The sequence below is a fragment of the Mus caroli genome, chromosome 14 (assembly GCF_900094665.2).
Source record: "Mus caroli chromosome 14, CAROLI_EIJ_v1.1, whole genome shotgun sequence".
Classification (NCBI taxonomy): Eukaryota; Metazoa; Chordata; class Mammalia; order Rodentia; family Muridae; genus Mus; species Mus caroli.
Window position 1 is genome coordinate 38596575 of NC_034583.1, and position 71495 is coordinate 38668069.

At 43.8% G+C, this 71495-nt stretch overlaps 3 protein-coding genes across 5 annotated transcripts; 1 reads left to right on the forward strand and 2 right to left on the reverse strand.

The window, feature by feature from the left end:
* The first annotated feature begins 15494 nt into the window (after positions 1–15494).
* Positions 15495–26385, forward strand: Cdkn3 (cyclin dependent kinase inhibitor 3). 2 transcript variants are annotated; one of them, XM_021181729.2, is made up of 8 exons: positions 15495–15602; positions 17662–17744; positions 19671–19726; positions 20153–20197; positions 22095–22317; positions 23791–23822; positions 24724–24827; positions 26265–26385. In XM_021181729.2, the coding sequence occupies exons 1-8, from the start codon at positions 15594–15596 to the stop codon at positions 26349–26351; spliced, it is 639 nt and encodes a 212-aa protein (XP_021037388.1). In that variant the 5' UTR covers positions 15495–15593; the 3' UTR covers positions 26352–26385. The 2 variants fall into 2 exon arrangements, with proteins under 2 accessions (XP_021037388.1, XP_021037389.1); XM_021181730.1 differs by having other exon boundaries at positions 24727–24827.
* A 4235-nt stretch (positions 26386–30620) lies between these two features.
* Cnih1 (cornichon family AMPA receptor auxiliary protein 1) lies at positions 30621–43372 on the reverse strand. Of its 2 annotated transcripts, XM_029469333.1 has the most exons (6): positions 43166–43372; positions 39201–39269; positions 38916–38963; positions 35182–35294; positions 33804–33947; positions 30623–31507 (listed from the first exon to the last, which is right to left on the reverse strand). In XM_029469333.1, the coding sequence occupies exons 1-6, from the start codon at positions 43244–43246 to the stop codon at positions 31480–31482; spliced, it is 483 nt and encodes a 160-aa protein (XP_029325193.1). In that variant the 5' UTR covers positions 43247–43372; the 3' UTR covers positions 30623–31479. The 2 variants fall into 2 exon arrangements, with proteins under 2 accessions (XP_021037417.1, XP_029325193.1); XM_021181758.2 differs by lacking the exon at positions 38916–38963 and having other exon boundaries at positions 30621–31507; positions 43166–43369.
* Positions 43373–57365: 13993 nt separating this feature from the next.
* Positions 57366–71192, reverse strand: Gmfb (glia maturation factor beta). The gene is given in 8 exon segments (XM_021181903.2): positions 57366–61000; positions 61002–61067; positions 63483–63556; positions 64145–64227; positions 64797–64846; positions 65373–65422; positions 66589–66685; positions 71117–71192. Coding segments are annotated over 8 exon segments (465 nt in total). The 5' UTR covers positions 71120–71192; the 3' UTR covers positions 57366–60958.
* Positions 71193–71495: the final 303 nt, after the last annotated feature.

The window sequence follows — 71495 nt, forward strand, 5'->3', positions numbered from 1 at the left end:
ACATCCACTTACTGGCTTCTGTAGTCCAAAGAAAAACGAGGTAGCACAACCCCTGTCCCGAGGATCACCCGCTCCTGTCATCTGCGGTGTATCAAGGTGGTCCTTGCAAAACTTCCTTCAAGTTACTTTTGTAACCAGCAACCAGCACCCCTGACTACATTAAGACTGGTGGACAAAAGTGTAAAGCAACTACTGCTGGGACAGGCTCCTTCCCGTGAACCTATCCGCCAAAGAATGTCGTCACTCAGCTTAAGGTTTGAACAGGAATGGAGACCTGATGGTCTCTGAAGAATTAGTGTTTCCTAATAGTCCATCCAACGGGTTACGTTTTGAATGTGATTTTCTGATTAAGGTACTCTGCATAAAATGACTTCAAACAAACACAAGTAGCAGAGGTTATGAAATCGGCACAGAGTTGTGTCCTGCCCCACCCAACTAGGCAAAGAGATGTAGCTGTATCCCTTCTGGTCGGGCTTCAGAACAAGCAGAAGTAAATAAAGTGTAGGCAGGATTTGACCACCTTGGGAAGGAGCATGGTGGGGGACACCACCCTCCCCCGATTGAAAGCTGCAGACATGAAGCAACCTTCCAGTATTTTGGCAGGCTGGATCATACTAGCAGCCAAGCACATGATTGCCAGGAACCGGCCAGATCCACAGAGACACCACTTACTTCTGAATGCTGAAAACTGTTAGCAATATACCATAATAAATGCAAACCTGACTCACTTAATCAGATTTGAGTCCCAGGCTGGGGATTTCTACACGGGAGACATGTTGACTGAAATCTTAACTTTCTGCACCACCGTCTTCCATCCAAGGAAGAACAGAACTGTTATCTATGTGGCCTCTCCAGTATGCTTTATATTTCAGGTCATTAATATGGATGCTTAGAGCACACATGTTCTCAATTCCTTCTGAATTCACCTCAGTATGAAGTGCTGAAATAATGCTCTCCCCGTGTCTCGAATCTAAAGCGAGGAAAGGATTACTGAAGGGGATTCTTTCTCTGCTCCTGGCACATCTCTCCGCATCGTTTTTTGACAAGCCGATGAGATGGAGAAAGATGTCAGCTGCGCCCTCCCATGAGAACCGTCTGCGCTTGGAGCAACGGAGTGAGTGGACAGAAGGAACTATCTGATCTTCCCCCTAAAGCAAAGGTGGGAAGTCAACTCTGTTGGTTCTGGCTGACTTGCCCGGCTTCTCTTATAGTTAGTTCTGTGTTCTAGTTTCAGTCTTGATGGTCTGATAAAACATCCTGACCAAAACAAAACAAAACAAAACAAAATCACAAAAAAAAAAAAAAAAAAAAAGTTTTTGGGGAAAGGGTTTACTTGACTTACAATTCCAGGTCACAGTTTGGAATTTGGAACTCTGGCAGCCACCCATGTCATGGGCATAGTCAGCAGAGAAAGTGAATAAACACAAGAATAAACCCACCTTGGCTTGTTTGGTCTTGGGTAGCTCTTATTCTGTTCAGGACCCCATGCCTAGGGAATGGTGCTTCCCACAATTGTCTGGGTTTTCTAATCTATTAACATTTAAGAAAGCACCCTGCCCCAGACATGCCTATAGGCCAAACCAATCTAGATCTAGATAATTGCTCATTGAGACTTTCCTTCCAGGCCGTGTCAAGTTGACAGTTGAAAATTGCGTAGTTCAGAAATCTGATTTTTCCCAAAGACTGAGCTAGCCTCAGGTAACTGAGCTAGCCTAAGCAAACAAGGAACTCCTCTAACGCACTTCAATCCTTCAATTCCAAGTAATAATTCCATTCCACGTTGGGTTGTTGAGGTGATATGTCTGATGTCACACTGTCAACTTCCAAGGTAGAATTTGAATTTGGGTCTTCTGGCTTCAAAGCCTTTGATGCTTCTGCTAGAGCACCCCCACTTTCCTAGTAGAACCCTGACATAAGAACAGCATGACTTACAAAGCACATTTGAGGTGGGGGGGGGACAGTGCAGTGGGCAGGCCTTGAGGGGTAGGCCGCAGTCAGTGAAAGAGGCCTAATGACTGGGGTTTCAGGCACAGAGGAGGCCAGGTCTTGGAGACACGGTTAGAAGCCACCAGGACTTCAGTCAGGGTCAGAACTGTCCCCACAGCACAGCAGACATCAGGCAAGGAAAAACTAGGAAGAAGTGCATTCTGGGTAATCCCACAGTTACTGCTGACCGATTCTCAGCTCTTTCCAGCTAGGTTAGGGAAAGTATGGTTGGAAAAAGAATGACATCCACAATTCACTGTCCCAACAAGGATTCTTCTGAGAGTGGACAGGAGGATTAATACAAAACTACAGAACAGCAGCCATAAACCAGGACTCACCCGGGCACAAACAGGGGTTCTGAGCCCCTGAGCTTGAGACCAGGGCTGAGAACTCTGGTGTGGGCACAGCTTGGGTGTGATCCTTAGGACTGTTGACAGGACAGGACAGGGACTCCTGGGAAGTGCCTAGGGGAAAGGAAAATCTGAGCCTGTGAACTGAGTTCTGTGACAGTGAGACTTTGCAAAGCAGAGGGATCAGTACCATTCGGGGTTGGCCACACCCAACAGCCTCTGTTCCATGTTCTATAGATTTTAGAAGTTGGTGAATTTAAAAGAGCTGTCATCGTTTCCAAAGATCTTGAAAAGGCGAGGTTGGGTAGATTCTGTGTCAGCAGTTTCTCCAGAGATAGAAGAGGGGGTTGGCACTGCATTGTGGGTAGTTTTGAAGGGGTGGTCTGTAATGTGGCCACCAGCCAGCTACAGGACTGGGCAGTCATCCTAGAAAGTACCCCAGCAAAAGAGAGCAGGAGATCCAGTAGAAAGGAGGGTTTGCTTTTGTGTCTCATGGTACACAGGAGTCCAGCCAAGAGCATTCCTTGAACTATTCTGACGCAGAGAGAAGAGCTGAAACATCCAAGCTAAAGTCTGTGGACCACAGGTGTCCCAGGATAGCTATGAGTGTGGCCCAACAAGTGTGACAACATGCCACAATTTCAGAAGACTGGACACCTCTGGCATAGGGGATAGGGAAAGAAATAAAGAAATAATTGACCAAAGATTCTTGAACTTGAAATAGAGAAATAATTCGCCAAAGATTTCTTGGATCGTCCATTTGAGTTTCACCCCAAGCCTGTGATAATCAGAGACTCATTTTTGTCCTGTTGCAGTAGGAGGTTGTCTTAGTTAGGGTTTTACTGCTGTGAACAGACACCATGACCAAGGCAAGTCTTATATAAACACCATTTAATTGGGGCTGGTTTACAGGTTCAGAGGTTCAGTCCATTATCATCAAGTCAGGAGATGGCAGCATCCAGGTAGGCATGGCACAGGCAGAGCTGAGAGTTCTACATCTTCATCCAAAGGCTGCTAGTAGAAGACTGACTTCCAGGCAACTGGAGTGAGAGTCTTAAGCCCACACCCACAGTGACACACCTACTCCAACCAGGTCACACCTATTCCAACAAGGCCACACCTCCAAATGGTGCCACTCCCTGGTCCAAGAATATACAAACCATCACAGAGGTCATCACTGGTGTCCAGCCTTCTTGATAAGGGGGTACTTCCTGGGCTGCTCACTGCATATAGTAGGCTCTTGGTCTATAGAGTGATCAGGGATATCAAAAATAAATCCATTGCAATGATATTTGCATTGATAAGGCAATGTAGGAAAATATCCATGCATGGTATTCTATGGTGGTTCTTAGCATAAAGAAGCATTCTTTTTGAAGATTTATTTATATTCATGTGTACATATGTGTGTTTGCATAAGTTTCTGTGCATCCTGAACATGCAGGTGCCCACAGAGGTCAGAAAAGAGTGTCATCTTTAGCTTTTTTGGACTTTAGTTTTTTTGCAGGGAGATGAATATGAATTTATTTACAGTCTTCTACATGCAAACCAGTTCAACAAGCACCATTTGTTGAAGATGCTTTCTCTTTCCAGTGTGTATTTTTGGCTTCTTCATAAAAAAAACAGGTGTCCATAGGTGTGTAAATTTATGTCTTGGTCTTCAATTTGATTCCATTGATCAATGTGTCTATTGTAATGCCAATGCCATGCCATTTTTATCACTATAATTGCTCTGGAACTGGCCATCTCTTCTAGCCAGGCAAGGAGGGACTGGATTGCATTCAGTTGAGTTGTTGGACAAGGGAGTCTTATGGAGATCCCTAAACAACCCAGGCAGATGCTAGGACAGAAGGTCACTGTCTGAAAACTGTTCCATTGCTGAGGACAACATATGGATGCTTGTGGACATAGAGAGGGTGAGCTGGTACGGACTTGGAGCTTTCACCCCTACCTTCTAGTCTCATTAGCACAAGAAGGCATTCAGCAGGCTATGGAAAAAAAGACATGGGCAAAGTCCAGCCACAAAACTCTCCACCTACAATCTGTCCTGCCTGAAACATGTACTGGGGAATGGTGGTGCAGAGCTTGTAGGAGCAGTAAACTCCCATGAGTTTTAATTTGAGGCCTGTGCCACAAGGGGACCATGCCCTACACTGCTTAGATAGCCAGGAACCAGAGACTGAATATCCCAGAGTCTTGGGGATAGAACCAAACAGGACTAGCAGATAGATAGATAGATAGATAGATAGATAGATAGATAGATAGATAGATAGATAGATAGATAATCAATGAAATGATTCCTAATGCTATTCTGCTATTCTCATGGATCAGTTCCTTGTCCAGTCATCCTCAGGAAGGCTTCTTCCAGCAGCAGATGGGAGCAGGTGCAGAGACCCACAGGCAGACATTATGCAGAGAGTCTAAACTGGAGTTCATCATCATGTCTCTCCCCTCTGAGATAGGGGAAGCCTGTGGCAGAAGGGGAGGAAAGGCTTTGGAGTCAGAGAGGATGGAGGATGCGGAGAACATGGCCCACTGAATGAACTAAGCAGGGTTCATACGGGCTCACAGAGACTGAAGCAACAAACACGGAGCCTGCATGAGAGTATACCAGGTCCTTTGCATCTATGTTAGGGCTGTTAGCTTGATGGGTTTGTGGGACTCCTAGCAGTGGTATCCGCTGTATTTACTCTCGAGTGTTCTTGTGGCTATTTCCATCCTATTGGGTTGCCTTGTCCAGTCTCAATCTGAGGCCTTTCCTCTTGTCCTATTGTAGCTTGTTTTGTCCTGGCTGACTGTCTTCTTTTGGAGGCCAGCTGTTCTCTAAAGAGGAACTGGGAGAAAAGTAGATCTGATTGGGGCTGGGGGTGGGGGAGCTGAAGGAGTGGAGGGAGAAGAAGCTGAGGAAGGCATCATACGAGAGAAGAATCTATTTTCTTTGTGTGTGTGTGCTTTTTTTGTTTCTTTTGTCTTTGTTTGATTTTTTTAAAGAATCTATTTTCAATTAAAAAGCAAAACAAACAAGACTCCACACTCCTTTCCTTGATGAATCCTGTACTTCTTTCTGTCTTAGGCATAAATGAGAGTCCAGGAACATGGGCTGAAATTTCCAGGCTCTTGTGTTCCAGGGCAAACAACTGCACCAGGGACATGCCGTAAGGTAGTAAAAAGGGGGAGCTTATTAAGAGTGAGAAAGGTGCTCCTCTTGAGGATAGGGGTGGGCTGGTTCGCTGAGGAAAGGCATACATTTAATAGCGCGGGGCCATGAGTCTCTCGACCCTCTACAGGTCATTTATACAGTGCCTGCCCCTCTCATGCTTTTCCCACGAGTGAGAAAAGACTTCCAGCCCTACCCAACTGACATTTAATATGTTAGTCCTGGTGCCAGTCCCTACTCTCCTGACACATCTGCTTTTGAATTGTCACCATGATTCCATTCCATGCAGTAAGCAACAGCCATTGCACAGCCTGGGTGTAATGCTATCTTGAATTTCCTCCACCGAACAATTTAATCCATCACAATTCAGCCCCACAAGAGTTCTCAAGTCATAGGAAGAACAAATCCCAGTTCTTTGCCAGACTAGAACGCTGATTCATCTGTATTGCAGATCCCTACAGACTGCCCTCTGACCCTCATGTGCATCCACTGTTCCCATTTCTCTCAGCATTCTGGTCCTCCACAAACATACCTAAGCAGTCCGTGAAGCTCTGCCTACAGCATCCTAGGGCTCCTCTGACCTGCAGCTCCAGATCTGTCCTATGGACAGATACCTCCCACAAACTAGTTCCTAAGACCTGGCCAGGTTTATCACAGCCACAGCCTCAGTCTTTGGCAACTTTAGGATTACATATTTGTCTCATTACTGTGACAAAATACAGAACAGAAGCAACTTGAAGAAAGAAACATTTGCTTTGACCCAAAGTTACAAAGACTATAATAAATTATAAATAAAAAGCATGGCAGAGTCCAGGGCAATGGGAGATGGGGCTGGGACCTCTCACATCTTTATAGTTCGTGGAAGTAAAGGGTGAGGAACAGTAGCATTTGGTGAGCTGTCTCCTTTTCCCGTTTCCATTCAGCCCAAGACTGCAGTCCATCAGATGGCTCCACACATGTTAAGGACCAGTCTTCTTTCATGGGTTAATCTCAGGAAATGCCCTTACAGGTTCACCCAAAGGTGTGCTTCACCAATGTCCTAGGTACTTCTTAATCTAATAAGATTAAGTGTCATATACTCAGTAGTAGAAGGAATGAAAAAAGTTACATAATATGTTATGCTGGTTTGTACAGGCTTGGCCCAGAGAGTGGCACTATTAGGAGGTTGGAGTAGGTGTGTCCTTGTTGGAGGAAGTTTGTGGGCATGGGCTTTAAGACCCTCGTCCTAGTTGCCTGGCAGCCAGCCTACTCCTAGCAGCCTTCAGATGAACTCTCAGCTCCTCCTGCATCATACCAGCCTGGATGCTTCCATGTTGCCGCCTTGATGATAACAGACTGAACCTCTGCACCTGAGCCCTCGACACTTTCCCTTGAGAACTTCCATAGTGAAACAGCAGCAAGAAGAACTGCTTTAACCTAGTAAGTCTAAGCAAACAGTTTTTTTTAGCACAGAGACTGTGAAGAACTGCATGGCCCTTTGCTAGACCATGTAGGCATGGGCAAGCTTTTCTATAAAACGTTGATTGTGAATCTTGGGTTTTGTATGTATTAATCAGCAGTGTTAATCAGCTTCCTGTTACTGCAAAATATCACCTGCGATAGTCAACTTGAAAGGAGAAGACTTATTTTGGTTCAGTGTTTCAGAAGTTCCATAGTCACCTGGTGCTCGTTCGGGGGGTGGGAGGGTTAGGGGATGGGAAGGAGGTATTTGGGCAGTACATCATGGTGGGAATGTGCAGAAAAACAGGATATGCTCATCCAGGAAGCAACGAGAGGAGGGGAGAGGGGCCAAAGACACAATAAGCAGTTCAAGGGCACATTTGCAATGGCCTAATCTCCTCCCCTCAGGTTCACTGTCTCCCAGTGCCTGGGCTTTTGTGGGATAGTCTAGTCCCCAACTGTAAGATAGGCATACTAGGGCTGGCAAGATGGCTCAGCAGATAAGAGCACTGACTGCTCTTCTTGAAGTTCCTGAGTTCAAATCCCAGCAACCACATGGTGGCTCACAACCACTCGTAATGAGATCTGATGCCCTCTTCTAGGGTGTCTGAAGACAGCTACAGTGTACTTACGTATAATAATTAGTAAATCTTTTTTAAAAAAGAAAAGAAAAAAAGAGAGATAGGCATACTACCTCTGCTGTAACCGCTCAGCTATCCTGTTAAACTCAGACATAGCTATAGTCAATACCTAAATGGTTGCGCATACTATGCTCCGGAAACAATTTACAACATGTGTCAATTTGGGGGAGGGAGGTATTAAAAAAAAAAAGGCCTGTGTCTGAAGAGAGCACTGGAAGCTGAGCACAGCCAGCCCATCCTAGATCCTAGCCCTCAACGCTTGAGTTCCACTCTCCACAGCTGGCAAGAGCTAGGACAGATTGGGGCTGTGCTCACTCACTGCTCAAGCCTGCGGAGGTTGGATGTAGAATTTACATATCATTCAAAGGCAGTCCCATGCAGGAGACGTGGGCAAGGATGCTCTGGGAAGATGGAAAAGATACTTGGTGATGAAAAGTGAGAAAGAAAACAGAGACAATGCCAAGGGCAGAGAAGATGAATGTTCTCGAATGAGGGAATATTAGATACCCTAAAAGGCCCAGAGAGAACTTGTTCCCATTGTCACACAGAGCTGGGAATTAGCTTCCCTCAACCCTCTCTTAAAACCTTCAGCAGGGGGCTGGAGAGATGGCTCAGGGGTTAAGAGCACTGACTGCTCTTCCAGAGGTCCTGAGTTCAATTCCCAGCAACCACATGGTGGCTCACAACCATCTGTAATGAGATCTGACGCCCTCTTCTGGTGTGTCTGAAGACAGCTACAGTGTACTCACATACATTAAATAAATAAATCTTTAAAAAAAAAAAAGAAAGAAAGAAAAACCTTCAGCAGGAGCCGGGCAGTGGTGGTGCATGCCTTTAATCCCAGCACTTGGGAGGCAGAGACAGGTGGATTTCTGAGTTCGAGGCCAGCCTGGTCTACAGAGTGAGTTTGAGGACAGCCAGGGCTACACAGAGAAACCCTGTCTCGAAAAACCAAAAACCAAAAAAACCAAAAAACTACAAAACAAAAAACAAACAAACAAAAACCTTCAGCAGGAGGAGGATAGGTTTCTTGTTGTTTGTTGGTTTTTGTTGTTGCTGTTTTGGTTTTGGTTTGGTTTGTTGTTGTTTTGTCTTATTTTGTTTTTGTTTGTTTTGTTGTTGTTTTTGCTTGGTTGGTTTTTGGATTGGTTTGGCTTCTCAGTTTGTTTGCTTTTTGCCTAGGAGTTGACACACTATAGCTCCCATCTCTGCCTATGCACAGCACCCTAGAAGAACCCTGCTCATTGACTAATAGGGTTTTTTTTAGTTAACAATTTTTCACATTAGTGTCAAACCTATCAGTGAGGAAATTAAATATATCCTGTGTACCTTCCCTGGGAGAAATCTCTTGGAAGCTTGGACCTAGTTTCCTCCAGGATTGGCCTCGTGTACCCATTTGTGCGATCTCCTCTGCCTTTGCTTGTGGCCCTTCACTCCAATAAAGCACAGCTAAGAGGCCAAACCTAGGACTAAACCCTGGTGATCCCAGCCATTCAGCAAAGGGCGGAGTGAGTCTAGGGAAGCCCCACCTCCATCTAGCTGGCATCCAAGAGGGATGCTCTAGGACAATCCTGACTCACTGAAATAGGGTAAAAAATATTCTGTGTTTGTAACTTCATTTGAATCAGAGAAGACTGCAAAGGAGAGAGTGCCCAAAGAACACAGTGGCCTTCTGTAGCAACCGGTGAGCTGAAGTGCAAACTATTGTATATGGAAAAACAAAACCACTCTCCGACCCTACTTCAGAATTTTAGTGAATAGCTTTCCTTTGCTAATAAACTCTTCCAAACTCAGATCTCCAACCATCAGAAAGACTGGAGACCTTTTGATCTGGTGGACATATTTTTTTTTTCTTTTTCTTTAACATTTTATTGATCCTTTGTGAGTTTCACATCATGCACCCCAGTCCCATCCATCCCCCTGTCCCTTTGTACCCACCTCCTCCCCTTGCAACCTCACTCTGAAAAGAAGGAAAAAATCTCACTGTGGAAGATGTCGTGTGTCACAGTATGTCCCACAACATACCCTTTTGCCCATACTTAATTGCAAATGTTCTTTGCAGTGACTCACTGGTCTGGTTCAAGGCCTCCCTCTGGTTTCTGTCACACTGTCAATACCGGATCCTCACCGGGACTCCTCTTGGATATCCTGTTGTTACCCTGTGTCATTGAGATCCTTGGGATGAGATCCTTGAGCTTGGGATGTGTAGCGTCAGCCCCTTCACATGCTGCCAGCAGTTCATGGATGGGGTAGATGCTGACGAGGGCCAATTCAAAGCCCTGGATCTGGGCCTGGGTTGTAGCTGAACTGGTCAGCCTGTACCCACACCACTAGGGTAAACTCTCCAGTACTGCTCTGGCTAGCTCACCCAATGATGCAGCAGGCAAGAGGCAGGGTCAGCTCTCCCACTATTATGCTCCAGTGTTTGTCACTTGGAGTTGGAACTTGTTATGGTTTTCTGTTACTGCCTAAAAAAAGCTGTGATTGTTTAATCTTGACTCCACCAATCCCAATTCTGACAGTGGCTCCACGGTGAGTTTCAGCTCCAGGAGCAGGTGTAATGAGCTCCCTAGAGCAGTGGTTCCCAACCTTCCTAATGCTGCAGCCCTTTAGTACAGTTCCTCGTGTTGCTGTGATCCTAACTATAAAATTCTGTTACTACTTCTTAATTTAATTTTGCTAGTGTTAGGAATCAGAATGCTAGTATTTGATACGCATGGGACCTGATAGTCAACCCCTGTGGGGCCCAACGCACGGGTTGAGAATCTCTGCCCCAGAGTAAGCAAGCTTAGGTTCAATGAATAAGATTCTAACGTGGGAGCCAGTTCAGATGGGGATAGCCCTCGGGGGGAGACATAAGCTATGAAATAATCGTGAATACTGATGGGATGATATGGTCACCGAAGAAGCTTTACTCTCTGATAGGACCATCGGAAATTGAGTCACTGTCTACCCCTATACTTCTGACATAGAAACCAGTTGTCTCCAAGCAAGTGACATCCACCAGAAGCCACACCTCCCAGTGCCTGTGACCTCCGCCAGTACTGGTGGACTGGAATCCAGCTTGCTCTGGGAATGTGACCGCTATAGCTCAGGTGAACATTAGATGCGGTTTGCTGCATGAATTGATGGCCTACCTCTAGTATCCTTTTCTTCAGGTCACATAGCTTTGATGGCAGTTTGATAATCAAATGCAGCACTTACCAAAAAGAAATCCATCTATTCCCGGATGCCCACTAGATAAATGATCAGAACAAAATAGTGGGAAGTTTTGTCAACTCAGCTTCAAGCTTTCTGAAAATTCAGGACTCTGTCCTGACTGAGGGTTGAAAATGATGTGCCTTTAGGTTACAGGGAATGTTGTAGTTTAAATGGGAATGCCGTCCCACTCCACCTCACCCCATGCACATGTCTTTGAACACTTGGTCCAAAGCAAGCTGCACCGTTGTGGGAGGTGATGGGACAATTAGGAGGTGAAGCCTCCCCAGAGGAAATAGGTGACTGGAGGCAGGCTGCATCACCCAGTTCTGCTTCCTATTCAGTCTCTGGTCCTGACTGCAGATGGAAGGTGGGCAGCTGGACTCCTGCTCTTGCTGCCATTGCCCTCCTTACCTACTTCATCTCTTCCCTGCCGTTATGGGACGATTCCCAGGAAACATATGCTAGAGTAAGCCCTTCCTCTTTAAGTTGCTTCCTGTCAGGATTTTGGTCATGATAATGAGAAAGGTAACTAACCAGGAATTCGGATCTGAGAAGTTGCTCTCGCTATGATAAACCTGGTTGTGTGGTTCTTTGGCATATGGAACGGATTTATGGGGAGAACATGCGTGGTGGTTTGAATACTCTATTAGGAGGTGCGGCCTTCTTGGGATATCGGTGGCCTTGTTGGATGAAGTGTGTCACTGTGTAGGAAGGCTTTCAGAGTTCTTAGTGTTCAAGCTCTGCCCAGTGCTGAACAGACTCCCTTCCTGGCTGCCTTTGAAAGACAATCTTTCCTGGTTACCTTTGGATCAAGATATAGAAATCTCCGCTCACCCAGCACCATGTCTGTCTGGATGCTGCTTCCCGTCATGATGATAATGGACTAAACCTCTGAACTGTAAGCCAGCCCCAATTAAACGTTGTCCTTTATAAGAATTGCCTTGGTCACAGCAATGGAAACCTAACTAACACAATGTGGAAGAGTTTGCAGCTTCGGGCTAGAAAATCCCTATAGTGCTTACAGAGTCATTCTGGCAGAAGTATAGAAGGTTGCTATCCCAAGGAAAATGCAGACAGCGGAAGCCTGGCTTGTGAGGTTTCAGGGAACAAGAATGCTATCAGAAACTGTGCTAAAGAGCATTTTTCCTAGCTCCTTTTCCTGTTCCTATGAGGAAGTGTCCTGATAAAACCCACTTAAAGGACAAAGGGTTTATTTGGGTCACAATTTGAGGATACAGACTGTAGTTACAGGAAGGTCCTGAAGGCAAAAGCTTCAGGCAGTGGGTCTTGTTTGATCCAGACAGGAAATAGAAAAGGGTGAGAGGATTCTTTCAGCTTGCTGTGCCATCTAGCCAATCTGTATGTAGCTAATACCCAGTACCTTCCCTTTGCCCAGGAAGATCAGGCGATTCGAAAGCTTCCGTTCAGAATGGGACCGGCATAGAAACAAGCTGATGGCGCTGGAGAGGTGGCTCAGACCTGTGTTCTTGCTGCTCTTACAGACCTGTGTTCAGTTCCCAGCACCCAACCGGGACAACTCACAATTGCCTGTAATTCCAGTGGATTCAAAACTCACTTCTGGCCTTCATGGGCCCAAGGCATGCACATGGTGCACATACATACATGCACACATACGTATACATAAAGTAAGGAGAAATAAATCTTGAAAAGGGAAACAAACTCAGGAGGACTCATTTCCTAAAACCTATCCAGATGTGTTGTATTCACTATTTTTGCTTCACAGTGAACAAAACACGTGGTATAGGCAACTTAAGGGAGGGTTTCTTCTGACTCAGTCTTTCAGACATTTCATTGTGTCACGTGAGTGGGCGCAGAGGAGCAGAACAACTCACACCATGGTGGTGAGGATGCAGGGGGACACTGGTAGAAGGAAGGGCCATCTATCCCCAATGCTCATCCTTAGAGACCTACTCCCTCATAGGAGGACTTTGAGCTCACTAACATTCCATAGTAAAAGGAGACAGTTCCATACACAGCCTCCTCCGCGTTCTAGAACTTCCCAGAATAGTGCCAGCAGCTGGGCTGCAGCACCCAGGACAGGGTCCCGTGAGGGACATTTCCGACTCAAACAGTAACAAATGCTTCCGGGTAAGCCAGGGAGGCCGGAGGCGGGGCGGGGCTTTGTGGGCTTCGCTGAGGTATCAGCTTCCCTAGGTCAGCTCCTCAGCCCACACTTCCAGTGCTCCCACCCCTGAGCCTCTCGCCCACCTGACTCCGCACACAGGACACTGCTTCTCATCACACCTCGTGTGTGTCTGGCTGTCTCATATGTCCCACTTCCTGGCTCTGCTCACCTCTCGGTGTCCTGGGAGTAAATGGAGACTGGCACATATTTCAGCCTGAGTAACCTCTGAGAGCGTGAGATCAGAGGCAAGGTACGAGGAAGCCATGCCCAAACAGCTATGCTTTCCCTAGTTCACGATTTCGCACAGGCGGCTCGGCTATTCTGTGAAATGTATGAAAACTTATTTAAAACTTTGCAAAGTCACTGTAATTAAAGAGCTCACTATCCTAGCCACATGTCAGAAGGTAGAAGCTTAAATAGTGGATGGTACTTGAACTATATACCCTCATTAAGGCTCTCATATACTTTTCGATGTCCAATAGTGGATTTGTAGCGGGTGGTAACTAGTTCCCTATGTCTATGGCAACATCATCTAAGGAAGCAGACTTACATTGTTAGGCATGCTAGCGCACGCCTTTAATCCCAGCACTTGGGAGGCAGAGGCAGGTAGATTTCTGAGTTCAAGGCCAGCCTGGTCTACAAAGTGAGTTCCAGGACAGCCAAGGCTATACAGAGAAACCCTGTCTCAAAAAACCAAACCAAACAAACAAACAAACAAAAGAAAAACAAATAAAAAACAAAAAACAAACAAAAAAGACAGTACCTGTAAAGTAGCATTTCTTGCTTAGTTATTCTAACTTAATCTTCGATTTTGGATATGGACAATATGGACAGCATGAGTCTAAAATTGTTCACTGACTACAGAAAATTCCAGAGGGTCTCCATGTTTATTTTGTGCACTGTACTAGCCTGCTTTTTGCATCAGCTTGACACAAGTTAGAGTCATCAGAGAGGAAGGAGTCTCAGTTGAGGAAATACCTCCAGGATATCCACTATGAGGCATTTTCTCAAGTAGTGATCAATGGAGGAAAGCCCAGCTCATGGTGGGTAGTGCCATCCCTGGGCTGGTGGTCCTGCCTGCTATAAGAAAGCAGGCTGAGCAAGCCAGGGGAAGGAAGCCAGTAAGCAGCCCTCCTCCACGGCCTCTGCATCAGCTCCTGCTTCCAAGTTCCTGCCCTGTGTGAGTTCCTATCTTGACTTCCTTCAATGATGAACAGCAATGTGCAAGTGTAAGCTAAATTAACCCTTCTTCCCCCACTTGCTTTTTGGTCACCGTGTTTTGTTGCAGCAAGAGAAACCCTAACTAAGACATGCATTGACTAAGCCAGGTGCTCAGATATTTAGAAAAACACTATTATGAATATTAGGGGATGTAATTTACATTTAAGTTGGTAGACTTTGGGCAAAGCAGATTGTCTTCCAGGTTGGAAGCCTGGATATTACAAGGAGGATTCTTTAGCTTATGGTTTTCACAGTTAATTTACAACACAGACTCTTCCTGGCCCCACCACAGTCTCCCTTTGAAGTTGAGCTTTGATCTGATCTTCTGAGTCAATAGCCACTAACCTCTCACTGGATTTTGAACTCACCAGCATTCCAAAGTCATTTCCTTTACACACACACACACACACACACACACACAACTTCTATTTCTCCGAAGGATCGTGGCTAATGCTATTTCTAAGTCAAATCGTGCTGTCTTCTTTCCCTAACTATTAGCCCTGTGCCCACTGACTTTGACATAAGGGTAACAGAGGAAACTTCTGCTTTTCTCAAATTCCATGATGCTATTGCTCCAGGTGACTTCTTTCCCAAAGCCAGCTAAATGAAGACTGAAAATGGAAGGTTGGGGGACAGGGGAGTTACTGGAGAGAAGATTCACCAATAAAGAGCGTGTCCTCTCAGAGAGGACCCTAGTTCAGTTCCTTGCGCCCATGTAGCAGGCTCAGAACAGTTTCATATTGGTGCTGATTGTGTAGAAGCCTGACAAGGTCTACCCCACCCCCAACCCCCATATCATTTTATCTCCTTTTCATACAATATTAGCACATTCCTACTTGGTGAACAGGAAGACTGATCTACACATTAACGCATGTACATCCTGGAATGATACAGAACATCCAATGTCAAGTATGTCTATGCTCTTTATTTAGTATTCTCCAAAGTATCGACATGACTAGATATGACAGCAATGTCAGTTTTCCCAGGGACACCTCCTATGCGAGGCTCTCCTCCACCAATTACCACGCCCTGAAAGTTAAAACATTTAAAAGAAAACTTTAAGAAAGCTGACAAATCTCCCTACCCTGGTATCATTCAGAAATTAAGTCCAGAAAGTCTCCAAAGTGCTGGGAGGAACCACTTCGCCTCGCTCCGCCCTTTGCCACGTCCACGCCCTCAACTGGCGGAGGGGCGGAGCCCTCCAAGTCAATCCCTTTTCTTCCGGGCCCTCCTTCCGCGCGTCTTTCAAAGACTTCCTCCGAACCAATGAGCAGTCAGAGGCTGAGCAAGGCCCCGGAGTAAGAAACAGAGCGAGGATATGATTGGTTGCTGGAACGCCCCGCGCCACCTCCTACGTGGGCGGACCAATGGACTGACGGGGGCGGGCTCTTCGCGGGCGGCGTTGTGAAGGCTGCGAGGGCGGCGGCACTGGTTAAGGCGTGTGGCGACCCGCGATGAAGCCGGTGAGTGGGGCCGGCGGGACCCGAAGGATCCTCGCCACGGGGCCAGACGCTGAACCGCCTCGGCTGCGTTGCTGGGCGGCCAGCTCTGCGACTCGCACAGTAACCGCCCTGCGCGTCGGGGAGGCGGAGTGGCGGAGCTGTGGCACTGCGGTTCGCTGCCCACCTGAGGGGCCTCATGATGACCCTGCCAGAGAGGGCCAAGCCATTCAGCTTGACAGCTCGGATGCAGAGGCTGTCACGGCCGGGGTTGTGGGTGGCTTGATGCCTCAGATGCAGAGGCTGTCACGACCCCGTTTGTGAGTGACATCACGATAGCCACCCTCCCTCAAAAATCTTCTGGCACTGCGTCTTGTTTCCTGCAGATCAGAATCCCTGGGCGTGAGGAAAGCAGGGACGTCTAAGCCCGTTAGGATTTATCGACACCTGGCTGGGAGGGGTGGCGTGAAGAGCACACAAGCTTAAAATCTGGTTTTATAGGAGAAAGAAAAGGGGTCTTAGCTATGACTTGGAAGCCCCACCTGACATATCGTTTCTACCTCATAGCTGACACTCCACCTAAAGGCTTCATTTGGGTTCCGTTGAGTTTTATACCAAAGAGCAATCCAAAGAAACCGCAATCTATAATTTCAGTCAGTTATCATCTGTTCCTCCAGCAAGATCTTTCTAGAAGAGCTTGAAAACCAAGCAGTCAGGTGGTTGGTTACTCTTGCAAATATGGTGTCCACTGTGTCAGCTGCCTACCGACTGCATTGTCACCAGAGGAAGAGTGAGCTATCTGACCTCTGGTATAGAGGAACTGAACACACGTAGAGCTCGCTATTTCCTCCTCTCTTGAGATCTACCTGCTCTGGCATGCACAAGTGAGTCCTCGGTCGTCCACTGCTGCCTGGGAAGGTGTAGATCTGGATGGCTGTGGGAATCACACAGCCGCAGTCTACTTTCTCCTTTTGACATTCTTTAAAACTGATATTTTTGTATACACGTATTGTTCAAATGTCTGATCTCAGATGGTTCCAATTAGGGAGTGGAAAGGGTTTTTTTTTGTTTTTGTTTTTCCTTCCACGTAGAAATGCTGCATCCAGAACTGAGATACACCTGCTTAGAGCAGCATAGAAGGTCCATCTGGATTCTTGTAATCCACTCATTCATAAAGATAGGGGAGACTGGCTCATCTGTATGTCTACTCAGTTGCTAAGCAATATGGTGGGTTTGTTTGTTTGTTTGTTTTGGGTTTTTTGCTTTTGTTTTTTTTAGAAAGGGGATGAGCAGTGTCCACTGGCTTTGTCTCTTCTGTGTCATCTCTACTGAATACACAATCCTCCACCCTTCCACCCATATTGTGTTTTCTTTTGAGCCAGCCTGGCCATGTATACCACTGCTCTAGAACTTGTGCCTCAGTCTCCCCAATGCTGAAATCAAAGCTTTGCACCATCATACCTGCCTTAGCTCTTGAATTTTCACACTGACTGCTTTAACTTCCTAGTCTACCTACAAACCTGCAGTTTCTTTCTTCAGAGCTTAGCTCAATGGTCTCTAAGAACCCCTTCTCTGCTCCCTAAATGCTCAGTCATTCCTTCCATTCTACAGCACATGGTTTCTGCTAGTTTCATACCTTTGCCATCCTGTAACCTTGCACACCGCTGTCTCTTTAGCTGTGCTAAAGGTAGACAGCATATCACAGGGTCTTCAGGTCTTCAGAGCACAAACATCAGAGGGTCTAAGGAATGTCTGAGATGGAATGGGCAAATGGTACTTCAGAATTGAGGAAAGCTGATAGAGGATAAACTTAGGTTCCTTGTCTGATATTAAACAAGGACCAGTTCCAGGAACCAGATAGTCTTTTGGTCTAACCCAGTTCTACCCAATGTACAGTAGTACTGTGATTAATCAAATACTCAGCAGTAATAGTTCACTATTGATATTGCTGATCTGATAGCCCAGATTAATGACCGAGAAAACTGCAAATATTAATTCAGTGGGTGTTTAATCATGGATCAGCTATGTGGAGATTATATGCAAATGTTCCTTTTAGTAATTTAATATAGCATTTCTTTTGAAGCCCATTTCAATACAAGCAAGTGAGTTTGATTCTTCGGACGAAGAACCTGTTGATGAAGAACAGACTCCAATCCAAATTTCATGGTATGTCAGCATTTCAGTGGTGAGTTACAATAGTTAATGTTACATCAACTGACAATATCACGTATTCTCTGTGTCAGTTAAAGAATTTTAATCTTTAAGAGATTTTCTTTCTCCATGTTTTATATTATTATCTGATAGGACCAAAACTACACTTTCCTCTTTTAGTCCTTTACACATTGAGGGGGAAAAAAACCTCTTTGTAACTGCAAGTAAATAGAGGAAGATTTCTTTAAAAATGATTTCCAACCAAGATTTATGTATTCTTTTTAGAGTTAGAGAAACAGTAATACCATCTGGGTGGTGGTAGCACATAGCTTTAATCCCAGCAGAGGCAGAGGCAGGTGGAACTCTGAGTTCAAGGCCAGCCTAGTCTACAGAGCAAGTTCCAGGACAGCCAAGGCTACACAGAAACCCTATCTCAACAAACAAACAAACAAAAACAAAAAATGCTTCTGAGAGAAACAGTAATGCCCAAAATAGGATATTTAATAATTAATCAGTAAATTAAATCCTACTTAATATTGGTCACAATGATGCACCTATTAGCAGACCATTTAAAAAAAAGCTGTATCAGTATAACTGAATTTCTACCCGACATACATGACTTAAGGGAGGAAGGTTCATTTTAGCCCATCATTTTTTGAGATTTCCATCCGCTGTAGCAGGGGGCAGGTGCATGGCGGGACACAGGAACTCAGACCATGGTTGCCAGGAAGCAGAGTAGAATGGTAACATGAAGTAGCCAGGGAGGGACATGCCCCAACATGTTCTCCAGCCAGCCAACCACTCTTCCCCACTCACCTTCCATTGTCTATTCTTTAGGTTAGGACCTCCAGGACAGGTGCACCTTACCAGACCCTTAGGCAGCTCTTGGTGCAGTTAGGTGGACCATCGTCAATCAGTTCCCAAGTCATGGCATGAGACTTATGGTCACGCCAGGGTGTCTGCAACCAGCAACTTAACCGTACCTCTCATCCCCATAAAGCCAGTAGTCTTACCAGGATATGGCTTAACTCGTGCCCCAGCACCGGAAATTAAACTTCTGATCGCTTTCCCTCCACAGGAAGAGTGAGGGACTGAATATTGTCTTTTATTCTGTCATCAAATAAGTAGTACCTTTTATTCAAAACTAAGTCTAGTTCTCCATCCCAGCTGCTGTCTCTACGATGGCGCTGGCCCTTGTCAGCACTCATCTCCTGACACACAGGTGGGGAGCCTCCGTCCCTGGGTACTGTAAACTAGGACTGTGGGGTCTAGAAACATTTTCCATTTTAATCAAAAGTATTCACAATAAAGAATGGTATCCTGTTCTCTTCATATGAAATTATATCTATAAGGTGATTTTACCCAGAAAAGTTTAACACTGCAAAATTAATATTAAGATTAAAACGAATTTTCCAGTTCGTTTAACTAAGGTTCCTATTGACTGAGTACCTCCGCTTCTGAAATCTCAAATAGCCCAAGTGCAAAGCTTTCATGAGACTCACACGAACACTTGAGAAGATATTTTTATTTTGAGAATTTTGACTTTTAGGTATTCAAATTGGGATGCTCAGTTGGTCAGGTCTATGCAATTCTTCTAGCATCTCAAAACTGAAAAACATTTGGCCCTAAGCTTTGGGGATCATACCACAGGGTTGCTGGCTCTACCTGTAGAGTGTTCAGGAACCATTACCTTCATGGTAAACTCTCAACTTGCTCTTTTAGATTTACTTGGCATTAAAGTAGGTCAGTCCCCATTTCCGTACTTTTGCTCACTGCAGGCCTTCCTTCCCTGTTCCCCAGGCTAACTATAGACTGGTGGTTTGTGACTGCTGTAGATGTTAATGCAGCCTTCCTTACTCTGGGGCAGATGCTCTTGTTGGGCAGGCTCAATTTCCATTTGTACAATTTTAAAAACTAAGCTTGATAAATTTCCCTTCACAGGCTACCTCTGTCACGAGTGAATTGTTCCCAGTTTCTCGGTTTATGTGCTCTTCCAGGTAGGTGAGAACACTCGGGTGGCTTCCTACAAATATGAGGGCAGATCTTGGTGAGCTGACAGGTGGCTCAGTGCATACAGACTGGTGAGCTTGTTTAGAGAAGCCTTCAGGAACACCTTCTGCATCCAGGGCTACATTTCTAACTTTCCCAATTCAGTGGTACTTAAAGGCAGGTACAAATGAGGTTAAGACCATGGCCAGGAACTCCTGCTCCTGGACTCCTTTATTGAAATTTACCAGTCTCCACAGCTATGTTTCTAAGAGTCAGAAATTAATATGTACAGTTAAAATGGAATTGAAACACGAATAGCTATGTGACTTTTTACAGTAGCTTGTATATATGTTCAAATATGCTTTCTTATACAACTGATTGTAAAACACTGATTATAAAGAACTGATTCGTTTTTTTACTTGCCTTATCTGTAGGTTGTAAATTTAAAGATGTTAGAAGAAATATTCAGAAAGATACAGGTAGGTTCACTGTGACAAAAGCCTACTACTAGTCTTGTTTTAAGCCTGAAATCTGTCAAACTGTATTCTCTTCTCAATATATAAAATAAATTATTTTGGCATTTCTGTGAACTTCTCGAATGTGAAGAGGTATCTGTGACAGGCCGAGGAGTCATCATTTATATGAACACAACACATGGCAGACTATGTCTGTTTGAGGGAGAAAAGTATGTAAATAGAAAACCTGCCTTTGACCCCAGCAAAGAGGCAGGCAGATATCTGTGCATTCAAGGCCAGCCTGGTCTCCATAGCAAGCTCCAGGCTAGCCAGAGGATAGCAAAAACAAAACGGATGAAAAGAGACTAATACTTGAATTGACCCTTGTGGAATTTACAAACATGTTCTGCATTTGGTACACATACAACGATAGGAGTTAGCTTAGTTAGTTTCATTTGAAGGATATGTAAGTTATAAGCAATACTATTTAAATCATTGGTTCAGAACTAATATTACACATTTTGGAATTTCCTATTTATTTAGCAACTTTTATAAAAAGAAGATTCTAGTTTTTTCATTAACTTTCTTTTTTTTTTTAAACAATGAAGTCACACATAAAATCCATTATATAGAACAGATCAAAATACCTGGTGAGGAAGGCCTAGAATGTCCCCGAAAGCCACCATATTAGAATCTACTCAGTGTGGACAGAAGACATTATAGAAAATTACTCCCTCTTCTGAAAGCTTTACTAACGTAACTACGTGTTAAAATTATTTTACAATTGTAAAAATATACAATGTTTAGGCCACATTGCCTTCATTTCCACCTTCCTTCTCTCTTTAGATCTTTTCCTTACCCCACATAACCTCTGTTCTACTTTCCTATTATATATATTATCTATACTACATTATATATTTCTAGGAATATCATATATATATATTCACACATATATATACACACACATATATATGTATATCCACACGAGAGAAAATATAAAATCATGCAAATTATTAGTAAAATCACTTTGATCTTTATTCTCTTTGCCGTTAAAACAAAGTGTATGAAGTGCACTTCAACTGCAAAACTTTGTACTTAGAATAGATGAATGTCGACAGTTGGGGCTCGGAATTATTTATTTTGAAATGAATAATCCAGAATGAATATTAGTGGTTAAAAGTGGGTACTGCTTTTGCAGATGACCAGTGTTCAGTTCCACATCGGGTAGCTTAGGACTACCTGTAACCCCAGATCCCAGAGACCCACAGCCCTCTGGCCTCCACAGGCCCCTGCACACACATGCATATACCCCCAAACTGACATACATTTATATGCACAGTTAAAAAAAGAAAATCTTTTTTTTTAAGTTCCAGTGTAAAATCTTATAAAAATATTTCTTGGTTCCCACTATTAAGATGAAAAGAGCTAAACCATATAAGGTTAGTGCAGCTAATGCCTTATTTTCTCAAGACCTAGTCAACAGAAGTAAGTCCACATTAGTGTGGTATGGTACAGAACAGGGGAAGAATACAGGAGCTATGGCTAGAGATAACTTATGATGCTTGCCTGAGTGTCAACATGACTGATTTCATGGGGGTAAGGGAGAGAGACTTAAAAATAATGCTATCTATTCCTTCTCAAGAGTTTAAATGTTAAGACAGTATTTATTGCAAGGGGAAAAAAAACTAAGTTTCTATGCAAAAATATCAATACCATCCACCAATCACTCAAAAGCATTTTACTCACAAATGAGTGTGGTTCAGCTTTTGTCCCAGGTTTTTTCATTAGATATTTCACACTTACAAAGTTTCACCTGTTACTACTTTAGCTGAAGAACATAATTCCCTATTCTCTCTCTTGATCGTATTTAAATGTGTCCTGTTTTATGCACGCATCTGTGTGTGTCTTGGTCTGTTGGCAGAAGAACTAAAGAGCTACGGGATCCAAGACGTGTTTGTTTTCTGCACCAGAGGGGAGCTGTCAAAATATAGAGTCCCAAACCTTCTGGACCTCTACCAACAATATGGAATTGTCACCCATCATCATCCGATCCCAGATGGAGGGACTCCCGACATTGGCAGCTGCTGGGAAATCATGGAGGAGCTGGCCACCTGCCTCAAAAACAACCGGAAAACCCTGATACAGTACGTTCTTCCCTGGGTACCACACAGCAGCTCTCCCTCCTCTGCCGTCAGGACAAAGCTAATGCATGGGAAGAGCACGACAGGCCTGGGACAGAGGAAGCACTCACGCACTTTCTGTTTCCACACTTCAAGGGTACTACTGGCCACGAGCAGAGCTGCGAGTGTTTAGACTAGACATTTCTCCTTTCCTCCTGTGGCATTGCTCCTGGTCTGTCATGTCTCTTAACTTGTCATCTCAGCCTTTTCAGTAGCAAGGAAGTCACTTGCTTGTCTTTCAAAATTCACAGAAAAAAAAAAATTTTTTTTTCCTATTCAGTAAGTGGTCTTTTGAAATATGACTTCAACGGGCTAGTAAGAGCATCAGTTGGCAAAGTGCTTGCCACTGAGGTGTGCGGGCCTGAGGCTGACCCCAGCACCCGTGAAAAAGCCTTGCATAGTGGAGTCCCATAAAAAACAGCATACCTATCATGAGGTAACCCAAAGGCAAAATTTCAGAATACACAACTGTGTATAATTTCTTTGTAAGTATATGCAAAATAGTACCAGATGTAGCTATTTAAAAAATAAGAGTGTTTAGGACCATTTTTGAAACAGATTCTAAACTTGTTTTTCAAAGATCCTAAAGCAACTTGTATCTTTGCAGATATCAAGGCAGTTGAGTTTTGTAAGGCTCAGGAAATTCTACCCCAGCAGGTTCCAGCAGCCAATTTCCCTACCTGATGCTTAAACAGAAAAGCTCGGTGGATGGATGATCCTGCATTGGGAGAATGCGTCAGGCTCCCCTAAGTGGTGGCTGACGGCTGGGCTTTTCCCTAGTTCCCTACAATATGCTTCTGAGGATCTTTGAAGGTGATTTAAAGGAATGTCTTCCAGCTTTGATCAATGTTTTCCTGGAAGGTGTTGTTTTGCAGAACTGTTTGGTGGTAGGTCATTTCCACTAGCACTCAGAGGTTTCTCTCTCCAGCCTGTGTTCTGAGCCCTTTATAAACACTGCCTCGAGCAACCCTCACTCTGATACAGGTTCTATTAGTACCACCATTTCACAGATAAAAGATAAGAAAGCCAGCTCGAGGACCGTGGCCAGTGTCAGGATCTGAGCCTAGTCCTTTGTGACTCCCCTTATGCTTGCACCAGAGGAAGGATGATTGTATGCTGGCACTTGCTCCAGAACTACTCAGATTTTACCAAGAGGACAGAGAGGCTTGATTCCTACTTGTTTAATGTTCCCTCAGATGTAGGGTTTGGGGTTCAGTAGTCACTAAGGCCCTCTTTGACCCTTAGAGGAATTCAGAGCACCTCCCAACATGAATGAGCACGCACTGCTTCTGGTGACAACTCAGCAATGCTGATCTGAGTGCAGGGGGCTATAGCCAGAGTTGGAGAGCTAAACAGAAGGCAGACAGAGTAAGTCTTGAGTTGTAACTTGGGAGAAAACGAAAATAAACAAACTTCAAAACTCTCTTTCTCTTTCAGCTGTTACGGAGGACTTGGAAGATCCTGTCTTGGTAAGAAATATATTTTCATTAACTGTTTAACTTCAAAGTAGGCAAACTCCTGTTTGGGGGCCTTACCTCACGCTATATAGAGAGGAGAGAAAAGCCACAATATAAGTTTACCAAACCCCAAACAAAGAAGGAATAATAGCAATGAAGTATAGTTATTTACTGTCTGTTAATTTTAAAGAGTACTGCCAAAAAAAAAAAAACAAAACACCAAGAAATGCCTCACTGTAGTAATTATTATAAAACAGTATAAACAAGATCCAAATTAACGACCTTTGTAAAAGAAAGAACATTGTCAAAATGAAAGGCTGTATATAGAATAGGAAAAGAAAAATTGCACACCATGTATTTGATAAGGGAATATACAACTCAGTATACAGAGACCAACATGGCAATTTTAAATAGTGAGCAAAGGATCTAAGTAAACATGTCCCCAAAATACACAGGCAGACAGCACAGAAAGCGATGCCCTGCAATGGCAGCCTGCAGGGTGGCTGTGGTGTGCAAAATCAGTGAGCAGCCCGAGAACCAGGAACCTGTGCTGCTGCTGCTGCTGCTGCTGCTGCTCTGCTGGGAATGCAGCACAGTGCAACTGCTCTGTAAAGCTCTTCTTTTCCTCAGCTCCAGAGTTACCATGACTCAAAACTCCACTCCTAGCTCCAGACCCAGGAAAAACAGAGCACACATTCACACAGAAATGTGTGGGCCACTGCTTATAGCAGCTGTGCGGCTAGACGAGGCTAACTTTTGAGAGTGCAGGATAAAGGGCCTCAGTCTTTTATCTTTTAGTCCATGTGCTCACACTGAATGGAGTTTGCTGCAACGGAAGTCTAACTGACTATCAAGTCTGCAACAAAATCAAGCCAGTTTCTTAATAGTCCGTTCTTTTCTGTCATGTTCTCAGTAGCTGCTTGTCTCCTCCTATACTTGTCTGACTCAATCTCACCACAGCAAGCCATAGACAGCCTTCGAGATGTCAGAGGATCTGGGGCGATACAGACCATCAAGGTAAGAACTGGGCTGTTCTGTCTGCTGCATTGATGGCCTCTTTCAAATACAATGTAGTGGGTGTAAGAGAACCATGAGCTCAATTTCCAAAGCTGTGATGCACATGCACACACAAGTGTACACACACACACACACACACACACACACACACAGAGGTTTATCTTTTCTACTTACAATTAAATTCTGCACTTTACCCTCTTAGGGATCTGTGATTGTTCAGCCTCTGTCCCAGTCAGTACCCATGCTGATGCTCAGACTCAGCCAGGAAATGGCTACTATAAACATTTTTCTTGGGTGGAATTGTATCCCAAGCAATTTATATACCCTACTGTGCTGCTGAGATGTTGATGAATGCTGTCAAAACTGTAGAGCAATACTTTATTGTACGTTGCCATGGATACTGGATACCTTCCATTCTCCTAAACACTTGAACAACAGGGCAGCAGTACCACCCAGGCTGTGACAAATCATGTTACCCAAGCCCACTGATGACACTGCTTGTGCACGCCTCTAAAGTTCATGTCTTACTGTGCCAGGTGCCCTGTCTAAGCTTTAGGTTGTCATCAGAATGCTACCCTCCCCCTTGGCTGCCTGACTCTGAGTCTGCCTCCCTGGGCTTAGAGGTCTAGTCCAGCTTCAAGTACCAAGACTCACTATACTCATTCACCCTTCCAGCCAAGCAGCCTGCTCTCAAGGTCTAAATATAGCCATCCACAAAATAAACCTTACCTGATGCACTTCTCTACACAGATTCTGAAACCAGAGCTCCCTTTATTCTGTTAACATCAAATGCTTCAAATTTAGGAAGGTCTCTTTCAAACAAAATCCAGTCAGATAGGTATGAATTATACATATGTCACATCTTCCATGTCACCGAGAATGGAAGCCACACTAATATGGGTGTTGGCCCATTACCTAGGTATTTCGTGGCTAAGGGGCCCTCACCACCTCTCCCAAGGAAAGCTAGCAGTACAGTTCATTATCAGGAATGATGGCTGTCAGAGCTATCTTTTGGAAAGGTATTTAAACTTCAATAAACTGCTTAAAGTACTTAGCTTATCTATATAGTGATGTTTGGTTTTTTTTAACTTTTTATGAAAATCATTCCAAATGGACTGTCATCAAAAGCACCAGTCACTCTTAGACTGTGTCATTGTTGTTACAAAGAACACCCTCCTCAGTGCTCAGTGGGGAAAAACCACCAGCAGAAAGGTAGGCCCTTCCACACTGGACAGCAGATTCACTTTGAATCTTAGTCCCCGCAGCAAAGGAAGGAGTCTACAGAATGTGCCCCTGCCACGCTCTCCCTCAGCCAACATCTCTTCCCCTTCCCAAGTCCAATTAAAGGTTCAGAAACATTTGCTCTTAGCTAGGCATGGAGTCTACTCTGATCCTAGATTTCTGCAGTATATTCAACATATCTTTACTCTTTTTCAGCAATATAACTATCTTCATGAATTCCGGGATAAATTAGCTGTGTATCTATCATCAAGAGATTCACTATCAAGATCTGTGTCCAGATAATGAAGATCCCAAATAAACAAGCACATCTAAGGTCTCTAAGTTCTCCAGCATAGTCTGTATTGGAGCAAACTACGAGTGTTCACCATAGTGAACATAAATGTTTTGTACAGATCCTCCTAATGCTTGAGTCATGAATTCGGTGTTGTATCACAGCAGAGGGCAGCAGAGCTGGTACACTGTTGTCCGTCTAGACATACACTGGCTGTTCCATCTTACCTAGAGATAGTGCCAGGGAAAGGAAGATGAATACTGAGGTGTCACAGTTTGCCACACTTTGGCCTCATTTGACTATCAGTACTAGGCACGTGCATAGTGATAAAAATGAAGTGTTTGGTTGGGCAGTGCTAGCATACACCTTTAGTCCCAAGACTCAGAAAAACAGGTAGATTCTGAGGTCAAGGCCAGTCTGGTCTACAGCTTGAGTTTCAGGACAGCCACAGTGCTACACAGACAAATACTATCTAGAAAAAAGAAAAGAATTTCCTGTAAGCACACTCGTATCTAACTTTAACGTGTATATACTTATGTGGGCACAACCACGACACAGTTCATGCTGAGGTCAGAGGACAACATGCTAGAGTCAGCTCTCCACTTTCACCACATGGGCTCCAGGATTAAATTCAGGTCATTGAGCTTGCTGGCCAGTGCTTTTATCAACTGAGCCTTCTCACAAGCATACCCTGCTTCTCCCCTGAAGATCTGTTTTTTTCTACTTCACTGACTTACAGAATTATAAGGGACTGTGAGTTTTAGAGTCAGCTCCCTCCCAGAGCACCAGCACAACGCACCACCAAGGAGACAATGCACTGTTTCAATATACAATGGATAGATTTATTTTTATGGCTTTTTTTTTAAAGATAGGGTCTTACTACATAGACCAAGTTAGTCTTGAACTCACAGAAATCCACCTGCTTCTGCCTCCCAAGTGCCAAGATTAAAGGCATACATCACCATGCCTAGCCAGCTTCTAGAAGTTAAGATTCTTATGAGAATACTAAGAAAGATGGGAGAATCACACACCACTAGTATCTAATGTTTAAGCCAGGGACTCAAATCAATCTCAAATGTTTGAGACTTTAAGTACAGGCTACAATTATAGACTAGCCTTCACAATTCTGCTATTCCAATCAATTTTAAAATCACAGTACTTATTAAGTTTTAGATAGTCACTGAAACTGGCACTAGCAAATCTCTGTGTGGGCATGTGCATGTGTATGGATATATATGGAAGTCAGAGGTTTTCTTCAAGACCTGTCCACTGTGCTTCTTGAGATAGGGTCTCTCATTTGCTACAGCTAGCCAAGTAGGGTAGACTGTCCATGAGCCGCAGGACCCTCCTGTCTCCAAGTCCCCAGCACTGGGACGACAAATACACATCAGACTTTTATGTGGGTATAAGGACCAAATACAGGCTCTCATGCTAACTCTACCTAACAGGACTCCCTCCACACCAGCAAATCCCGGTCACTCCCATCCAGTATAGTGCTTACTTATGAGTACTTACGGAGGAAACATTTCATACGCAACTGGATTTTCAGAGGATGCACTCTCCGTTCCCACTGCAAGTGTCTTGTTAATCTGCTACAGTCAAAATGCTTGACTAAAATTTTAAAATCAAGCATTCAGCTTGATTTTTTTTTTTAATCAAAAAAAAAAATTATCAGCAAAGGGAAATACGTTATTAGTCCTGAAACACACTTGTGTACTGAACTTTAAAGACGTGCAATGCAAACATTCTAAGGAAAGTATTTTTACTGCCCAAACTATGATGTACCTGAAAGCAGTGCAGGCAGAGAAGGCAGACAATACAGGGACCTGGTCTTGTGCACGCCAATGCTAGCTGCATTTGAAACTGGCACAGACTCCACAGACTCAACCATCACCTGCACAGGGAGTGCCTGAGGCAGATTTTATTAAATATGCAAAAGCAAAAAGAGGAAGCTCTCAGGAGTAGGACAGGGCTAAGTAGAGAGTTTTCTTTGGACAGTGGTATAGCACCGACAAGCTTAGATTTTAACAAACCATGCACTACACAGCTAACTATATTTCACGATTTTCTGTGTTTTTCTAAGACTTAGCATCTACTCAGTCATCGATCCATTTAAGAAACTCTCATTGCCAGAATACATGAGCACAATCAAACACATCTGTACAGTGAGTGGCACTGACATCTGGGAGACAGCCATTCTTCTGCATGTCTTCTACAATGTGTATCAAGAAAGCGAACGTAGAACAAAACCCTCGCACTACCTCAGACCCACTGCCTTGTGGCCAATACTTTGCAAAGTAAATGGAATAAAAGCTGTTATATACATTCCTTTCAGGCACAAGGTGGAGATACCTGAATTTTAGTCAAAGTAAATGGCTATGAGAAATACAGTCAACAAATCCAGCCACAGAACATCTTTCTCTGTAGGCATCACTCTGGGAGGCTGTTCAAAATCATGTACTACGTTACACTACTAAGAGACACTTAACTGCTGGTCTGGTTGCAAATCAATTGGTTTGAGTAACAGAGCTTACAGTCACGTGAGACTAACAGTACTACATTATTCCAGTGAGGATGAACATTCATGAACAAGGCTACTCAGCACAGCGATAATTTTCTTTCCCCATAAAATATTTTTTCTTATGTAAATTTCTGGCTTGCAACTGACTTGATTATTGAGTTGTACATCTGTATATACGAAATGACAAATAATCTGAGGTAAATCCGTTTCAGGTTGGAGCATTTGAATGGGCTGGATAAAATGCTACAGTCACACCTACAATGTGAGCTTACCCTGCAGGAAGAGATACACACATCATTAGTTGCTGACCAGTAATTATAGTCTAGGACCGCTATTAAAAAGTACACATGCCAGCAGATGGTGGAGCTCGTCATGAAGGCAGAGGCAGGCAGATCTCGGAGTTTGAGGCCAGCCTGGTAGCCAGGGCTAGACAAAGAAACACTGTCTTTAAAAAAAAGAAAAGAAGCCAGGCATGGAGGCGCACACGTTTAATCCCAGCACTCGGGAGGCAGAGGCAGGCGGATTTCTGAGTTCAAGGCCAGCCTGGTCTACAAAGTGAGTTCCAGGACAGCCAAGGCTACACAGAGAAACCCTGTCTCGAAAAACCAAAAATAAATAAAAATAAAAAAAAGAAAAGAAAAAGAAATCTACTTCCAGAAAACACTGGGAAGGCAAGTAAGACCACACAAACACTTGACCCTTCTAATCACAACCACATCTGGATGCTAAAGCCTACAAGTGACACAGTAAATGAATCTCACTATTCTCTAACAATCCTCATTTTGCAGGGGGTGGGGGGGTGCACTTTTTTTTTTTTTTTTTTTAGTCTCAATCATAAAGAAGATCCAAAACAAGAGGAAGTTTCTTAAAAGCTATAAAGTGGTGTCTGTTGAAAAAGCACTTGGACAAGAACAGTAATATGAAATCCCAGGAAATCTCTGCATTTTAACCTTGGCCAGGTCTCTCGTGGTCAGTAGTGCTGATGAACAAGAGGGGCGAATGAGGAGGGGTTACAAACAAATGACTGGCTATGCTACACTGTAAGCGTAAGTCTTCAGTGTCCCACAGGTACTCAGTTAACTGCACAAAGGCGTCTGTCCGGGAGGGGCTGCAGACTCCACAGACTGTATGCTTTCTCTGTGAAATGGCCTGACCCTCCTCACTCTAGCTCTGCATCCCCTTCTTCCACATCTCCCCTATCACCTGATCTCCAGATGGCAGCGCCTCTCCCCAGGCTGGGGAAGGGAACAGAACAGTACAGGAACTCCCTGGAGTAGACAGCAGCATACATCCACACACACCCTGGTCATTAGGGAATCTCTACAAATTAGCTGTCTTTTATCATTTGCTGAAGAAACTAGTAAACTACTTCCAGTATGTTCAACTGCCTTCACCCTCATTCTGACTGCGTGTGAAAACACGCAAACGTGTGCCTCACAAGCAGCAGCCAAAGCTCAGATGCAGGGGGCAGCTTCAAGCTGACCTAAGCCGGCCAAAGCTCAGCACTGAGGACTGCACACATCCCCAGAACTTCGGAATCTGAGAGAGAATGCCGGAGCTGTGCCGGCAGAGGGCGAGAATTTTACCAATTAACAGTGATGGGCGTGGGCAATCAAAGCTCTTCAATATTACTTTTAAGAAAATAGACAATATAATGATTTACTTCTAAAGATGACAATATTATGTATTTTATTATGATGGATTGAGAGGGTTTGAGAAACAGCTGTTTGTAATCTTTCAAACAATGCACGGCAAAGCATCTTCATTTCAGAGTTTTATTGTGTTGCACTGAAGGAACAGCGGGGTGTTTACACAGTTCTCTCGTTCATTTTCAAAAATCTAAAGTACTTGCAAATTCTTAATACCTTGACCACTGGATTAGAACAGTAAGCATTAATATAACCAATTTCCTAGTAAATAATGTCTTACAAATAAAAACCCATTTAGAATAGCTTTAAATGCATTCTTTACAGGTAATTCGGCATGTTTATATCACTTAGGCTTAAGATTAAAGCAAGTGTATTACTCTGATGGAATGAAGGAGACCCCTCTCATGCAATACATAGGGATACTATTCAAGTCGACAGGGACGAGGTCCCACCCTTCTTACTGTTGTGTCCATATATAATCATCTACAGTGATACGTGAGGAGCCTCCGATGTTCCTCACGAGTCAGATAGACACTCTCAGTTCACCAGACGCACCTCCTATCTACAGCTAACTTATATTTAGATGGCGTCTCAATAAAACCAAAATGAGCCCAACAAGTCCTCTAAACCAAGCTTCCAACGGGCTGAGGGCGGTCAGAGATTAATGCAATCACTCGGAGGGTTATGGCTGTTCCTTAAGAGTGCAAGTTCAACCTGTCAACACCAGAGGTAATCATTTTATATTAATTTATACGTAATTCCATTTAAATTCTTTATCCAAGTAGAACATATGAAAACAGTCTTTCCACAAGCAAAAAATGTGGAAACATTTAAAAAATAAGAAGTCATTTTTTAAAGTAACTGATCAGATTCCATAGGCTACTCTTGGAAACAGGACCTTGCTGGATAGAATCCCTTCATTGGTGGCGTTTTGCATGCACTTAACTGGACCGATTCTTCTGTGTTGTTCTAAGAGCTCACCAGAACATAGATCATGCTGAAACGAAAGAGAAGAATTATTATTAATTCCAATACTCATTACAACAAGTTAGACAGCCCTCATACAGCCTTTACACAGTCAGCTCACACATGCTATCAGCGTCACAGGAAGATCACTGACACGTTGTCAGTGATTTTAACTAGCGTGGACGCCGGCCTGTTGCCCCTATTTCTTTTCCAGTTTTGGCAAACAGAATGATGCAGCTGAACCCCAGTGAGAAGCAGAGCTCGCTCACAGGAGCAATGCAAACGCTACTCTGGAGCAGCACAGGAGAGTCACAGGAGCGAGCACCGCAGCTGTTAGGTCCCTCCTGGGCATGATGTCCCTCGGGAGGCCGGTGCTGTCACTGGTCCCATTTTATGCAAGGGAACAAAGGAGGACCATCCCATCATACCCTACTAAACGGCTCTAGGCAACAGGAATGGGGACAGCAAAGAGTGCACACACACACACACACACCCAGGGGCAGTAAATATATGATCTAGGCTCACAAAGCACCAAGGGCCATTCTATATCAACAGTGATATTACAAAGGCACTGGGAGGGGCCAGGAGAGAGAAAATGTGACCAAAACATAGTACATGATATTCTCAGAAAATTTAAAAAAAAAAAAAAAAGTAAAAGGAAGAGAGGCATGGGGGATGGTGCAAAGAGCCCACTCTTATTTATCTCCAAACGAAGCGAAGAGCTGAGCACACATGGACTTGTGTGTGTGCCTTCATGTCCTGGTGAGCATTCCCCACAAATGTGCATCTCCAATGCAGCTATTTACACAGGTTTGCTCTCTCAGAAGTATATTCTACATGCCTACTACATCCCAGCAGTATCTACAAGTTAGCTAAAAAAATTAAGAAGATGAAAACCGGGAAGAAACTGAAAAACAGAGTTTCACCATTCAAAATCTAGTCACAGCTGAGATGGTGAGGCCTTAAAGATGAGCGTCACGACCAAAAGGACAGAACCTAGGAACTACCCTTCATCCTAGGTGCACATAAGACAACTTCACAACACAAACTCCCTTTGTCCTGGTCTATAATGGAAACCAGGATAATATCGAGACAAATGTGAACAGAAGCTTAACAGATAATAAATGTAAGTTAATAGATGCTTAATTATTTAACTTAAAATAGCTAATTTTTAAGATTTTTTTTTTATTTTATGTGTCTGGGTGTTTTGCCTGCATGTTTGTCTGTGTACCTCATGTGTACAGTAACCTCCAAGGCCAGAAGGAGCATCGAACGCCCTGGAACTGAGTTACAGATGGCTGTGACCCTCCATGCAGTGCTGAGACCAGGCGGGTCCTCAGGAATCAGCTGCCGGGACCCCTCCTGCTGAGCCATCTCTCCTACCCCAGTATAACTACATTTTAAAAAAAAATCTTGAAAATTAAAAGGAGAGGCCTCTGCAGTACACTCATACAGTTTAAGAACAGTCTCCCTGCACTTTCCAGGGTCCCAAGCTACTGTGCTGCTGCTGTTCTGATTTGTCTGGCACAGGGTACTCTGTAGCAAAAGAAGAAAGAAGTACAAACCTGGCCCAGGCTGTCCTGACCTGACCTTGGACAATCCTGTCTAGCTTCCTGCACTCACCGGAACACTCTTCCCTTGCTGTTCCTGAGACAGGGTCACCATGTAAGCCTCAAGCAGTTTCCTGCCTCCCATACTTGGCGCATCCGGTTTAATGTGCTATACCTACAACACTGGTTCACAACTACTGCAGTTTTGCCACACAAGGGTATTTGGCAACACTTAGAAACATCCATGGTTGTCTTGACTGGGAAGGTTACCACTAGAATCTTGTGGGTAAAGGCCAGGGTGCTGCTGAACACCCACAACCTATAAAAGTGTCACACAAGAATGGCTCCATCCAGGGCACCTACGGTACAGAAGCTGAGAAAGCCTTAAAGAGGGGAAATGAGACCAGCACCCTGTGACCCAGGGCCACCTTGTTCATCCCATTCAGATCAAGCAAGCCAGAAAATTAAGGGCAGGACACACAGTTTATGAAAAACCATATAGTGAGCAGTAAGTAGAACACTATCTGAAAAGATGATAAAGTCATCTGAAGTATATCTAAATATTAGCTCCAAATATGATAAGCACTACACTTTTACAAACCCATGCAACCCTGTCCCTCAATACCATTACGTCACGGAAACAGATTATTCTTTAGCAACAGTGAGCCCTGACCCTCTTCCTGACATTGGCTCCATGCTACTTGCTGGCCAGACGTATGCCTGCACCAAGTTCCTCTGCAAACTGCTCAAGTACACGGTGAGACGTTTCAAACTTACCCGTATAGGTAGTAAAAAAACGCTAGAAGGTAAAAAGCGAGTTTGCACCATCCTTCCTTCTGACAGTAGGCTAGAATGTCTGCATTCATGATGGTCGTCGGGTCATAGAGGCCAGGGCCGCTCATCACTGGTCTACTCATATACCTGAGACAGACACAGTCATTAGCATACGGGAAGGGGAATGGCCTTCAAGTGGGGAGGGGTCTTTCCTGTCCAGCATTTGCTACAGGGATCGGGCTCCAGAGACAAGGCACATTTTTACTTACAGATACAACAATTTCTTACTTTTATACCATCTTAATCTTAAAACTAGAGACCATAAGAACAGAACAGCCATACAGATCACATATGGTCTCTGAGATTTCAGAAATCCAGTAAAAACAGGAACTGGGAAAGAGAACTCAGATGTTTTCCTTCTTGCTTCCTTTCTTTTAGATTTACTTTTCTGTAGAAGTGTATTGTCTACATGTATGAATGTGCACCATGTGCATGCAGTGCCCACACCGGCCAGAAGAGGGCATCAGATCCTCTGAAACTAGAGTTACAGATGGTTGTAAGCCACCATGTGGGTGCTAGGAACTGAACCCAGGTCTTCTAGAAGAACAGCTGGTGCTCTTAATGCTGAGAACCTCTCCAGCTTGAGTGTTTAACATTTTATCTCAACATAACTTTACATGCCCAGACGGTGAGGGCCTTGGCTCAGAGGCCCCAAGGGCTCACTGTTCACTTGCTTTGCATCCCTGCCCTTCCTACCATGAGTACAGCTTTTCTGACAAGGTTCATTCAGTTACAGATGTAATAACACTTTACATCAAAATATTCTTTAATGTATTTTCTAAAAGAGAGAGAGATGAGATTCTTACATACCCATTTAAAACAAAGCTTTCAACTTATGGGGAGGGAGAAAAAAACTATGTGGGTCAGACATTAAGTATATAAACTTATGTAATCTGGTTCTCTCTATGAAGTAGCTAAATGCTTTAAAAATACAAAGTAAGCATGAAAAAGACACACATTGTACATCTTGATCTATATGAAGTTTAAAATGGGCAAAAGGCATGGAGGTAACAATTTGATGCTGGGCTCAGAAAATGTTCTGAGGGTTAGAAGTGTTCTATGTTAACCTGTGTGAATTCACATGTACATGTGTGCATGAAAATTCACTTGGATGTAAATGCCCTTGGTTGAGACTAAGGTCCTTTGAGGAATAATGAAGTCCTACAAGGGCACTGAGAGCTCCTGCTTAGTGACCTGAGCTGAGTCAATGCTAAATAACTTTCAACCTTCATGGAGACACACAGTATCAATGATGACTGTATCAACCACAGCAAAATTAAAATTTAATTAAGGAACTATTTGAAGTGTTTCTAAATATTACCTCCAAATATGGTAAGCCAAAAGGGGCATATTGAGGCCCAGGGTCAGCCACTCTGCCGCACAGAGAAACATGACACAGAAGAACGCGTGGATGAGGTACTCTGGAAGGACAAGCTGTAAGGAAACACAGCCAGTCGTTATCACAGTGCTTGCTCAGCAGGGCAGCTGCTCGCTGCAGAGCAACTGGCAACCAAGTTTCCATTTTAAAACACCACTGTCTTCTGAGAATCAGAAATCAAAGATGCTACTGAGTGTTACTCCATATTTGGCATTTTACCAAAAGTATGATTCTAAGCAAACTGGCCAGAGGATAAAAAGCTTTCACTAGAAAAGATGAGAAATTTAGAACTCAAATTCTTAGAGCAGCAAATTAAATTGCGATTAACATCCAGAATGTTTAATTACTTGTAGGTAAAGTGGAATGCTTGTATTTCCATCACTCAGTAGTAATAATTCAAAAATGAAATAACCTGAGCACATGCGACATGATAAAAAAATCCATAAAACAATCTCCCATTTACAAGTTTATGGTCTTTAAGCCGTTAGCAAACCAAGAATGCTACATGTACAATATTTTGCGAGTCATATCACTTCCCCCCCAAGTTGTTCAATGGAAAGCCAACCAGCCAACATCTCAGCACAGCTAGGGAGGACACTGAGGCACACAATGAGAGAAAGAGAGACACACACACTTTCTGCAATGTAGGAGGGAAAAGTCGCAACTCGTAACCATGAAAGGAATTGCCAGGTTCCAGAGTCCCCACTATTACGTTGCCTTTGGGTTCCGCTATGCCTGCCTGTCCACAAATGCTGCATGGAACAAGACAGTAGGACCGCAAAACTCAAAAGAAAACAAGCCTTTTGATAAGTAGTGAGGAAAAATTAATTCAAATGGCATAACATGCATTTATAAAATGATGAAGACTTAATGACTTGTTTTAAATCATTTTTATCCTAAATGGCTCAGTCTAATCTAATGTGTTATTAAATAAAACATCAAAACTGTTTGATGACAGCTCTAACCAAAATCTTTAAGTCACAGATGCAAAGCGCAATTTATCAAGTGGCTTCCCAGCAGGTTAAAGCAGCGTGAGTGAGGTCCTTCCTGAGAGTGGGCCACGGCTGCAGGAGTCGGATCATCCATCGCGCACACTCAAGCCTCTCCTCTGCTTCTCCAGTGGAAAGCCACATGGCCACCTAACTTCCCCAGCACTGGAAATCACACCCACGGTCACACACCCGAGCCAAGCCCTCTTTCACAGAGCTATCCCCAGCCCAGTATCAACATTTTCATGAACATTATCTTACATACAATCCTAGTAGAGCCAACTAAGGCACTAACCAGATTATTTGCTACCAATTTAAGCAATATGATAAATAATTAAGATAAGCTCCACATACGCATATATAAACACATGATATAGACATGTATGATTTAATTTAAGGTCAAATTTTTATCAAAAGGACATCTCTGAAACTCTAACTACAACCAGAATAGACCAAGAAAACATGCCTCAGTCTCCACACTGCCTCAAACCCTGACAAGCCTTCTTCAGCTCTAGGGCCTAAGACCTAACAAAACTAACTGCTTTGCAACTGCACTTAGACTGAGGTGATGGGAGAAACTTGAGACTCAATTCCCGGCGCGCCTACCTTGTCCTTAGAGAAAGCACTACCACAGGCCCTGCAGCTTCTACCCCTCCTGCTCCTCAGAAACATCCAGAACATTCATGAAGTGCTTCTGACCCATCAGAGCTTTGCATTGGGTTTACTTTGGTTTTTGTGTTTTGTTTTGTTGGGGGGGGGGGGTGGAATTCAGAGACAGGGTCTCCCTGTGTAGCCCTGGCTGTTGGTTGTCTTAGAACTTTGCTCTGCCGACAAAGCTGGCCTCTGCCTTCCAAGTGCTAGGATTAAAGGCATGCATCACCACCACCTAGCGAAAATCAGAGCTTTTCAACCATTCAATTACCACAAAATTCATCCTATTTACAACCCAAAGGTCATAAAGCCTAATATCTAGAAAAAAAAATGCCTCATGCAAAACATGGCTGAAATGATTAGTACTGAACCATGAAAAACTATATTCCCTTATTAAGTTTACATTTTTAAAAATACTTGTCTTCCCCCATACTTTGGCAGAACTGTAAAACAAATTTCAATAGGGAAAACTGTCAGATGCACTGCTTGTCAGCCAATCATCGGCACCCTATGCAAATCCAGCTCCCAGGCCGGAACAATGGCCTCCCCTCCTGGAGGTGCAGTCAGCTCAAGCACTTGTCTTTTCTCTGTATGACTTTCTTTCCATTAAGAAAAGCCAGAAATCACACACTATCTGCTACAATAAAATGCCTCCCTCTTAAGAATAATAAATTAGGAAAACACAGTTTAAATGTCAAAAATCAGGCTGTCTAGCTTATAACTATGGTCTCTGCCTTAACCTCTCTGACATTAGCCATGGTCACACTACCTGTACCTCACAGAGCAACTCAACCTAGTGTCCTCCTCCTGAGAATAACTTCAGGTCCCTGAATGAAGAGCTGCAGGGCAAACGCTTCTGTGCAGAGCCTGGCACCTGGAAGTACTCACGTGACTCTAGCTGTAACCTCATCACTTCAATATCTGACATGTCAACTGCCAGAAAACACAATATACTATTAACAACTTAAAAGATCCCAGCTTCTGACTTCTTGACAACTGGTTTTAACGACTAGGGAAAGATGTCCTGCAATGCACACCTGTTACTTTCCAACCACAAAACATCTTCTTAGGCTTAACTTCCTACGAGCAGGGAAGCCAGTATATACAAACTTGTGGTTGTTCCTACATGGTCTTACTGTAAAAGGCGTCCTTGTTACCTGAGAAACAAGGATAGAGTAGCCAGCTAGCTTTGGGGGGGGGGGGGGCTTCTCCAAGTCAGAGCATAAGGATGCAAGGACCACGTCCCCTCCTATCTATCCTGCAGTAGCTTGAGGGTCAGCTGCTGCTTTCTAATCTGTTGCTTTATCACAAGCAACTCTTTAGCTTCTGACCAATCAGGCAAAATCAAACCTACAGACAGAGAAGAATCTTCCTTCAGATACCAAGTATGTATTTATTAAAGATCAACCCAAAACACAATGGAGCCACATTATCAATAAATCTAACACAGGCCAACAGAAGACAGACCTGTTTTAGAAATCTGAGGTAAATACAATATACTAGAAATTACCACATAGACACCTGTATACAAACTGCTAGCTACAAAATTCTGGCATCTTGAGACCAAAAGATGGCATCTCCACAAACAAGATTCTGAGCGGCAAGCACAGAGCTGACTGACACAAAGGCTGAGAGAACACCTGCACACGAACCCAGTCTCCACCAGACACAACACCAAAGCTGAAACTAGATACGGCAGCTAAGTCCACACTACAGTCCATGTGTCCAAGTCATGGGCTGAGAATATTTTCCCCACTATTAATGTTATTTTATATTGACCAACTTTCAAACATTGTGCTAAGTAATTTAATACAGATGTGCCTATGGCTGTAACATAAAAAATGCATAAGCATTTAACAGCTTTCCCTACTTGCCTGGGCCAGCAAGCAAACATTTGCATAGAATGTGAAGTTTCATGGAATCATAATTTCAACAGGCAATGCAAGCACACTGAGCGAAACGATACAGAGACGAATGCCCTAGCCCTCCCCGCCAGGTGACGTGGCATTCAAACATTCAACTAAAAGCAGTACACACCTTTAGTGCAATTTTGACTCTTTTAATCTTTTTGACCTTTTCAACTGTCTTTGGCCGACAATGTAAAAAGCAGATTGGAAGAATGTTAGTATGACAGCTAACAAGATCTTTGGCAGATTAATAACACAACAGTCAAGTGTGATAGGAAAGAGAACTTTATTCTGCCTACTTCAAAACACTCAGATATATCATGCTACTGAGAATACTGACCTTTTTAAAGTTATATCAAATTAAAAGCAAATAAGTTTTTAAAAATCTAAAGATGAAAGCGATGTCGTAACTTACAGGATTCAGGGTATTGCACTGGTCTATAGGATTCTTGTAGTCAGTCTTCAGCTCATCAAATGCTATGATCTAAAATAGAATTAGAACATTTAGGACCACTCACTTTAATAGAAAGCAGCAACAAGCTTGCCCCAAGCATCAAAACATTACTAAATAAACAAAGGTGCAACAACATTTCAGCATCAATTTACAGTCCCGCGAATGTGCTAAAAAGAATGAGAATCAGATTAAAGACCTGAAGACATGTCATCAGGACCACACAGGATTTCCTACATCATGACTAAATCTTCTGCACCCACCGTGACCTTAGCTGCAGTTTACCCAATGTTTCCCAGCAAGCCGCTTTCTCTGTGTGACTTGAGCTTTTCCTACTGATACAGCTATTTAAGCAAGGTTTCCTTCCCCCTCCTGAACCCCTCCTTCTGTAGCCGTTCCCCGTTTTCTTCAGGCAGAGATTACTGTAGACTTGTCTGCAGCTCTTCTCTTGTAACCCGCCAGTAAGGCATCTCTCACTCTCAATACAGTACCTGCATGCATGTTTGTCTGCCCCAATGGAGTGTGTGGCCTCAGGGAGAAAGACCACTTGTAATTAATTGTCTGTGCAGCCTTCTCCCATGGCTCAGTACCCTGGGACTCTAGAGTGGACTCAAACAATTCAATGGATGCCAACTACACACATAGATAAAGCTGGGCTTGCCCATGCTTCTAGGGGAACATAATTTTAATCCTAAGTGTCTTGATACCCTTACACAGACCTTCAAAGGATCGAAGGTGGGGATCGGTACCACCTGGGGCATTAACTCAGGTGTCAGGAGTCAAGGTGGGAGGTTTGTGGGGAGCCTTCAGTTGGTGTCCCCGGCCACACCCACCTCTCTTTAGATGTGTGCTACTACAGCACTCCTCACTGTCACAACCAATAGTTACCTATTTCTAGCTTTCACTGTGCTCACTTCAAGTTCTTGATCTCAGAAGGACACAGGTTTCGCTTACTCTCTAGGAGTAAGATACACATCTCCTAACCCTCTGTACTAAAACCCCCAACGAGAATAGGAGATAAAAATAACTGAATATTAAAATGGACATCCAAGGAGGCCAGGAGGTTGAGAGGTGGTGGCATGGGAGGAGATGGAAGAAGAAAAAGAAATGGAGGGAAATGATACAAATTTAATTACTTGGAAAACTAAAATTAAAAAAAAAATTTTTTTTCAAAGCCCCCTTGCTCATGCAGAGGCTATGCCAGCTGCCAGCACTTGAGTGTCTGGTGCCCATAAGGAAAACTGAAGCTCTGAGGAACTCCCCAGGGATTCCATCAACAGCAGAAATGGAGCCTCAAACCAGGTGTGGAGTCAGACAATTTACACCATACCTTTCCACTTGCCTGAAAATGGTCTTTTTCAGCTTACAGCTCACACATGGAGGAGAAGCAAGGAGTGCAGAAAGGCACAGGAAAGCCTCCCCGGGGACCCCAGCTCCATGTGACTTTTTTAAATTAATCATTCATTCCTTTACATCTCAAATGATCTATATATCAGTCTGTTACTTCTAGGACTGCAAAAATAAAATCATCTCGAGTTAAAAAAAAAATAAAAAATGTAATATTCACAGCAGCAAAGATTTTATTCTGTACGTTACTATGGCTCAGGGTCTAAAATATTAATGAGCAGCACATTATTGACTGAATGGAAGCTTTTAATAATAGAAAAAACACTAAAAAATTTTAATGTACAGAACTCAACAAAATAGATTTTTCTCGAAAAACAGAAAAGCAAACAACAACAAAAAAAGGATTTCCTTTGTTACCAATTTCTAACACAATAAATGTTAAAATTATCAACGTGTAGTTTAAAGGAGATAAGCTTTGATCAGTTATGAATATTAACAGTCAGGTACATCATAATGTGTGGGATACATTCCTAAGTCTACTTTAGTAACAGAAGCTCAAGAATCATAACTGCAATACTTGTATTTAGCTGGTTAAATTTGACTCAAATAAATAACATATTAGCATATAGCCATCTTTGAAGGCAGGACTTCATGAAACTCAGAATCGAGTGCAGAAGGGATTCAGGATCCTGTCACTATGTCCCCATGCTAGGACCACATGTACACCCCGGGCCCAGCTTATGCAGTTTATGTGGTGGGGTTTATGCAGTGCTAAGAAGTGTAGGGTTTTGTGCATGTTAGGCAGGTACTTGGCCAAGAGGGCACACCCCTAGTTAAAACTAACTTTTTTTTTTTTTTTTTTGGTTTTTCAAGACAGGGTTTCTCTGTATAGCCCTGGCTGTCCTGGAACTCACTTATTGGACAGTTTCTTTCAGCTGGTTCCTAGGGATCTTTTGAGTAAAAAGACTGCTGAATGGTTTTCTAATAATGTACGACAGACATATACTTAAAATAATTTTCCCCAAAGTACAATAATTATCTGAACTAAGGAATCTCTAAACCTAAAAGCTCTCCACTAATCTGTGGTACAACTTTCTTTAAGCCTATAACAGGACTTAAAATTATCTATTTCACCTACACACATTCCTTTCTAATAAAATAACCCATTTTAAAAAAAAGAATTGCAGGTGTTTCTTAAGCCAAACACAGAATGTGGGAAATGTGGGGAAGTGCCCAGCTCTCTTCCATTAATCTCCACCATTCCAGAGGACATTTATAAAAAGAGCAAATGACTTAAAGTTACATTTACAGATGGAAAGGAGCCAGACACTTCAGCTTCATCGGAAACAACGATGGGGCCAGCTCGAAAGCTATCTATCTTTCTGTTCTTCCTCCAAAAAGCAGAAGATGCTCTTCCAATCTTAGTTAAAACTAATGAACGTTGTGTGAAGTAGCAGTTATTTCTGACAAAGTGAACATCGGACCCCAGCATTCCCCATCCACAGGCAAATAGGCTCTAAATACAATTACACTGCTTAGCAAGAAGGACCCGTGGTATCTATCTATCTACTTCGGAGACTTCTGCAACCATTTAATCTGCTGCCATTTAATCACGCACGGGATGGTGATGAAACCTGACTTAGTATTTACACGAGGCTGAACTCGCCCCATCATTCAAATTATGCCATTATTCCAGAAAGTACTGGGAGGGTAGAAACAAATGAGCTCAACTTTTGAGAATTGCTGATCTCCAGAGAGCTCTTTCAGTGGTGCTAAGCGGTAGAGACACTCAAAAGTCTGTCTCAATAGAACTGTCACCAGGGACAGAGCACAGTAAGAATGCACGTCCACCCTGTAAGGACATATGAGGAGCCAAAAGTTTCTGAGGATTTTCAAAATCAAATTAAAACTCCCTCTACTAAACCATGCAGCCCACACCACAGAGGTGGCTTGGGAGGCTGTCTCCTGAAAAGCTCTCGCGATCCAAATATGACTTCAGGGGAAAACCCGGAGATGTGGCCAACGAAGTAATCAATCCAAGCTGCCTCAAAGTTCACCAGGAACTCGTCTCTCAACCACGGTGTTCTACTAGAAAATCGCCCATCGAGTGCTGCAAAGCAGAGTTGGAAATGGAGCTAAAGTAACTTATAATATCCGATTTTGGCCGTGCTCCGAGGAAGCCTTAAAAGGAAATCGGTAATTCAAGGATAAAAATTAAGAAAACTTCACGCCGAGAGTCGCCGCCGCTCGGCGCGCACTGGGCATCCTCCGAGACCGGGGACGCGGACAAGCCGTGCGCGCGGGCCCGGCGTAGACTCGGAGCCGCCCGCCTGCCCGCCCCGCCCAGCCCTGCTCGCGAATAGCGGAGCGCGGCCTGGGCCCGCACGCGGCGGCGTGGACACCGGGACCCCGCACGCCAGGCCCTCCGGACCCCGGCCCGGGAGCGCGCAGAGTCCACGGCCCTAGCAGCCCGGCCACGTCCTGGCGCGCGCCGGCAGCCGGGGCCCCACGCAACCCCGGGCCCGGAGCTGCAAGAGGCTGCGCCGTCGCTCGCCCTCTTTCCCCCTGCCCCGGCTACTCACGTGCCAGATGGCGAAGAAGATGAGCGCGGCGGTGAGCAGCAGCGCCAGCATATAGCAGAAGGCCGCGAAAGTGAACGCCATGGCCGGGGAGGAGCTGCCGGGCGCGCCGGGGCCAGCGGAGAAAGGCGGCGCACGGCCCTCTGGGTAAAACCATTCACTTCCCCCGGCCTCAGCCTCCACCGCCGCCGCGGCCTCCTCCCGGCGCGCCTGCGCAGAGGGCCGCCCGCGCGAGCACCCCCTGATGGTCGGAGTTTGCGTGGCTCTTCTGTTGTCTGCACAGTTGATTTTGTCCTTCATTCTGTAGTTTTACTCTTTGGATAGCCATTAAATGAATGTCTAGTTTGTTCCAGAGACTAGTCTTGTGTTTGAAATGCAAAAGTAGATTTTAAAAGTGCCTGTATTGAAAGGATTTCATCTACTTCCAGGAACGAGCGACTAAACAATGCTGTTATAACGCTGTAAACTGGTACCTGTGCGAGCTATGAAAGGTCACCCGGCCCTCCTGGAAGCTAATCTGAGGCTTCTATAAGTGCAGGAAAAGAGAAGGGAGTGCTGGCGATACAGGAAATTGGCTCAAATGAGCAAAGGGCAGAGGTGGAAAGAGAAAAAGGAAAGGAAAACCTTGTGTCTTCTTGGGTGCAACCAACAATGGATCTGTTAGTGGAACTTGGGTGACAGAGCTCTAAGACCTCAAACCACAGAATAGCAAAATACGCTCAGTTCAGGAGCTCAAGCTTATACCCAGACCCCCGGCTTTTCAAACTTTATTGCTAATCACAAGATTTCAAAGATTTTGTTTTTCTCAGTGCAACCCTGTAACATAAAGACCACAGATTAGAAAGGTAGTGAGTGGTGGAGGAAAAAAAACAAAGTAAAATTTCTACAAAACAGTTTTATTTTTAATGCTGGCTGCAATCTGAGAAACCAGTTCATCATCTACTAGCTGCTGATGATGGAAGAAAAACTCTTCAAGGCTTTTAAGCAAGAAAGACACGATAAATTTGCGTTGAAATGTGCTCACCAAAGCAAACGGAATAGAATGTTTTAGAGGGCTATGTCCAGCTTGTCTGAGACTTTCTGCAGTGGTAGACATTTGCTCTTGTGGAATACAGCCACTGGCTACTTGTGGATACAAAGTGGCTAAGATGGCTAAGGAATTGAACTTTAAATTCTGCATCACTCTAGTGGGTTAACATTTATTTTAAAGTTACATTCATTGTGTGAGCACACATCCACTGGTTGGTGGTGAATGGAAGAAACCCTGACACAGTGAGGGTCTGGGAAAATGTGTGCTATTGGCTTGGGCATTAAATCCTCAGAGCCATGGGAAAATGGCAAATGCCACTACACCCCAGGCTCAAGGAAATGGCAAAACCTTTCTCTAGTCTGTGTGGATTTCAATCTCTACCATAGCCCCACCCCACCCTATTCACTGCCTGAAGAGACTGCACCTACTAAGATTTATTAAATCTGCCTCCTGGTTCAGCTGAACGCAGTAACCCCTTGTACTGGCTAGTTTTGTATCAACTTGACACAGCTGGAGTTATCACAGAGAAAGGAGTTTCAGCTGGGGAAAATGCCTCCAAAAGAGATCCAGCTGTGGGGCATTTTCTCAATTAGTGATCAAGGGGGAAAGGCCCCTTGTGGGTGGGACCATCTCTGGGCTGGTAATCTTGGATTCTATAAGAGAGCAGGCTGAGCAAGCCAGGGGAAGCAAGCCAGTAAAGAACATCCCTCCATGGCCTCTGCATCAGCTCCTGCTTTCTTACCTGCTTAAGTTCCAGTCCTGACTTCCTTTGGTGATGAGCAACAGTATGGAAGTGTAAGCTGAATAAACCCTTTCCTCCCCAACTTGCTTCTTGGTCATGATGTTTGTGCAGGGATAGAAACCCTGACTAAGACACCCCTTCTCCCTGTTCCTGTACTCAATACACACACCAAGCTTCCAGAAAGCTGTGCTTTCTCCATCCAAAAGCCCAGCCTACCTGACTCCAACTGTTCCTGTATGTGTGCCTGTCTTTTATCCGTTCACTGTACACCCCAGCCATTCCTGGAGGCCGTGCAACCACGAGGCACGGTCAGTGAACAAATCACAGGAATCAGTTCTACTATCCCAGGGATGGAACTCAGAGGTCAGGCTTAGCCCAATGCCTTTGCCCACTGAGCCATCTCACCAGTCCTCAGCTGAACTTCAAATGGCTACATGTTGCTAAGGTACTGGATAGTGGAGGTCTGTATTACCAAGATTATATGGCATGTGGAAATCATACTTTTCTGATAGATAAGAGGGCCACTTCAGTTCTGGGGGGATCTGATGCCCTCTTCTGGCCTCCACAGGTACTGTACACATATAGTACAGGGAGGCAAAACACATAAACTCTTTAAAGGTAGTTCCTCAAGTGGCCCCTGGTCCTGTGAAGGCTCTATGCCCCAGTGTAGGAGAATACTAGGGCCAGGAAGCGGGAGTGGGTGGGTTGGAGAGCAGGGGGAAGGGGAGAGGATAGGGGATTTTCAGAGGGCAAACTAGGAAAGGGGAAAACATTTGAAATGTAAATAAAGAAAATATCTAATTAAAAAAAAAGAATAGAAAAAACAGTAGTTCCTCAGCCACATTAGGTATATTCCTAGCATTCAATATCCTCCTTGTGTGATTCATATGACTGTGTCACCGTGCACACAGGACCTCAGCCACACTAGGCATACTCCTAGCATTCAATATCCTCCTCATGTGATTCATATGACTGCGTCATTGTGCACACAGGAAGCTTCTATCATCACAAGAAGTTCTACTGGAGAAACTGGGGAGAATATCATGAGGGCCAAGAGCAAATTAAATCAATCAACCATAAACGAGGCAGTGGGTAAGGGAAAATCGTCCGTCTAGCTACCGCCTTCAGGGGCCATTACAAACAGTGAGCACTCTATGCCTTGTGTCCAAGCAGCTCCCGGTATTGTCTGGGATTTACACTAACTCTCTCAAAAACACTGCAGTGTTGTACTGCACAGCAAGTTTCTGCTTCTCCTTGTATGTAGAGATGGCGCTGAGTGCTGTGGGGACAGGACTGGCTGAGGCACTCTCTTTAAAAAATCTGTTTCTCCGTTCTCTCTTCCTCCCTGGCTCAAAGTGTCTTTCCATCAGCTTGCCTCCAAATCACCTATTGCTTAGGCCCCCAACCCATATAGCTACACCAGCTAGGCACTGAGGACCTAGGAGATAAACCCTATACGGCATCTAGTCTCAGAAAAAGTCCAAAAGCAGATCACATACACACCTGAGAAATGTCTCTGCCCACACTAGGTAATGCCAGTGTGAAAGGGTGAAGAGAAGGAAGTACTGGGCAGTTTTAAAGAGCTGTACAAGACCTTGGGTGGAACTGGCGCCATCTTGCCAAAATCTAGGGAGTCTCTTAGTAGCCCAACTTGGCTTCCTTTGTTCTTTTTCTTCCTCGCCTGTCTGCAGCTGCCACCAACCGACAAGAGGGTACACTTCACCCACTATTCATCCAGGTGGGAAATGGCATTCTGGCTGGCACCAAGCCCAGTCCATATCAAAGAGAGAATCCTGATTTGGCCCAGAAGGCTCGTAAGTCATTCAGCCACTGCCCAGAGAAGCAGGAGTAGGATGTTTAAAGATCAGGAGGTAACAGAAAAGGGCAAGTCTAGGACTGATCTGAATCTCCCCTCATTGAACTCCAGGACTCCTTGGGGGTAGAAGCATAGTGGGGCATGTCATCCCAGTTACACAATGCTTTAGGAAGATGTGGAACTGCTCCTTGCATAAGGATCCTCCAAGCACAAAGAATAGTGTAGGACGGGGGCTGAAGAGATGGCTTAGTGGTTAAGAGCACTGACTGCTCTTCCAGGGGTCCTGAGTTCAATTTCCAGCAACCACATGGTGGCTCACAACCATCTGTAATGAGATCTGATGCCCTCTTCTGGTGTGAAGGCAGCTATAGTATTCATATACACAAAATAAATAAATCTTTTTTAAAAAAAAGACTATTATAGGACAACAGTTCCCAATCTCCCATAAGAGCTTTGTGTACTTGGGGTAGTAATATTATCTGGGGATTACAAGTGCCTGTGGGTAACACAGCAATCTACACATATGCCCAAATCATAAGCTTTGGAAAAAATAGCTATGAAATTGGGGGGCCCAGGAAGGGTAACGGGTAGTGTGGGGTTGTCCCTAATCTACTAGTTATGGTTTGGACATTAAGTGTCCCTAAAAGATTTCTGTGTAAAAGGCTTGGCTCCTGAGATACCATGGTCCAGAGGTAGGGCTCTAGGGGAAAAGATTGTATCAGTGGATTCCCTTACTAGTGCGATGGTGCTGGGAGGTGGTAAAAGGCGAGAAGCATGGCTTAGTTAGATGGAGGAGGCCACAAGTGGCGTATAGTGGTTTGGATGAGAATGGCCTGCACAGGTCTGAATTCTTGGTCCCTAGAGTGGAACTATGTGGTAAGGATTAGAAGTTGTGGCCCTTGTCTGAGAAGGTATGTTCTGAACTTTCAAAAACCTAGTCTCTCTCTGCCTGCTTACAACTTGCAGATCCGATATGAGCTCTCAGCTACTGCTCCAGCGCCATGCCTACCTGCCGCCACACTGCAAGCCATGATGCTAAGAGACTAACCCTTTGAAACTGTAAATAAGACCCCCAACTAAATGTTCTCTTTTATAAACTGCCTTGTTCATGCTGTCTCCTCACAGCAAGAGAACAGTGAGTAAGCAGGCTGCGTCCTGGAAAGCCCCATGACCCTAGTGCTCCTGGCTGACAGAGGGGAACTACTCTAGTCCACAGCCCTGCTCTCTCATGATGTTCTTCCAGGAACAATGGAACCAGCACAACAGAGCGTACACTGCAACCTCAGAAACCAGGAGCCAAAAGCCTTCCCTCTTTAAAGCTGCCTAGCTCAGGTGTTTAGCACAGTTTGTCACCGCACCATAAGTGTAAAAAGTATCCACACTTCTTTCTCATTGGAAGCCTTTAGCATCTTCTTGAGGACTCGTTGCCCTTTAGCTGTCACTCAGAGGCACCTTTTCCAACTCAAGGTCGCAGGGGAAAGGTAGCTCCCATTACTTGAGAATGATGAGTGATATTCATCTGCTCTCTATGGTGGTTTAGATGAGAATGGTATATATTTGGGGTGCTCGGGCCTCAGTTGGTGAAACTGTTTGGGAGGTACTTGGAGGTGTGGCCTTCTTGGAGGAGGTGTGTCACTGGGAATGGGCTTTGAGGTTTCAAAAGTCAAGCCATTCCCAGTCTTTCTCTCTCTGCCTCCTACTTACCGATTAGGATGTAAGCCTTGCTTCAGGCCTTAGCTGGGCCTGCCATGGTGGTGACGGACTCACCCTCTGAAAGTGTGAGCTCAAATAAACTCTTCTGTTCGTCCCTTGGTCATGGCGTCTCACCACAGCCACTGAAATGTAACCACGGGCTGTTCATGCTACTTTCTCGTGCTTTTCTTTTTAACTTGACACAAGCTGGAGTTACCTGGGAAGAGGAACCTCACTTGAGAACATATCCACATCAGTTGGCCTGAGGTGGGGACACTTGCTTGATTGATGGCTGGTGTGAAAGAGCCACCCTTGAACAGGTAGTCAATCCCAGGGTGTATAAAAAAAAAAAAAACTGCATAAGAGAGGTGAAGTTAGCCAGTAAGCAGGGCTCCCCGTGGTCTCTCCTTCAGTTTCTGCCTCCAGGTTCCTATCCTAGAGTTCTTATCCTAACTTTCCTCAGTGCTAGACTGTGATCAGACCACGTAAGCCAATGAAACCCTTTCTTCCTCAGGTCGCTTTCGGTTTTATAACAGCAATTAAATCTAATACATTTCTATCCACTCTATTTACCCCTCTAAAACAGAAGGCCAAGGCCAAGGCTATGTTCAAAGAGAAGGCACTGAACTACCCAGCAGGCTGTGATTTCTTAATATCAGATAGTCTTGTCATCCGCCTTGGCCTTTGCTCTAGGGGGTGCCTGTTACACAACCATTATGAAAGCAATTAGTGCACAAACATACAAACGTGACTCAGCCAGCAATCTCATATGTGTAGAACTCTTATCTAACTATTTCTTGTCTTAATTGGGGTTTCTATTGCTTCAGTGAAACACCACGTGCCTTTGAAACACCTGTTGCCTTAAGGTAAAGGCTTCTTTCAAGCATCCTTTAAAAACCATCTTAAGTCAAGGCAGTCTAAATAAAGGGCTGGCCTCTTTCCAGGTACAAGGAGAGGGGAATTAGTAAGAAAGCATCAATAACTGGTTTGAGAATGATCTAGCCACATTTTAAGCACGGAAGGAAGGAGACTAAACAGCTGTTCGAGAACATTCTGCTCTTTTTGTTCATTTGTTTTTGTTTTTGTTTTTGTTTTTTTTAACCAGTATCCTAGTTAGGGTTTCTATTGCTGAGATAAAACACCATGAACAAAAGTAAGTTGGGCAAGTGTTTGGGAGCCAGACTGACCCAAGACTTCAGAGGCCTGGATGAAAATACAAAGGAATGTTCTGTGTCCTTGTCCAGGAGCAGATGTGGCAAGGTCCAGGCTAGGACTGGAGCCAGGGTGTGCTGCTTAGTTTTATGTCAACTGAACATACGTTAGAGTCACTGGAGAGGAGAGAGCCTCAACTGAGAAAATCGTTCAATAAGTTTGGGCTACAGGAAGACCCGTAGGGTATTTTCTTAATTAGTGATTGATGTGGGAGAGCCCAGCTCATTGTGGATGGAGCCTTCCCCGAGGCTGCTGATGGTCCTGGGTTCTAAAAGGAAGCAGGCTGGGCAAGCCATGGCAAACAAGCCAAGAAGCAGCACCCCCTCTACGACCTCTGCATCAGCTCCTGACTCCAGGGTCCTGCCCTGACTTCCTTTGATGATGAACAGGGATATGGAAGTGTTTTTTGATCATGGTGTTCCTTCACAGCAATAGGCACTCTAAGACATAGAGCCTCAAAAGAGTTAAGGTTGCAGTTCCTAGGAAACTGGTTTTCTTCCTAAAAAGCTGTGGTTACTAGTCCTAAGGCAGCTGCATCTGAGATACCCTGTGTTCTTTGTCAACACTGTCTGATTTAGCTCGCTGCTGACACTGGCCCCATTTCCCCTCTGCAACTAGTATGGAAGACGCTACACATCTTAATGGACTTGCTTGGCCGAAGCCAGAACCCTTAATCCCAACAAGCACCTAGACACACGGTGGAAGGCTCAAGGCCATGAGCTGTGCACTGAATTCCTGCACTTAAGCACTTTACTGGCATCTGGCAGCACACACAGGAGGAATGGAGAGATTTCTATAGCTTCGACTAATGAAGAGTCTCAATTTTAAGTAAAACCTTAAAAAAATGCCAACTAATGAATAAGAGCAACTTCTAACCCTTAAGAAAATTGCAGCCCAATGAGGGAGACGACATAAGACACTCTGGCAGATATCCAGGAGCTGGGAGGAGAAAAAAAAGTGAACCACACCCTAAATGCCTGCCTTAGTCACATGGGCCGAGTTTCCACCAGTTCCTGACATGGTAAAGTGCCCTGGCCCGTGCTCAGAGGCTAACGCTGGACTGCGAAGATGTTCTGATAGTTCTGGCTCTGGTATGGCCCTAGAAAACAGCTGTGCCTCTCAAAGTTGTCATCTAAAAGACACTTGGATGCTAACAAACAGCACCCACCCCATAAAGTTGTTGTGCGGTGTCAGCGAGGGGTGAAATCACTGGCGTGTGAGGGGTGGACTCATTATTTATGGCTTTAACTTGCTCTGGAGTTGTGCTGGCACCTAAGTTGTATTGCCTGTTCTCTGAGTGTCCTGTGCCTTGCCCTCAGTTGCTTAATTCTCCTGTATGTCTCACATTTAAACACCCAAGGGACATAAAATCCATGGGATCTATTGGGGAATATTGTCATGGGGAGGCAGAAGCATCTCCCAGTTAGACTCTACTATTGCTCCACTCCTTGGTAAATACTTCCTGCCAGATAAAGTCCCAGCATGGAGGAGGGCAGTGGGCATGAAGTCCTACCCCTAGCCAAGAGGCTATTTACAAGTGACAGCTGCTGGCAGAAGACAAATCAGTCCTCTTCAAAGGAGTGACCCTGCGTTTATCAACGGAGCTCCTGGGCAGCCCCCAGACTCAGCAGTAGTCAGCAAACACAAACTGGACTCAGCGGCTCTTTCGTTTGTTCTTTTGAGAGAAAGGTGATAAAGTTAGGAAGGGTGGGAGTTGGGTTGGATAGGAGCTGAGAGGAGTTGGGGCAGGGGAAAGAACAGGATCAAAATATACTGTATAGGATTCTGAAAGAATAAAGTTTTATTTAAAAAAGGGAGAAACAGTTATCCAGATGGCTCAGTCAGCGGGAGCTCCTGCCTTGCAAGCTGGATACCCTTCCTTCCACGGAACCCATGGGAAAGAAAGAGAAGCAACTCTACACATTGTCCCCTGACCCTCACATAAGTGCTTCGGTGGGGAGCCACACACTAAGACTAATAAACTTCTAACACATGAAAGAACACTGAAAGATCCAGCGGCTTATTCCAAGTTAGAGACACAGGTCAGGGTTGCTCACCGCTTTAAGATCTGAGCAGTGAGAACTCACATCCTTCGTGCTAAATTAACACAAAGCTAGAAAAGTTGAAATAACGTGATATTATCGTCGATGTAAACATGAAGTGATGTAAACGTGAAGAAGTGGACCCTCACCTCAGTGACCAATTAAATGTTAACAAGAGCACACTCTACGTTTGCTGTGCACAGTCTCCTGCAGACGAACCTGACACTAGATGTCTGCAAGTGAGACAGCTCAGAGAGAGAGAGATGCTGGTGCCTAGAGAGGCTGGAAGAAGGAATCGATCCCCTAAAGCTGGAGTTAAAAGCAGATGTACCTGACCCAGGTGCTGGAAACTGAACTTTCAAATGCCCATTGAAACTCTTTAAAAAGCATAGGGATACTAAAATTCATATGATACAAGCAAAACAAACCCAGGGAAAAGGCTCTAAATACAAAGGTAACTGTTTGAGCATACATGGACAGATGCCCAGCATCATTAGCCACCAGGGAAACGCGCACCCAAGCTGCAATCAGATGCTACTGCATAGCCCAGTAACGTTGCTATGTCACAAAAGGCAGGCAGGAGTGGAAAGTTGACAAGGATGGAGAGCAACTGCAGTTCTCATACACCACACGTGCTAATGTAAAATACTGTGGCTGATCTGAAAAACAGTCTGACAGCTCCTTAGGGAACTCACAAAACTGGAGTGTGAATCGTCATGGCAGCACCATCCCCAACAGCCAAGGAGTGGAAGCAGCACATCAGCCACGAATGAAGAACAGCACATTCCAAGCAATACGATGGCGCAGAGCAATAGAAGGAAATGAAGTACAGACGCATCGCGATGAATCTTGAAAACTGGGGAAGAGGCTAGTCACAAAGGCCAGGAAGTTGATGTAAATGATATTATTCATATAAGTCACCAAGAATAGGAGAATGTAGAAAGTAAGAAATTAGCTGTTTGTTCTGCATGCCAAGACTTGAGGGAAACAGGAAGTGACTGATAGTGGCATAGTTTCTTTGGGGTGATGAAATAGTCTAAAATTGATTCTGGCAGTAACTTCATTCAGTTCTGCAACTTCACTATCGTCCTTGAATTGCTTTTAGTTCAGAACATGAAAGTTCTATGACGGTATGTAATATTTTTAAAAAGATTTATTTAATTTTATGTGTATAAGTCTTTTGCCTGCATGCATGCAAGTGCACCAAATGAACGCCTGGTACCCTGAGGTCAGAGGACGGTGTCACATCCCCTGGAACTGGAGTTACGTATAGCTGTGAGGCACAGGCTGGGTGCTGGGAACTGAACCCAAGACCTCTGCAAGAGGATCAAGTGCTTTTAACCCCTGAACCATACTCTACCTTGGTTTCCTGGTACTGGACTTACAGAAGTTTTTGAGCTGTGCAAACTCAGTGTTGGGAACTGAATTTGAGTTCCCTGGAAAAGCAGAGCTCTTACCTGCTGAGCCATCACTCCAGCCTCAGCCTTAATGGTCTTACAGTACAGAGACATTAATTCCATGTCATCTTGGCTGGCAGAAGCCATTTCCTTTAGACATTATGTGTCTGAGAGAGTGAGACTCACACTTGGATCGGATGCACTTTCCACTGTGGGCGGGTATCATCAATCAGTCCACAGAAGGCCTGAATAGAGCTTAAGGGAAATAAATGGAAATGTGTTGTTTCCTGTCTGCTTCTGCAGCTGGGACACTCATTTTCTCTGTTCTTGGGCTGGTATTTACACCACTGGCTTCCCTGTTCTTAGGCCACTGGACTGATGTGAGAATCGAACTTGCAGCTTTCCCGAGTCTCCAGCATGCTATGGGAAGACCCCATGTCTTTTCAGAGCTATACTCATTCAGGCCAATTCTTCAGAGTAAGTGAAACAGATTTGGATGGATCGATATCTAGGTCTCTGCACATTCCAGAGCTATGGATTCAACCGACTATAGATTTAAAACATAAATACATAGAAAAAGTTTCATCTATATTGAGCATGTATGGTCTTTTCTTGCTATTATTCCCTAAATAATGCAACATAGTGATTACTTATGTAGGATTAACATTGTGTTAGGCACCACAGCAACCTATAGGTGGATGTGTACAGAAGGATGCACACAGGTCATATGTAAATGCTGTATCCAAAGAGGGATGCTGGAACCAAACACTTATCAGTCCTAAGAGAGAATCCTGTGTATACAAGTATGTATACTAAGTGGAAGTATACATACATACGTGTGTGTGTGCGTGTTGTACTGTTTGTCTGGGGAACCCAGATAGGTACAGCTCCAGTTTAGCTGACCACTGAGCAAGGATAGCATCGCATGATTACCAACACTTCTTGTCATATTTATATAAATAAAATATTACAGACAGAACACAACTTAGATGCTTCTCTCTAGAAACTACACAAAGATCTATCACTGAAATTAAGTCAACAAGAGTTCGTTTGAAAATTTCTTCTCTAAAGAAAACAGGTTTAATGAGAAGTATCTATTTGTATATAAATATTCATAGCACCATAGCTCATGATTGGGTATTAGTGTGAAAATCAAGCCTGCATCTAGTTCATACCAAAAATATGAAAAGAGATTTAGATAGGCATAAAACCACAAGCAAGCACACCATCTGTTGAATAAGTTAAAACTTTCAAGATTACCCTGGTGTGGCCCCTCCACCTGGGCATTTGTTAGAAATGCAAACTTCTAGACCTACTTAATCAGAAATTGCAGGCTAGAGCCAGAAATCTGTGGCTTACCAAGTACTCCAGGTGAGAGTTAAAATACACAGGAGTGTTGAAAGATTAAAAAAAAAATGTATCAAAGGGGGTCTGAGTTAGTCGCTTTAAAAATAACAACAAAAAGTTCCCATACTATACTGAGAGCCCTCAAGCAGCCCAGTTACAAAAGTTAGGAAAGATTTCATCAGATGGAAAGAGGAGGCATCAGAGAATTAAGACATGATGGGATGGTGACGTATGGCTGCCATGGGATGGACAAGCAGGGCCAGGCCCTGAGAGGCCCAGTTCAGAACAGAAAAGCCAGTGGCAGAAGTATCTGGCTAGAAAAGGTTGTCATGCTGGGTTAGGGAGATGGGGCAAAATAAGCTAAGAGATATGTAGGGGACAGAGCTGAGAGGTAACTCACAACAGGGTACAAGTAGGACCATGGGGCCCAAGGCTGGAAAAGTAAGGTGTCTAGCATGGCCACCAAACCCTGGCAGGACCACCAAACCCCGGAAGGGACAGCCAGCTGGAAAACCACTATCAAGAGGCCATAACCTGAGTCCCAGAACCTGCAGCCAAAACCAAACTACCAAAAGTACCTCAGAGGGGACAGAGCTGGCATGACACTGGCACTCAGAGTCACTTCAGATGACTGCTGTCAGGTCAGCTAATTGCTGCATGAGTCCCCTCTAACTGCGGAGGGACCAGAGACACCTGGGTAAAGGAGTAAGGTGGGATGCTAGAGAGGGGCTGACCATTTCTGACCCAGACTGCAGGCTTCTCAAGGTGATGCAGACCTGAAGGTGAGGTGGACTGGTAGGAAGGGCAGGAGAGTGAGCTTAAAAAAAAAAAATCATCAAGTATTGGCATTAGAATAGACTGCAATCCTTATTACCTGAAAAAGCAAACATAATGTAAAATATGATGCTCATCAGAGAAGTTAGGGTATAGAGAATCTTTTTCCTTAAGAACACTATAAGCTCAAAACCCAGCAGACCTTGTGGTTTAAAGGTCGCTGAGATGTCTTTTGAAGTTCACTGGATTGAGCAGACAGGGAAAGCGTGAGTTTCTGTGGGCTCAGGAAGCTGAGGCACAGAGCAGATGGGTAGGCTGGGCTGGGCTGAGTGTGAATGCAGACCGAGGTGGCAGATCACCTAGAACTGATCCTCTAGTTTGGCACAACTGTATACAAGCAAACATCTGCCCATGCTGAGTTCAAGAACTGAGGCTTTCTGTTAATAGACATGCAGAGGATCCAGGAGAAGCTGACCAACCAGGCCTCAGGAAGAGGAGAAACTGAAGAAGGCTCAGGATCACAGGAGGCTCTTAGAGTGGACACAACCCAATGTGTGGCTCTTTAATAACGGTGCTATTAACTTACTTAACACTGTTGAGATCTGCCTGCTGCTTTATTCCACGATGCCCAAGCTGGCACCATTCCTTCTGCTCTCCCTAACAGCATTCTCATAGCTAACTGTTTCATTTAAAAGGATGATTGACCCAGATCATTATCTGCTACCCGTTAGGCAATACCAGGAGATGACTGCCTTTGGGTTCAGCCAGCTGGGGCTAGAAGTGTGTACTGGAGGTGGAAGAGGGCTGAGAACAGGATGGGGCAGGGGTAGGAATACACCAGGAGGAAGAGCAGCAGATAGCTACACCTGGTTGCTGCTGTCATCTTACAGGGTCCCTAAAATCCCAGTTTTAAAAACATACACACCAAAGCAGCAGGCACCACTGTGGGGGAGGGGAACTTCAGGGAAAACCCTCACAAGTGAACGAATGGTCAGCTCAGAAAGAACTCCATGAAGAGCTTGGACCCTTGCTTTCTTTATCTGGTATTTTTGTGAAGGGCCAGCAATGCTGGGAATTGAACCTGGGACCTTGTGCTTCTGGCCAAGCAATCTCACTGAGCCACAGTCTCCAGCCAGTTTGGCCCTTTCTACTTTCTACCATGTTAAGATGCAGCAAGTGGGCCCTTACTTGGGAGTCAGTGCCTTCATTTTGGATTTCCTAGCTTCCAAAAGTACAAAATAATAAACTTCTGTACTTTGTATAAATTCCTTAGCCCCAGGGATTCTGGCACACCAACACAGGACAAGCTAAGACAGATGTCTAGCACAGGTTAAGGACAGACTCCATGAAGCTCAGTAATAAGATTTTCCATCTAACTAACTCTTGGTATAGCCAAAATTCACTGCACTGGGATGCAGTGTTCCTAGGACCTGAGGGCTTATAGCTTTTTTTTGTTGTTGTTGCTGGAAACCAACAAGGATTTTTTTTTTAAAGTCTACTTTTTTTAAGTGAAGGAAAAAAATAAAAATAAAAACAGTTAAGTAGCTAAATGACCATATTTGAGAAATAAGAAAAATATGTGTCCTGGCTCTGGCCAGTTTTCCTTTTGAGATTCTTAAAGACAGAAACGCATTAATTACTCCTTTCATAGCCAAAGTAAAACCTGACTATTAGCAGATTTCACAAGCAGTACATGATAAGCCCTAGTGTATCCAAGATTTGCATTTATCCATTCTAATAGACATGTGGTGTATCTATTAGACAACAGGATGGGTTTTCAAGGCATGATTAGGAACAATGCAATTTCTAATAACATAACTTCTGACAGGACTGCTCAGCGGCACAGACCTCCTAGCTTCTAATTCTCCCTTTCAAGGCTGGATCTGTCATCTGGGATCCGTCCTGCGTTGACTGCTGTTCACTGTGTTTTGTACACACCCATCAGGGACTGAGTATAGAGAGTTCGGTGTCATTGTGTTCTCCTTTCATCAAGTTGCCCAAGGATTCCTGTTTTTTTATTATTGCTGTTATTTGGTTTTCCCAAAGAAAGTAAACTGCTAACTAGTCACGTGGCTCACAGAAATTGACAGGCAGGCATCAGGAGCCACAGAGGGGAAGTGAAAGCAGGTTAAAAAATAAAACACTAGAAGTTCTTTCATGTTAGCATTTTATTTAAACCAGTACAAGCACCATGCTTACCAAAAGACTCCAAAATAAACATGCGGTATGAACTAGCAGAGACTGAAACCACAGCTTAAGAAGTAGTGCCAGTTGTTGGTTTTCTGTAACAATGACAGAGAACTGTCAAAATTCACAAGACTAAACCACCAATGTTTCAAGCCTCCTGAATGAGATTACATTGGACCATCAAAATCAATGGACTTGTCCTGGCATGCTAGTGATCTCAAGTGGTATTCAAGTAATAATATTCCGAAAAGCAAGAAACTGTTTCTATCACAAGCGTAACATAATTGTCCTAACATCACAGGAGTACGATCACTGATCTGAAGTGTCACGTGGCCTACCAAGAAACACTCAGCTCAGAACCACCAGCACGAGGCGGCCTAGGAGATGATCTACATTCTTCTGGAGACACAAAGTAAGACGCATCCAGAAATGTTTGCAACATTTCTTTACAGAAGTTGTAAAGGCTCAAACTTTATGGATTCCAGTATTATCAGTCTACAGAACAAATACAGAGTGCTACCATATTAACACTCAATAGAACTGATAGGATTTAAGTTACTCTCTTCTTCCCAAATACTGGCATTTCAATTCTTATGGAAGTGTCTGCTCACTAGTTTACATACAGATTACTGTAGTCACTTGAGTTTTACAAGTGTCCAAACATTTCTTATGTGCAGCTTTCTTAGTTTCTATCTAAGTGGGAAAAGAGCCAAGTTTAATTTGGCAATAAACTCCTCTAACTGGAAACCATTTGTGGAAGTGTCAGACCAGGATTCAGTTTATGGCTAAGTTTGGCTCCTGAAAATAGGAGACAAAAAGGGAGGGAAAATGCTAACACATATTTTTTGCTACAAATTATTTTATAATCACAAACAATCTGCAACACCTTTCCTACAAGAGAATGTTTCTCTCACAGGAAGAGAATGTTTAACTGCGCTAAGCATCCAGTAAACTCCTCAAGACAATTCAAACATAGTTTAGAAGTCAATTAAACAAAAGAGTCAACCAGCATTTTTCTAACATAATTGTGTCAATATCAGAACAAATCACTGTTTAAAACTCAGACCTTTTGGAATTTCAGCACGGTAACCTGAGAATACCCCTCTTCATGTGTCACTTATGTTGTCACCAAAACCACATGACATATACATTGTGATTCCTAGTCGGTTCTAACATTAGATGCTATGCACAACTTAGTAAGATCAGAAATTTCCAAATGCAATGCTTGCTTAAAAGGTTCCTGGGAAGAGTGGCTTCCAAAAAGGAAAGATTAAGGCTGAGTGGGAATGGTTGTTGCTGAAAGACATGGAGTGTAAAAAACCTGCAATTATGAAATCTGGACATACTCTTTACGGAACAGCAGAAAAAGAATAAGAAAAATACTTTAAAAGAATGTAAATTTTAGCTAAAGGGAAACTTACATAAATATTTCATGAACACTGCAGGGCACAGGACTTACAAACTTGTCTAAGAAAGACAGAATAACCATGTTCTATTGATGCCCCAACTCAGTGTGCTACCTTACAAACGACCCATCTACAGGTAAGAGTCAGACAAGCTTGAAAAAGAAAGCTGCTCACCACCGGTGTTGCTGCTTGAACTAGAGACTAAGAGTCCTGTGTGTGGCAGGTCAGGGCCATTAACTCTATGAAAGACTTGGAAATTTCAAAAACTGATTTAAATATGCAAGCCAAAATAAAGAACTGAATTTAAAATGTAGACTTGTAGCACTGCTTTTGAAAGCGTGCTTCTATAACCAGGTGAAACAAATCCTTATTGGCATCATTCAAAGACATTAAAATCCCTCTTTACTCGGATCTCATCTGCATTCCTGTGGGATCATAAGCAAGTTATTCTCTAGCTCATACCAAAATACCTGTATAATCAAGTCCTAAACTTCTTAGATGACGTTTTCTTGCTCTCTGGACACTGAAATAAAGGGACTTTTCCATTCATGAACCAATATGGTCACCTCCTCTAGCACTTGCAATTGCTTCCTGACATACAGGCTAGTGAGCACACAGTTGGGAATACAACACACTCTACTCCACTGCCACAGTTCCAACTATCTTCCCGCCAGTAAAACTGGCACAAAGCCCTAAATGAGACAAATACTATGCAATGAACACATGCCAACATAAAGATGATTTGCTATTGTTTTCTTTTTAGGGGAGCAGGGTGTTCATCTGTTTAGCCTTGGTTACCCTGGAACTTGCTTCTGCAGACCAGGCTGGTCTTGAACCCAGAGATCTGCCTGTCTCTGCCTCCCAAGTGCAGGGATTAAATGTTATGTGCCACCATTGCCCAATCAAAATCCCTACCTTCTTAATATAAGAATTTGGTCGTCTCTACAGTCTCTTTACTTGTCTCTTTAAGTCAAATTACTATTCAGCATTTCTTACATGTTTTCTTAAGTGAAACTTAAGAATTCCAAGTACATTAGAAATCTTGCTTCCTGATGATGCTGTCATCAAACTGTGACTGGCTTAGGTCATATTAGAATTTCTTCTGACATTTAGGATAAAAGGTATGACATCTATTGATGTGTAGTAATTAATTGTGGCCAATGTTTAAATAGTGCTTACATGTGGCACAAAACTAATAGCAAATATACCCCAAATTATAACTCTCACCTACTATCACAACTTTGGGCAGATAGTTGGAATTTTAAAAATAACAAGTTGGTTTATTACAAATTTCAATTATACATATTAGAAAATTGTTTTATTTGAACCCTTTAAAAAAGTATTAATGTCACCAAATCTAGAACACTGGCAGTGTAGAAGTCTTAAGCTAACGTTAAAGCTGACAATCAAAGGCACAGTGTTAACATAGTTAGAACAGTGCTCACAAGACTTAGGAGTGCTTTGTAGTGTTGCCAAGCTACAGTCTAAGCTCCCTACAGTGACATAACCAAGGACGAAGCCCTTGAGTACAGAGCTCCCGGTTTCTAAGATTCAGATGGTATTCTTCATAAGAAGAAAACCTAACAATCCTAACTCTACCATAAAAATCAACTCCCAGACCTTAAGGAGGAGTGATTGATGAAGATTCTACACTTGATTGCAAAGATACAGGAACCCAAGAGAGGAGGAAAATTGGCAGAGAGTTCAACAGAGGTCCCACTACATCTCTACTCAAGGCTCAGAATCGGTCACTTACGCTTCAGTCCCAAATGAACCGCAATGATGTGACAGGTGATAAAATGCTACTTGCACTTATAAACTGCCAGTACCGAGGAGTGGTCAGAGGAGGAACTGTTGTCTATCACAGTCTAATACCCACCTTCCTATAGTGTCTGCAAACAGTAACAAATTCTGAATCATAAATTATAGAAATTAGTCAAAAGGGTGTAAAGCATCCCTGGAGAAAAGTAGTCCCCCTAACAATGACAGATGCAGGAACACTTCACAACGTCTCATTACTATGAAGATGATTTCCCCTTTGTTCAAACTGCACAAATGAAGAATTTTTCTTTACTGCAGGAAACAAACTGTAAGTAACAGTGCATTTTTAGGCATAAATAACTATTTATGTCTGGTTCCAGTATGGTCAGGTTAATACATAAATACTTTAGAAACACAGAAGTTCACATTAGTGGAAAAATCCAAGTTTCTCACGTAACCATTCTTCAGTTAGATCTTCAGTGTTTCTTATTTCAAATACCTTAAGGAAAGAAAAAACAAACAAACTGAAGTCATTCCACCACTCAAAATAAAAAAAGTCACTACATTGCACTGAGTATTAAATACCACATTATGACTGGTGAACTTGGGGATGAGGGGAAAGTCTATGGGGCAAGTGCACCGTACCACCAGACAGAAGAACTGGTAAGGTTCAAGCAGGTTCAAAACTCTCCGGTTAATCTCATAGTTAGGGATGGCAAGCATTGGAACCAGCCCCTGGCCAGCCTCTACCTGTCCTGAACACATAACCATGACACCCCAAAGTGAAGATGACGACAACTGGTCAGGTAGCATAAAACACTAGAGTTCTCCATGCTAATGAGGTATCTAAATAGGCCCCAGTGTTCAGCCAATAAGCTTCCCTTCTGCCACCACTGCCCGGCTAATATCCCTTCCTGAAAAAGATATTTAATCCCTGGTTAGCCCTGAGTAAGATGCATGCATTCACATCTGCCCTAAACATCAAGCAGTTTGGACAAGCAAGGACCATCTCCTTCATCAAGGGGGAGGCCTTAGCTGTACAAAGCCTTGCCGAAATCTCCCAGAGAAGGCCTTTCCTCTTTCAGCCCCTCAGTATTCTCGGCACTCACTCAGAACCAAACCAGATTCCACGCTGTCTCGGGCTCAGCCATCCCCTTTCTGCCTGGCACACAGGGGACCACCGTTCTCAAGTCCTTGAGTCCCCAGCACTGTCCAGGTGCACAACAGACTGAGAACCACAGCATCTGCCCCAGCCCCTGCTGTTTCTAACCAGGAAACACAGGCTGGGACTCCCTATCTTGAACTGCGTTCTGCTTTCCCTGAGCGGCATCCCAGCAGTGAGACAGACTCACAGACCTACAGAGGACCTCTGAGTTCAAAGCCAGCCTAGTCTACAGAGCATTTCAGGATAACCAGGGACACACAGAAAAACCCTGTCTCATAAAACAAAACAAAACAACAACATCAATATCAACAAACCCACATTCTGTTTCCTTTGTATTGGTCATGACTTAATCTATGGAAATTTGATGTGTCTTTGGCAGTATTATACTTCTTTTAGGTGCTAAATACTTAAGTTATCAAAATGTAGCAACCTAGATGACATAAAACCTAGGTTCTTTTAAAACCACAATTTTTTTTTTCCTTTTTTTGTTTTTTGAGACAGGGTTTTTCTGTATAGCCCTAGCTGTCTTGGTACTCACTCTGTAGACTAGGCTGGCCTCGAACTCAGAAATCTGCTTGCCTCTGCCTCCCAAATGCTGGGATTAAAGGCCTGTGCCACCACTGCCTGGCTAAAACCACAAATTTTAAACTAGCACACACATGCTAAAAGAGCAATTCTATAAATCCTGCCCATTAAAAAAACACAGCCAAGCACACAAATCTAAAATCAACCTAGGTAGGAGCTGAAGAAACACAAGGCCAATCTTCCACAGCCTGAGTGTCAGATGTTAACACCAGCTGTTGACTAATTTGATAAAGTTACAGTACAGTCCACAGTTACAGTTCTCCAGCAGGAATCTGAATTCACAAGCCAGACAGCACAAACACTAGGGGGAGATGAGGTATGACAGCAAACAGGCAGGACCTGGAGCCAAGCCACGTGTACATCTGAACCTTAGCTCTAACAGACAGCCCTGAGCACATCATCTTCTCAACCCGTTTTTCTTTATTTCCACTTTATAATTTCCCTTGTATCTCTGTGTGTGTACACATGTGTGTACATGTGCATGTGTGTTTACTTGCAAGTACATGCATGCACATGAGCCCCAGCAACTTGCAGGAGTGAGTCCTCTGCTTGCACCATGTGTATCTTAGGGATCAGAACTTAGATTGTGAGACTTGGTGGTAAGTCTCATTACCCAGGGAGCCATCTCACAGCACCCTGAATCTGTTTTCTTATTTTCAGAATATGGCATCAACCTCAACACCTGTACAGAATGAGATTGCAGAACTTATCAAAGTAATGTGTACATTGTAACGTAGGGTCTAGCACGCTAGTTAGGGCAGATGTATGAAGGACCTGATAGGCTTAGCAGTTACCGTGAGCTTTTTTTCCTTTGGAGATAATCTCCTTATGTGGCCCAGAGTGGCCTTGTACTCATGATCCTCCTGCCTCAGCTTCTCCAGTGCTGGATTTACAGGCATTCGCCACTGTGCATGGTTACAATGGCTTTTCTGAAGCTGCTCACATTTTGGTTAAGTTTTTTTTTTTTCTAATCAAATTTTTTAAAAAACACATTGGCTCAAAGCTCACTACTGCTCTTTCCTACCAATAAACACAAAGCTTTACTGCAGGGCTGCATTATTGTACATGGCTTCAGCTGCAGGAAGATACTTCTGTACCAGGCTGCTTAGCTCTCTTTGTACGCTGAAGGAAGCCATCAATAGCCCTGTCCACTGGAGGCATTACCTTGGTTAGCTCGGCAGTCTGGACTAGCTTGTTCTTACTCCCAGCGTACATCATCTGCTGCTCAGGCTTGCACCCTGGAAGACAGCAGCACACAAACAAAGGGTAACTTCCGAAGAGGTAATCCTTTCCATTACTTTTATCTTACACAGCCATCTATCAGATCATTAAAAGTGGATCTAGGTCTCTGTGATTCTGATCTTCAGAGTCTTGGCAAACACTTAAAAACTTTCCTCAGGATTATTTTAACTTCAATAGTACAAGGACCATTTTCAAAATTACAGGCATATCACTGGTAACTATTTTTTAAAATGATAAACACAAGCATATTACCACGGTCACTCAAAGATCACATACTTAAACAAGATTAAAACATACTTCTGATTCCAAAAGCATTATATTTCAGAATCATTAAAATAAAAGATTTACCTCAACAATTACACTTCTAGGAATTAAGCAGCCAAGGTAAATACATTTCAAGAGACAATGCTTTCCTGTGCTTGCCCTCTAGGGGGGATACAGGTGTGTGTGTGCAAACACACATGAACTAACCTCAACTTAGGCTATTCAACCATTTCATATTTACAAACAGCAAAAATCTGTCTAGCGAAAGATGATTCAATTGGATCAAAGCCAAGTACAGACGATTACAGAGATTAACTTACCGACAGGACTGGAGAAAATAAAGCAGAGAGGGTACGAGACTCTGCCGTCATCATGTTGGTATTTATAACTATACACAATGAAGGTTTTTCTCAAGTTAAAGAAACTACAGCCACCGACCTAAGATGGGCAACTGTCAACCCCTGGAGCTGGACCGAGTGAACGCCTTACTCATAAGATCATGCTTTTGACAGAATTCTACAAAATAGGCTCCAAAAGCAAATTATAATATCTTGCAGTCTCTCAAGAAGAAACTTGTTAAAAATACAGGTATAATATGGACTTTTTTTCTCAGTTTTTACTGTATGCACATTATTAGAACAAAGAGAATTGTTGTTTTTTTTTTTTTAAATCCAGTCAAGACATCAACTTTCATATTTTTGTCTAATGCATGCATACCTGTTTTAATTTGGATGTGGTCAGGATGAGAAAGGACTACTTTTAAGGTATGTTTTTATTCTTGTATTAGCTTCTTAGTCAGCATAATGAAGTAATGGGTTTCATGCATATTCTCAATACTTTGCTCATATTCATCGCTCCACACCCCTTCACTGTTCCCTCTCTCCTCCCAAACAGTCCCCGAATTCTGTTTTCATGCCATACATAAAATCCTGATAACGAAGGAAAATCTCCAAGCCACTTAGGAAAGGATATCGAGGCTGCCGCTCGGGTAGTTCGTCTTTGAGTTCATCCGGAGAGACGCCCTGGCACCACAGAGAAAAGACAACTCTGAAGCGTGTCCCTACCCAAGGCCCACTGCACCCCACCCTGCTCAGAGCTATGGTCCACTATCACATTACTTCTATTCTCAACAGCACATGGGCATGAAGGGCAGTGCTTCTTCTATGCTTATCTTCCAAGTGTCAAGAGACACGGTGACTGAATGACATAGCAAAACCTCAGAGAGCATTATTAATTCCACTCCAGTTCCGCACTCACGTGGCGGGCTTCAGTCTTCTTCCACTCTATGCACTGCTTGTAAGAAGGGAGCTGCCTCTGCTTTTAGGAGAGCTCGAACCCCTACCTGCCACACTGCATCTCATTAATGCTTAAGGAAGGCAGTTAAATCAGCAAGACAATGTGGAATCAATAATTAGCTCATGTTTTCATGCATAATTAGTATGCATTTAAGAAGGTCCAGAACTTGTTTTAGTACTTGGAAGTGACATAGCATTGTTTGACAACAATAATTGCTTAACTATAAAATTGTAGTTAGCTCATTGAACAAACCTCAAGCTCCTCATCCAGCACCACCAGGCGTTTATCCTTGTCAATCTTCACTACAATGGAAATACAGTGTAAGTAAAGTGGGACCCAACCCAGGGCAGCCCTAATCACTGTGGAGGGGAGGGAGCGCCTCAAACTACAGCATCAAGAAACAGCATAAAGCACATTCAAGCTTTGCCTTTACACTTGTGGGTAGAACTCCCAGCATGGAACTTGCTTGTTTATTATTGACTCTTATCAGCTCCTCACATGGACTTCAGGTATGGAGAAGTTCCTAACCCCAATGCAACTTTCTAAGTAAAAAGGGGCTGGGAAGGAAAACCCTGAGACTGGTCTATGTGCAACATGCTTAGAACTGCAAAAGAAATGCTCACCAGGGTCAGGAGAGAGAATCCCAAGACCTCCAGCTTCTCCAACATTACAATGCCATGGCATATAGTCATTATTCTGAGAAAGTGAATTACCAATTCCACCTCTATTCAAAGATATTCAAATATAAGTGATCTAACCCAACCCAAATCTATGTGAAAATAAAGGTCGCCTATGCCTTTATTCTTTTCTACCTGTCTAATGATTCAACTATGTTCGGGTTTGCACAAAATTCACATTAAATCCAACGAGCACACAGTGTGACTTCACAAGGCCTCATCTTTGGTGGTAAATGGCACTCTTCCACATTTTCCCTTTAAGAACCAAATGACCACATGATAGCATTTAGTTATAACAGACCAACTTCCTAAGGTGCCACCACCTGGTTTACTGACACCTGCCTGATGCACCTCTGGTAAGTGGCCTATACTCTTTATGTCTTCACTGCCTCAGCCTTTTTCTAAATCATTGCCCACAAAGTATTACCTACAAACAAGTAAAGTACTCCCAAAACTAAGATCAACGCCCAAGGCTGAACTTTACCATTTAGGTGTGGGCAAATGTTTGCTCTGAACTACTGCTAGCACCCTGGGAAAGACAAAGTTCATGGGTCACTACAAATGGGAACCCTCATCCTCAAGTGACTAAGACAATAGGCCTCTCAAGAGCTGGGGAGGCAGCTGGCTCAGGGTTATCTTTGGCAATGGCATGAGCAGTTTAACTTGCAGAGGTAACGGTGGTAAATGCAGCCGGTGGAGGCACCATTGCGCTCTGAAGGCTTGGCATATTCAAAGGAGCTTTAAGAGAAAACAAACTAACATCATATAGTTTTGAGGCAACTTCAGCTTACTTATAATAGCAGCATTGTGGGTTTCTTTTCGAAAACGAAACTTTCTCAGCTTTTCCACTAAATCTTCAGCAACATCACAAACCACCAAAGACTCACTCTACAAAAGAAAGGGGGGATACACACACTTAAAATGCCATCCGTTCAATATTCGTGAATGTTAAACAACTTTCAAATCTCCCAAGCTTGGATTCGCACACTTTAGTCATAGCTCTGTTTACCTAATATAAGCTTCACTTTAACTTTCTCTTTGACTGATAAGTACTTCAAAAACCAAGCATGCCAGGTGTGGTAGCACACACCTTTAATCCCAGCACTCGGGAGGCAGAAGCAGGTGAATTTCTGAGTTTGAGGCCAGCCTGGTCTACAAAGTGAGTTGCAGGACAGCCAGGGCTGCACAGAGAAACCCTGTCTCGGAAAACAAAAAACAAAATACAAAAAACAAAAACAACAACAACAAAAAACCCCACAAAAACCCAGCAAAGCCTGACGAGCACTTGTTTCATTAAAAGTGGAGAGGAAGGAGGGAAATGCGGAAGACAAAGGCCATCTTTTGTGTCAGATGAGCAAGCATAGTATTTCACACTGTGTGGTAAGAAAGGGAAAAAAATCACTTTACTTTTTGGAGTTTCACAATTATGGAGAAAATAAAAGTGATCATAACAGTAAAAATGAGCAACAATTTATATCTTAGTTGACTACAAAAGACAAAAATGGCTATTAAGAATATATAAAAATAGTTAGGCATGCCTTTAATCCCAGCACTCAGGAGGCAGGGGCAGGAGGATCTTTGTGAGTTTGAGGCCAGCCTGGTCTAGAGTGAGATCCAGAACAGCCAAGGTTATACAGAGAGACCCTGCCTCCAAAAAAAAAAAAAGAATACACAAAAGGCAAGCAATACTCTGGTTACTGTTCAGCCCTCTGCCTCTTATAGTATACTCAATAAATCTGTTTCCTCGAAAAGGAAAAAGCAAAAGCTGATGAACTAAATATAAAGGCCAGATCCTTGTGTTTGTGCAGTAATATCTTTGCATACTTACCCATCGCCCCAGCCCTTGACACAGGGTTGTTGTTGTTGTTACCCAAGCTGGCTCAAACTTGTGATCTTCTTTATTTTAGCCTCCCCAGTAGCTTGGCTTACACGTGTGTGCCACCATGCTATGCTATGATCATTTTATAAGGTAAAGCTGCGAAATCAAGCAGGCATCAAGGTACACACCTTTAATCATGGCTTTTGAGAGGAAGAGGCAGAAAGATCTGAGTTTGAGGCCAGCTGGGTCTACAGATACTGTCTCCAAAAGGGAAAAAATTAACTAATTTAATAAAACAAAACAACCTTCCAAAACGTACCAATGTGTAGAACAGAAGAGTGACTCCTATGTGTCGATCACCCAGCTCTAGTTGCTCACTACCATGTGCATTTCATTACCCAGAGTACATCACCAACACCCAATGATGGTCTTACCCAAAGGCCACAAGTCATTCACCTAGAAATACTGCACCGTGTAAGACAGCGTGTGTCACAAGAAACATAAACATAATGAAACTGATCTACTTCAAAAACCCTACCAGACTTCTAGTCTCTAATACCTCATTTGTGTTCAGATCCCCTCACTGCTCCATGCTTTCTACAGTTGGTTTCAGTCAAGTTGCAAAAAAATTCACTTTCATATACAAGTTTCCCCTCTCATTCAAGAAAATCTGGACTCCTCTCATCAGAACCTCAAAGTATTAAGGCTTCCAATTTTAAGTTAAAACAAACAAACAAAAAAACCATAATGGAAGCCTAGGTGCTCTTGTGGGATTAAAGAATGCATGCACTAGCTAGCATTTTCACTGTCCTGAAGATTCTGCAGCCTGGTAATCAGTAAGATGGACAAGTATAGAATATGCTCTTATACAATCCAGGCATACGGCCCAGCTGATAGAAACTTTGCTCTAGAGAGATGCTAAATCATAGGGAACTGCCTGAAACTCAGATTAATCTTCTTTGACCAAAGATAGAATTAAGGAAACGAATAAATGCTTAAGATTTTTATTTAAGACAAAACCTATCTGATAACTGAGTCTTACCTTTCAGCTCTTATAATCAGAGCTACAACTGTAAGTTTGACAGCCTAGGGCCAGAAACCCTAGGCCCTAGGCTCAGTGTAGTGCTCTGTTTGGAAGGCACTCAAGTGACCCCTAGCATGGTGGAAAAGATGAAAACATGCTCTGATTCATTTGTGTAATTCAGTTTGTGTCTTCTTCCTTCCCAATGCTACAACATGGGCAAAAACACCTTCCTACAAGGACTCAGAAACCAGGAGTGGTGGCACGTCTGTAATTCCAGCATTTAGAAGCTGAGGCAGGAGGATCAATTGTCTCTTCTAAAAAGGCAGGACCAGAGGGTGGGGGGAGAAGGAAATGGACTCAGGCTTAGACAATTCACATTCATTTACATTTGAAAGCATATAGGAATGAGTACAAAGCTATAAAAACAATTCTAGGTGGCAAATGTTAAAGATAGTTGAGTTTAAACGTTCATTTATTGGTGTATTCAATAGATGAACAGTTTATGAGCACCACCACTGTGCTAAGTGCTAGCTTACACTATAATCTAATACAGAAGGGACCTACATAAGAGACCAGACAAAAAACCTCTTAGTTGATACCTGTGAAAAAGGCTAAACAGGAGAGCCAAGATGCTTTGAGGACTTAAAAGTGAAAAACATGGTGACAGCAAAAGCTATCTAAAGTGATTAGAGTGAACATGGCAGTCAACGTCATGAAACAACGGTGTGACTCAGATGCCCACAACAGGAGCAAGGGCCAAGAGTAGGGAAGGGCACAGTAGGTACTCAGATTTCTGTCCCATGAGCAAATATAAACTATCAACATGCTTTAAGTATTGTAGGGAAGGCAAACATGGCCATATTTGAATTTTGATAAGATCATATTTGTTGTGATATGCAGTAAGCAGGCAGAGAGCCAGGAAGAGCACAGCAGCCCTAGTTACCAGCAAGACTATTTCAGAGATGACAAGTAGCTGAGGGGTTAAAGATCAGCATAAAAGAAGTGAATAACATCAGTGAGCTACCATGTATACAGCACAAAGCTGATTCCCATCCCACTTCATGCTCCAAACCATCACACCTACACCAGCGCCATCCACATTTGGCAGGAAATTTAAGATTTAGACAGGCTAGAAGCATCTTCCCCAAAACCTTAAGTCATACAGGTAGTGGACCCAGGAAGCAACCCAGATATGCTGGCCTCTAGTGCTCTCTCTCCTCCCTCTCTCTCTCTCTCTCCTCTCCTCCTCCTCCTCCTCCTCCTCCTCCTTCTTCTTCTTCCTCTCTCTCTCTCCCTGTCTCTGTCTCTGTCTCTCTGTCTCTCCACTACATAAGAACTGGGTTAGATTCGATATGAAGGAAATAAAGACTTACAAAGATAACTTCTAGGCTTCTGGCTTTGTGTAAGGAACACAAACACACCTTTAGCCAAGTTGCAGAATTCTGGCTGAATGAAGACCAGATGTGTGGAGGAAGCTATGAGTTCTTTTTTGGACAAACTGAGGAGCCTCTGTGGCGTCTGTGTGATGAAATGCTTCCTAAGTATATTAACCAAAAAGTGGAATGTAACTGCTGGTTGGATCTGAGCTAAGGTCAGAGATAGGAACTCACAGGTCAACTCAACGGAGGTGGTTACTGAAGCCAGGAGTTCAGCAAAGAGAAAAACAATAGAAAAATGAAGCCTTGGAATGGAGCCTAGGGCACTCACGGGCATAGTCCAAGGAATGGAGAAAGGAATCCAAGGGGAACAGATGCATCAGCAGAAATAGGAGGAAAGCCAGCTCCGAATCCCAAAAGCCGGGGGGCTGGGAGGAGGCAAAATTAAAGAGCTGCCTCAAACACCAGTGCCAACACCCTGGGATGTAGCTGAAAGGTCGAAACGATGGAAAGCCACAAGTTCACTGGGTTCAATGACCGCGGTAAGATCTGCTAGACGGAAGTGGTCCCCAAAACAGGATTTATAGATAAGTGTCTTCCAGGTGTTGTTTCCATGATACTTGGTCGTACTTAAAAAACACTTTGGGAAGGCTCCAGAAGGTCCTTGATAGCACCTGACTTAATTCTCCACTTTGTCTTTATGCTTTATCGACAAGGAGATCAGAAACCACTGCCCCAGACGCAGCAAAACTAAACCTCTGACAGTTGCTTAAAGGCAAAACCGGAGCCTTGGGTCACATGGGTTCCAACGGCCTGGACTTGAAGAATGTGGGTATCGGGAGCTATTCAGCCGGAAACAAGGGGGTGCAGGTAGAAAGAAGCCTGGGCGAAGCCGGAATGCAACCAGAACCCGGGCACTCGCCTACAACGCCGGCCCTCAGTCCCAGCCCGTTTCCGCCGCGGGGACCACAAGGGTCCACGCGGAGGCCACGTTCCAACCGTCCGCCCGCAGCGCGGGGGTCTTCCGCGCCGCCGCTGGAAGTCGGGAACGGACTGCGAGTCCGCCCAACCCCGCGGTGCCTCCCTTCGCCGCCACTTACCATTTTCCTTCCGGTCGTCAGCTGCCCGTTGCCGTGCGATCTCTTGGGCCCCTTTAAGAATGGCTCGGCAGCCACCTCCCTTCCTGCTTTGGCTGGCGCACCACTCAGCCTCCCCCACCTAACGACGCGGCCGCCGTGGCCCGCACGTGACAGAGGACGGCGGGAGGCGAGGCCCAAAATTCTTCGAAATGCGGACGAGGGCGCCTCTGGTGCCTGCTAAGGAAGGATGTTGCGCTGTTACCAAGGAATGAGCCAGCCAAGCGGTGCGCAGATTCTTGGTGTCTTTAAATATTCTCCTAGCCTTAACGGCAGGTATTTCGTGGTGCCAAACCTGAGCCAATGACTTGAGTGGTAAATGTGCGTGTCGATTACAGTTTAC

Bases quoted from the DNA above. Each gene is read 5' to 3' on its own strand.
- Cdkn3 (XM_021181729.2), top strand. The intron at 17,745-19,670 runs GTATGTCAGCAT...TTCCCTTCACAG, and splicing joins ACTCCAATCCAAATTTCATG to GCTACCTCTGTCACGAGTGA. The intron at 20,198-22,094 runs GTAGGTTCACTG...GTCTGTTGGCAG, and splicing joins AAATATTCAGAAAGATACAG to AAGAACTAAAGAGCTACGGG.
- Cnih1 (XM_029469333.1), bottom strand. From the start codon at position 43,246: ATGGCGTTCACTTTCGCGGCCTTCTGCTATATGCTGGCGCTGCTGCTC. The intron at 38,964-39,200 runs GTAAGTTACGAC...TGTCGGCCAAAG, and splicing joins AGTGCAATACCCTGAATCCT to ACAGTTGAAAAGGTCAAAAA. The intron at 35,295-38,915 runs GTGTGTACTGCT...GTTTCCTTACAG, and splicing joins GAGTCAAAATTGCACTAAAG to CTTGTCCTTCCAGAGTACCT.